Source organism: Typopeltis vanoorti, chromosome 8 (assembly GCF_054136105.1).
Source record: "Typopeltis vanoorti isolate ZY-2024b chromosome 8, IOZ_Tvanoo_1.0, whole genome shotgun sequence".
Taxonomy (NCBI): Eukaryota; Metazoa; Arthropoda; class Arachnida; order Uropygi; family Thelyphonidae; genus Typopeltis; species Typopeltis vanoorti.
The window spans coordinates 109,993,557-110,065,645 of NC_143556.1; the positions used below are offsets into that span (position 1 = coordinate 109,993,557).

General features: G+C 34.2%; 1 protein-coding gene across 1 annotated transcript; it reads right to left on the minus strand.

The window, feature by feature from the left end:
- Positions 1-9,178: 9,178 nt before the first annotated feature.
- LOC150104281 (bone morphogenetic protein 2-like) lies at positions 9,179-48,302 on the minus strand. The gene is made up of 5 exons (XM_090396264.1): positions 47,814-48,302; positions 33,245-33,396; positions 26,748-26,907; positions 23,480-23,638; positions 9,179-13,772 (listed from the first exon to the last, which is right to left on the minus strand). Exons 1-5 carry the CDS (start codon positions 48,163-48,165, stop codon positions 13,180-13,182), a joined length of 1,416 nt encoding a protein of 471 aa, XP_090252390.1. The 5' UTR covers positions 48,166-48,302; the 3' UTR covers positions 9,179-13,179.
- Between the last annotated feature and the right edge of the window lie 23,787 nt (positions 48,303-72,089).

Below are 72,089 nucleotides of genomic sequence, written 5' to 3' on the forward strand. Positions count from 1 at the left end.
CGCCGACAGAAAGGAAAGCAATACACCAACTTCGTAACAACAATGACATTATTATCTTACCTGCTGATAAAGGGAATGCAACTGTAATCTTAGACAAAGCTGACTACCGTTCTAAGATTAACAACTTGTTAAGTTCTAATACGTATTCTATGCTAGAAAGTGATCCCACAAGAGAACTTCATAACCGTACAAACAATCTTCTGAAATCAACTTCTGAACTTCCCAGACATACAAGACTATCTCTCCGCTCTCTCCATCCCCTCATTCCTCGGTTGTACGGCTTGCCTAAGATCCATAAGGTTGACACCCCTTTACGACCTATTGTGGAAGGGATTGACTCACCTACGTACAATCTGTCTAAATATCTTGCAGCTTCTTTAAAACATTTAGTTGGCAATTCTTCTTCCTTCATCAAAAACTCTGAAGATTTCATCTCAAAAATAAAAAATTTGAATCTTTTAGATTCGGACAGAATGGTGAGTTTTGACATCGTATCTCTGTTTACGAATGTTCCTACAGATGAAGTTCTGAGTCTTCTTAAGGACAAGGTTTCTAAAAAAGTGTTCGCTCTTCTAACTCACTGCATCAATTCCGGCTATTTCTGCTACGAAGATAAAATATACAAACAAACTAGCGGTTTAGCTATGGGCAGCCCTCTTTCTCCAGCCTTAGCTAACTTTTTTCTAGAAGATTTTGAAGAGAAAGCTATTTCCTCAGCTACTTTGAAACCTAAACTGTGGTTACGTTACATTGATGACGTCTTCCTTATTTGGGGACATAGTTTAGAGGAACTGCAAAACTTCCTAAACCATTTAAATAACCAACATCAAAACATTAAATTCACATCAGAACTGGAGATTAACGGCGTTCTCCCCTTCTTGGATATAAAGATCAGTAGATTTCCTGACTGTCTTAAATTTTCAATTTTTCGAAAAACCACCCACACTGATAGATATTTGCATGGTTCTTCTCATCACTTCCCACCTCAGAAACTGGGCATCATCTCCACCCTCGCCCATCGAGCAAGATGTCTCATTTCCACAGAAGAAGACCTTCAAACAGAGCTTAACTTCCTGAAAAACACCTTCTTAAATAATGGATATTCGTCTCGTAACATCACTAAACGTTTGAGACCACGCCAACATCCTCAACAAGAAGATGACTCCAACCCTATCACTCATATACAGTTACCTTTTATCAGCACTCTTACCCCAAAACTAGCTAAGATTTTGAAAAAATTCAACATAAAGACCGACTATACTACGCTGCCAAAACTTCGTTCTTTTCTGAGTAGACCAAAACCAAAACACAACAATCTGCATTTTCCTGGTGTTTATAAAGTTTTGTGCGGCTGTGGTCGACCTTATTTTGGCCAGACAGATAAATCTGTTTCGCTTCGTCTTGAGGAACATAGACGTGACATCTACTACAATAGAGCACGAGCGAGCGCCCTTTCAAGTCATGTCCTTTTCTCGGCAAACTCTAACCTTGAAGAACAGCCACATCAAGTTGACTGGGAACGCACTACTAATTTATATATTTGCAAGGATGCATTCGAAAGAAGAATTATCGAATCAAAAGAAATAGTTCTGGACCCTTCACATTTAAACAATAATCTTAGCTACAATTTGCCTGATTCCCATAGCGCAGTAATCCAGTACTGGCGCTCAAAAATTAGCTGTCGCACACATTCTACTCATGCCAACGGTAGCACGCGGTCACCTATTCAAATATGACTTACTATTCTGCTTTTTATTAAGCTAGAAAGTTCATTTTTTACCATGTTATTTTATATCTTATGTTTTGTATTTCTCACCTGAAGAAGTCGGAGCACCGATGAAACTAGTTGTGATGTATTAAAGGTTTTTGTTATACTTTCTCGGGTTCTAGTCAGTTAAATTTATTTTTATAAATATATATATATATATATATATATATATATATATATATATATATATATATACAGTGGAACCTTGGTTGTCGAACTTAATTCGTTCCCGAAGGCTGTTCGGAAACCGAATTGTTCGAAAACTGAAACCATTTTCCCCATAAGAATTAATGTAAAATGGATTAATCTGTTCCCGAACCCCAAATGATTGTTTATTTAAACCTTGACAACAGTACTTCATGCATAAGATCGTATACAAATATAATGATAATGCATAAAATCTTACATAAAAAGAATAACCACAATAAATAGATAAAATATAGACGAAAATTTATCGCCTCTTTATTTTTGAGTATTGTATAGATCGTTGATTTCGCCATGCTGAACTGCATAGCAAGATCCGAGACACCAACGCCATTTTCAAGTTTGGATATGATTTCTTTTTTTCATCTCTATCGTGGTTCTAACAACTTTTCTTTTCGCTTTGCTGCTATTGCTATTCTTCTGTGGCCCATGGCGGCTTAAAAAAAAAACACAAAGAAGATCAAGAAAACTCGCTGCAAATTCGAGCAGGTGCCTGCACGGAACGAAGGCTGCCGCGTAACTGACACTTTTCCGCCTTACAGCTCAGCACGTGGAACACGTGGTTGCCGTTTGCCTGTTCGGGAACCGAAATTCTGGTCGGAAACCGGGGCGTTTTTTGTTCGGAAAATATGTTCGGAACCGAATTGTTCGAGAACAGAGGCGTTCGACAACCGAGTCTTCACTGTACCTGGTCGAAATTATTTTCGTTCCTAATCTTATAGGATGATCTTCAGTATTAGGTTTATAAAAATGAGATTTATTTCTCAGAAAGCTTTAAAGGTGGTAATGAATTCCTATGAAATTTTCCCTAATGGTTGAAATTATGGCAGAGGCATTCCAAATCAACGTTTTTATGTTACTATAGGATACTGCAACCAATGAATTATTCATTTATATGTACACAAAGAAAGAGTACGACATATTTTGTCGCTAAGATACTGAATGTATATATATATATATATATATATATATATATATATATATATATATATATATATATATATATATATATATATATATATATATATATATAAAGGTTTAATGACTATTACCGAGAGAAAAGATGACAAGATATATTTAAAAAAGATACTATTAGTTTAATAGTTTCGTTACATGAACATCCTCAGGTATCACAATGAAAGAAGTATATAAAAAATTACAGAGACTTAAAATTGTACTAACAGAACAAGTATAAAAAACAGTAGCGTGTTTGAAAAAAAATGCAAGTATGAGTTCCAAACAAACGAATACTACGCGCTGTCGCGAGTGCGCCAGTACTGAACAGAAGCAACGTGTGCGTCAGAGAGATTGTAATTCAGGCTGTTGTTGATATGAGAGGAATCTAGAGAAATTTCCCTAGATTCAACAATCTTTCTTTCGAGTTCATCGTAGCACACATGGATGTTAGCAGTTTGAGTCCAGTTTACAATGTGCTGGCGGCCTTCGTCTGAGTTAGCTGAAAAGAGAACGTAGCTAGAGAGAGCGCTAGCTCTAGTCCTGTTATAGGAGATATCTCTACGGTGTTCATCCAAACGTAGAAGGATGGATTTAGCAGTCTGTCCATAGTATGGCTTTCCGCAATCACACAAAATCTTGTATACTCCTGGAAACTGAGTAGGAAGATGTTTCTGTTTATGTTTGCTAAGTAATGAACGAAGTTTTGGAAGCGTAGTGAAGCACGTTTTGAAGTTGAATTTCTTGAGAATCTTGGCCAGTTTTGATGAAAGAGAGCTGATGTAAGGCAAGGAGATGAAGGCTCTTGGGAAAGAGGGATCTTCAGAAGTAGTTGAGTGCCTGGGGGAAAGAAATTTGTCAATTTTCTTTGGAGAGAAACCATTGTTAATAAACGTTTTTTTAAGAAAACGGAGTTCATTTTCAATTTCTGTTTCTTCTGTAAGTAATGATTTGGCTCGGTGGGCTAAAGTGGAAATAATACCACATTTTTGTGGGGGATAATGATGGGAGGAAGCATGAAGGTATCTGTCAGTATGAGTAGGCTTTCTAAAAATTGAGATTTTAATGCTCTCAGCACATCTGGTAAGTTTGAGGTCTAAAAAGGGAAGGCAGTCATCTGATTCCAGTTCGAGGGTGGAAGAGATTTTTTCATGGCACTTGTTTAGGTGGTCTAAAAATAAAAAGAGGTTATTGACACCGTCTTCCCAGATGAGGAAAATATCATCAATATAGCGGTACCAGACTTTTGGTTTAAAGTGAAAGGAGTTAATAGCTTTTTCTTCAAAATCGTTGAGAAATATATCCGCAAGAATCGGAGAGAGTGGGCTGCCCATAGTGCCATGAAAAAATCTCTTTCACCCTCGAACTGGAATCAGATGACTGCCTTCCCTTTTTAGACCTCAAACTTACCAGATGTGCTGAAAGCATTAAAATCTCAATTTTTAGAAAGCCTACTCATACTGACAGATACCTTCATGCTTCCTCCCATCATTATCCCCCACAAAAATGTGGTATTATTTCCACTTTAGCCCACCGAGCCAAATCATTACTTACAGAAGAAACAGAAATTGAAAATGAACTCCGTTTTCTTAAAAAAACGTTTATTAACAATGGTTTCTCTCCAAAGAAAATTGACAAATTTCTTTCCCCCAGGCACTCAACTACTTCTGAAGATCCCTCTTTCCCAAGAGCCTTCATCTCCTTGCCTTACATCAGCTCTTGTTCATCAAAACTGGCCAAGATTCTCAAGAAATTCAACTTCAAAACGTGCTTCACTACGCTTCCAAAACTTCGTTCATTACTTAGTAAACATAAACAGAAACATTTTCCTACTCAGTTTCCAGGAGTATACAAGATTTTGTGTGATTGCGGAAAGCCATACTATGGACAGACTGCTAAATCCATCCTTCTACGTTTGGATGAACACCGTAGAGATATCTCCTATAACAGGACTAGAGCTAGCGCTCTCTCTAGCCACGTTCTCTTTTCAGCTAACTCAGACGAAGGCCGCCAGCACATTGTAAACTGGACTCAAACTGCTAACATCCATGTGTGCTACGATGAACTCGAAAGAAAGATTGTTGAATCTAGGGAAATTTCTCTAGATTCCTCTCATATCAACAACAGCCTGAATTACAATCTCTCTGACGCACACGTTGCTTCTGTTCAGTACTGGCGCACTCGCGACAGCGCGTAGTATTCGTTTGTTTGGAACTCATACTGGCATTTTTTTCAAACACGCTACTGTTTTTTATACTTGTTCTATTAGTACAATTTTAAGTCTCTGTAATTTTTTATATACTTCTTTCATTGTGATACCTGAGGATGTTCATGTAACGAAACTTGTAAACTAGTAGTATCTTTTTAAAATATATCTTGTCATCTTTTCTCTCGGTAATAGTCATTAAACCTTTTTTTATAATATTGCAACAGAGTAAAAATGAATTTTGAAAATATATATATAGTATATATATATATATATATATACAATTACACTATTTGGAAAGAAGTCAACGGACACCCCTTTGGGCAATGTGTATCATGTCATGTAACAAGTCACGTGATTGTAGCCGGTATAAATTGTAGGAATATAAGCTCCCAAGTCTGTGTAACTATATCCGGGTGAAATGGCTACGAGCAGGGAACTGACGGAATTTGAATGAGGCGTTCTGACAGGATGTCATATTGCAAGACTGTCTGTTCGGAAAAATTGTTGACAAATTGGGTCATCCCAGTCAACAATCATTGATGTCATACTGAGATAGAAGTGCAGGGAATCAACTGCAAGTGCTACCAGCAGTAGACGACCTACGAAACTCACCGAACGTGACCGTAGGGTGTTACGAAGGAATAACATGTAAAAAGCTCCATTCGTCGGTCGACACATTGAATGTGGAGTTCCGAGCATCGATTAGAACACGAATCAGCACAAAAACATTCAGAACCGAGGCTCACAACAGGGGTTTTCCATGACAGGACTGCAATATGCGAGCCCCGCATTACCTGAACCAACATTCAGTGGGACTTGGAAACTTGGAAAGCTGTGGAAGCGACGAATCACGGTACTGCCAATCAACTGGATGGGTGTGGGTGTGGTGGATGCCGGTGAATATCTCCTACCAGAGTGCTTAACCGCAACTATCAAATTCGGAGGTGGCGGTATGGTCCTGTTTTACCTGGTTTGGCCTCGGACCTCTGTTTATGTTGCCAACAACATTGAAGTCCGAAAGGTATCTGAACATTCTGGTCAATGTATTGCTTCCTACTTTGTGGCGTTCCTTCGGAACTGGCCATTGTCTCTTTGCGAAATAATGCACCGTGTAATAAGCTGCATCGGTAAGTGCCTGATTTGTAGACACACTTGACTGGCCTCCACAGAACCCTTATCTCATCCCTATTGAACATCTGTAGGATGAACTGGAAGGTCCTGTGAGATCAAGAGATGTCCTCCTCACAACAGTAGAGGACTTCATTGCATGATTGCAGGAAGAATGCTCCAAAATTCCCATTGACGCTATTGTACGATTGTGGAAAATATGTCCTGTAGGATTGCTGCAGTCATCGCAGCGAAAGGAGGTCCTTCATCTTATTAAGGTCCGCGCCATGGCTGTTTGTTTCTCACAGTTTGTGTCCTTTAACTTCTTTCAAAGCAGCGTATATAGTACTGCCGTATCAGCAGCAGCTTAAGTATTTAGTTATCTTTCCTTGTGAAAAAAAAAAAAAAAAAAGGCAAGGAACTAATCTTTATTTGAATAATTTCATCTATTTTTTTTTTTTTTTGACTCCTTACTTTTTCCCACCGATGCAGCCTTTTTCTTAACTTATGGATATATTAATGTTAAAAATGGCATTAATCAATGTATTTATGATTGATTCATTATTGCACATATCTTGTTTTATTTTGTAAACACTTCTGGTCTATGGGGAACTATTTTTAACCATACGGCGGTAACATACGAAGTTTCCTAAATGCCCATGGAAGTATGTTTTACCAAGGAGATCCACTTTTTTATATATTATTATTAATTTTTTGTACTGCTAACTTACAGTGCTATTAGCAGAAAATAACAAAAGGAAGAATTTTTTTTTTTTTTTTGAAAAAGTATGCTATTGCAGATTTCAAAATGGAAAATTCGATGCAGTAAATGATTTGTGCTTCTGATCCTATGAGGTGCAAGTGACGAAAATGTAAAGAAATTCTGAATCATTTGAGGATAAAATAATCGGAACTGACTATTGCTGAAGACCTGGACACCAGAGAAGGAAAATTGAGTTAAGATTTATAAAATTAGTTAAATTGGAGAAAATCGAATCGAAAGGCAGTGTGTTGCTGACATGAATTAATCATAATTAATATCATATTCCAACACAGAGGAACAAGAAAGGTGTTCTTGATTTCATTATTGTTAACAACGATCTTTTCAGTTTTATCCAAAATACAGCAGCTCATGGGAAATTAGAAACAGAAAGAAATCACAATTTAGTGAGTAAACTAGTACAGAGAGAGAGAGAGAGAGAGAGAGTATCTTGGTGCTAATCTCAGAAAATGGCGATTCGTTGAAAGTTATCTCCTCACATAACTTTGCATGAATATAAGCTGCACATTAAACGAAATTTTTCTCATTAATCATCAACAACTAATCAGGAATTATGTAAAGATTACAATATGAAAATGTCAATAAAAATTCAATGTGACATTTATATGAAACATCCACTGTAATGATCTGTACAAGGATAAAAATAAATTGTTTTTACAACTGTCATTTTTATTCAGCATGACTAAGTGAAAGTCAGTTCAAAAATTTTATCGAAAAAGAACAGCAGTACTGTAAGTGCCATCCATATAAATTGAGTAACTGATTATAACACGCTACAGCACCCAAGTCTTTTGTTTCATAAGCGCCTCCGTGGCGCAGTTTGAAGGACGACACGTGCTCTTCGATTAGAGAAGACTTGATTGCGATTTTCATATTGACGACAGAAATCTTATGTGAAGTTGTCAACTGAAGGTGAGGTAGCCGATTTCATAACGAAGGGCGCAATTTTTTTTTTCCCTCCTGGAAACTCGGGATTTTCATTCCGCATACAGGCAAATCATTTGTACACATACAATTTACAGGCAGAAAATACTATTAGTGGGAAGTGAATAGTGTTATGTGTACATAAGGGATGGTAGCGCTATGTGTAGGTGGAGGATTAAGTAGTGTAGAGATAGTGGGCTGTGTGAAGTGGAGTGCCCTCTCACGATGAGCCCATGCAAGCTCACGTAATAATAATAAAACTGTTAATTCTAGCGCTGACCTGCGATCTCAGGCAAATGAGTTAGCACTGATATTAGTGGTGCTGTCAACTGCTAACTTAACTAATATGATCTGCTCAGTGGCGCACTCAGGATTTAATCTTGGGGGGGGGGGGACGAGTTGAGTAGACGTTTTGAGAATACACACTACGCATTGCATACGAGCTATGACTGAGCATATGCAGTGATCGCCAAGACATGATGCTCGTGATCTGTGGCCAGGCTCGAGCAAACGAAGTAGCACCCGAGCACTACTTCATTCGCTTTGCGTTCACAGAGGCTAGGATTCCCGAGTGCTATAGGGTATTCCCACCTTATGTGATCGCTAATTCATAAGTAGTATAGAAATAGAAGACACAACATAAATTTTTAAAAAAATAATTTTAATTAGAAAAATATTTTTGGAAATTTTTCTAATGTTTTTTCCTTTTTCTTTTTTTTGGGGGACAGGGCCCCTTGGCCCCCTCCCTGGGTGCGCCAATGGATCTGCTACTAAACGAACGAAGTAAGCGAACCAAAAAGTACTGCAGAATTCACATCTACCAAAATAAATGAATTCCTATTTATAGCTAGACTAACTGAAGAACATAAAGAACTTAAATTGTTAAGCACACATGTGACCTTTATGAATTTGAACTACAAATTTAATTTTTAAAATTAATAGGGGATTGAAATTTTTAGGTGTATTAGAGTCGTTAAGAACATCGGGTTAATCATTTTTATTTCACATAAAGCGAAGATTCTGATATTCTTAATTATTTTAAAGATATTTTGAATTTGTTTCATAAGAATATTGAAGATTACTTTTAGTTTATGTTGTCTAGTGTAGAATTTTGAATATCATTGTGGTTCATTATAAGATTTTCTTCAATGTGGTTAGCGTTCTCTCGAAGACATAATGAATATTATAAATATAAAGTTTAAAATGTATGAATAAGTTCAAAGACAAAGAATAAAAGTTCAAAGCTTTACTTTATTCCTAAATTATTTAAATTATTTCCAAACCTGCTGTATATACATTATTGTTTAGATTAACTACAAAGTAAACAAAATATAGCAACATTACGACGTTCAAAAAATAAATATTGCATTAGGGAATTAAACCTTTAAAAAAGAAAACAAATCATATGAGAAAATAAAATTTTATTTTAAAATGATATAAAAAACCAAACAGTAAAGCAAAAAAAAAGTATACATATTAATTGTGCTCTGATCAATAAATATAAATATATATATATATTTGTACTTCCATTATAAAAGTCAAGAATATCGTTTTCGGAAAACAAACTCATTTTGTACCATATTCTAGAGATGTCTGTTACTCAAATCCAGAGAAAGATTAACACCTGAAGTAATCTGTTCTGTGGTGGAGTAGCGAAATAGGATAAAAGACCATCAACATGGGTTTTGAATACATAGGAAGTAGCACTGCAATGACATCAATATTAGTGTCATAGCGCGACTACAAAAAATCCATGTGAGACACCTGAATATTTTATTATATATATAAAGTCCTATCTTGCTGATCGCTTCCTGCAAAACGAGTGTTATTGAACAAGTTTATAGCGACAGTTTAGATGTGAAGTTGAAAGTGTCATTAAAAAATACGAGATTTTTTTGTAACTTATTATTTACTTTAAAAAATATTCATATTCTGTTTTATTTATTCTTCTCATAGTTCTTCCAGTTTAAATGTAATACTAACGATGATACAGGTGTGAAGTTTAAATGTGTCTTCAAAACCTGCAACGTTTTCTTGTAAATGATTATTTAAAAAAAATATTACAATTCTATTTTCTACTTTCATTTTACATTTAATTCATTCATATCTGTTCATCGCTTACTAAATTGTATTCATGCTATTCCTGGTCATGTACAAAACTATAAAATACAGCATTAACTTAAGTTTTATATTCTTTTGTTGATATAATTTCATTGAAAAATACGACATTACAGTTAAGTGACGCCATCCCTACCAAAATAATAAAATAAACAAAAGTAAGTTCCTTTAATAGCATTTTTCGTCTGAAAGCATTCCGACTGTGATTTAATAGTATTTAGTTGGATTAGAAGTGAATCAATTAAGAATCGGGTATCTATCTGTTAGATCAATTGTTATCCACGTCAAGTTATAGGAGTTTTTCTCTTTTTTTTACATTTAAGAAATTTCTCTAAAAAAAGACTACTCTCTCTCTCTCTCTCTCTCTTCAAAATAAAAAAGTCCAACTTCTGTAGATTTTTATTTCTGAAACTCGAATTTTTCGTCACGCATACAGACAAATCGGCCTGAGAACTCACACAGTTTACAAAGATGCTATTGGTAGGCGGTAGATGGTGCTGCTGTGTGTAGATGGAGGGTTAAGTAGTTGAGAAGGTAGTTTGTAGTGGAGCGGAGTGCCTTCTCGTGATGAGTCCTTGAAGGTAACACGTAATAAGAATAATATGAAGCATGCAGCATTCATTGAGGTTTTAATATTCAGTATAATGCTTTCTCTTGATTATAATCTAATGCCTTATCCAAGTTTATTTCATAACGAAATCATTTACTTTTTATGCAGAAATTCGGATAATAAGTTAAAAGAATTCTATTGAGTAGTGACCATATTTTGTTGCGACATTTGACAATGCCATTTGTTCCTTTGTAAGGTAAGGTATGCTTACATACCTTACCTTGACTCATCCCTAGGATAGAATCTGTGCGTGTTTTCCCGCGGTTTTCACATTTTAACAGATTTACATTGTCATCTAAACTTGTTATTCAATAATGATTAATTGAAACATTGAAATGAAACAGCTAGATTTTAACTACAAAACTTGATCACATCTTCAGATATCTATTACGACACTTAGTTTCTCATTCTCAGAAAAATAATATATAAAGTGATATTGATATACTAAGATATGACGATTGCACTCTATTAAAAACAGAAAGATTACCTATTAGTGCGCGATAAAACATAATTTTTTCATATAATCTGAATTTTGTAATTATTTTTATGACATCTAGTTTCATGATTACTTTATAACATCTAGTTTCATGTCCAGTATTCTGCAGGTTTCTTAATCATTTCGCGAAGATATAGCATTGTAATCGAATGATTTCTAACAGTAAAGAGGTCAGAGAAGCAACAGTAGAGGCTACAGAACAATCGAAGGTTTGTTATGGAGAAGTTTTCCCACAACTCACAGTTAACACTATTGTGTTACTTTATGACATGGAGATTAAACATAAATTCCAACTAGAGTAGTCAAAGCATTTGTTTGAAAACAAAAGCAGAAAATAAAAAGGTATCTACATAGAAATGAAGCAACTTGGAAATCCTATTTTTTATTTTTTTATTTATTTATTTATTTTTGATGAATGCAAGAAGAACACTCACACTGATCATAGTATTGCTTGAGTTTCACTGGATATACCATCCACTCATATTATTATAGGTAATATGATATCTGTGGTGGTTCAACATCAATAATACTTAATATGTGCATCATTCGTAGCTTGGACTCAAAACGTTTACAATTTCCTTCTATACATACACATTGTCTGACATATCTAATATAGAAACCGCTGCTGATATGATGCTTTCTTTCAGGTGAATAACTTTGTGCACTTTGAAGCACACTTTGCCTATCATCTAATTAGAGGAAAATATTGAGTGGGGTAAGGCCGGGAAATGTTAATGAACAAAGACTGGATGTACAGCAAAAGTAGAGGAAGGCTTAGAACATAGGAAGAGGATATTGAAACCATTCCTATTGCCTTCCGAAGAAGTTCATTGATCATTCCGGTAATGAAGTATATATTACACTTGTAATTATCCTTACAATTCTGCGTACTCTTATATCCATATAATCTTCAACTGTTTCAGAAGATCAACATTTGATAATATATCAAAAAGGAAATATGCTATGCATATGCTGGATACACCGAACTACAATCCAAACTACATGAACAGGGTGATATTCACCAGCGAACAAGCATTTCACACTTGTGAGCGAATTAATACATAGAATTGTCGCATCTAGGAAACGGAGACTCCTCATCTCACCCATTAGGTCGAAAGAGACAGTCCAAAGGTTAACGTAATTTAACGGCTTTATGCATAATAGATTTGTTGGACTATTCCTCTTCTTCTTCTTTGTTGAAAAAATCTGTGACAGGCCATACGTACTTAGAAATGCTTCAGTTGTTTGTGGTATCACAATTAGAACACTATCACTCCATCCTCTTATTTCAACAGGACGGAACTATTCTCAATTGTTTTGTAATGTTTATTCCTTCCTTAATAGTTGGATCTCAGATCGCCGGATGTGTAGAAGTGGATCATTCCTTTGCCAGAACGCCTGACCTTCTCATGCTCAATTTTTTCTGTGGATTTATGTGAAAGACAGGATTGTTCATCTGAAAGAACATCACGTCAGAAGTGACCTCTGATCCCTCATATGTTATACTGTGCGTGAAAGGAACTGAATATACTTGTGACTTAGACTAAGCTACGAATGGTGCACATATTGAGTGTCTGTGATGTTGACTCATCATAGACTACATTACTACCTTAATATACTAGGATGCCATGTTTTCATATATAATATGAAGCTCAAACATAATGAGTATGACCAATGTGAAAATTCATCACTTTGAATCTTTTAATAAAAAGTTATAAGGCTTCAGTATTGTGATATATCTTTGTAGATACCTGTGTCCTAAGCTATTTAGGAATTTCGAAAACTATCACAGTATTGTGCAGATAAAATATCGCTGGTTTTCAAAAAAAAAATTATATTTCTCTTAAGTAATAACCAATCCATGAAATGTTACAGGCGAGTAATAATTAAAATAATTATATTTATCTGAAAACTGGCGATTGGAACGAGAAGTTGCATAAGTTATACTGTTAAATATGAGTATTCTCCTTCTTGGAACAAGGATTCGACTCCTTTCGCTAAAGTCCATTTAATGACATCCACAACCAGCAGCTACCATATCGTCATATTGTTTCAATATCACATTCTCATGCTCATCGTAGTAGAGCAGATTGATTGAATATAGTTTATTGGGTACGCAGCAGGGCATTCCCACACCAGGTGTTAAACTTAATTCGTGAACGATGCTCTGGACGGTTGCGTGGTTAGTTGGCCACTGATTTTGTCCAAGAGGGAATGTACATTGTCCCTTACAGTAATAAGCGTGATAACCTTTTGGGGATATAATCCAAGTTGACCATCCTATCTTTTCAAAATCTACATGCAAGTCCTCTCGTGTACATCCTAATTGTTCTGTTGCTGATTCTTCCTCTTGTTCTTCATTTTCTTCTCCTTCTTCTCGGCGTCCTTCTGCTTCGTCGTCATCTCTTTCTTCATCTTGTGATGTGCTTTCTCTCATTGAGCGTTTATTTCTAGAAATTTCATTACCGGTACTAGAATGAGGATTCATATCATCACTGTTGGATAAATGCTCATCTTCATTAAGTGTCATCGAAACTGTCTGAGAATCGTACCGAGAATGTAGTTTTTCTTCAGGTTGTGTATATGCGTAATTTTTGCTATCTGAAATAAATAAACTATGATTAATAAGTATGCCAATTTTAGATAAGCTTAATAATATAGAAACTTTTATATATATATATATATATATATATATATATATATATATATATATATTAACCCAAAGTGTTAATTTGTCGTGCATAGCCGGGAATACTGTTATTCTCCTTAAGCTCTGATTGTAATTTTTATAATGAAATTAATTCTGGTCATTTTAGATATTATTAGTCGAGCTTTAAAGTTAGAGAACTATTTTGATGATAAGATTTTATAGATTGACCATTCGTCTATTAGGACTTTACTACGCTTAAAAAAATAAAAAATAAATTTTTAAAAATGTATGATACTAAAAGTATTTATTATTATAATACTAAAGTATTTATTATTATTAAGAGATGGTTGAGGATGAATGGATGAAAACATAGTGGGTAGAAGACAATTCGAAGACACTATGTTTCATCCATTCATCCTCAACCATCTCTTTGGTATCGTTATGGCGATGATGTTTTTGCCATTTGGTCACATACTGAAGATGAGCTTTCCACCGTTCTACAACAGATAAATAGCCTTCACCCTCGTATCCAATTCACCATGGAAAAAGAAAATTCTGGTACTTTACCATTTTTGGACATCCTCCTTACTCGAACTTTTTCTGGTACCTTATCTATAAGCGTCTTTTGAAAGCCCACATTTACTGGCAGATACATTCATAAAATGTCTGCTCACCACACATCTCAAAAATTTGGCATTCTTAAATCTCTAATTAATAGAGCACATAAAGTTTGCTCTTCTCCAGAAATCTTATAACAAGAACTTTTAATCATTAAAAAGTTAATGGAATCGAATAATTACCACCCTAATCAAATCCAACAGATAATTGAATCTTATGTTCCAATACCTAAGGTTTCTTCAACAGTTCGCAGAGTTCCAATCCCCTACATTCCAGGAATATCAAAACCTATTAGAATTTTAAAAAAGTACCAATAGATTCCCACTTATATTCCTATCAACAAAATTTCTTCCTTATTGCCTTCTACAAAAGATAAAAACTGCCATCTCTATCTTTGGCTGGCGCGTTTACCAAATACCATGTGAATGCGATATTTCTTATTTTGGACAAACTGGCCGTTCTGTGGAAAAAAGAATTAAAGAACATCAATATTATATTGCATACAACAAATCTTAGAAGTCTGGTCTAGGGATAAAGCTATTCTCCTCTATAGATGCAGGTTCAAATATGAACTCCTTTTTAAAGAAAGTTGTGAAACTATTTTACACGACCGAATTCAAATCGAAATGACTGTCTCTCTCTCTCTCTCGAAGATCTGGGAGACTTTCATTTTATGTAATCATTAAAATAACCAATTATCTTAATTATTAATTAATTATTATTTTCTATCATTTCCTAGCACGCGGCAACAATGTATTTTAATAGGTGATTAACAATGTTCGTTACTTGTATTCCATTCCTATAACTGTTTGTAACACTGAAGATGTACTATTAGTTTTAATATGAAATATCTGTTAATTAAAAGTTATTACTGTGGTCTTACGTGTTCTTTTAATAGTTATATTATGCCACAGCTACCTCTAAAAATAATAATATGTAATGAAATGTATGTACGTATCATATGTAAGTATCACATGTAATTTAAATATGTGATCACAGTATGCAATCATAATTTTAATGAAAAAAAATATTATTATATAATATGTATGTAATTTATCTGAGATATAATAAAAATATAAAAAAATTATTATTATTATTATTATTATAAAACACTAACTCTTTACATCCTTAAGAATAAGATTAGAACTCATTTAAAAACTATATAATGGAGATCCCAAACATAGGCGAACATATCCAGTCAGACAACATAAACTTCAAGGTCTTTGACTCTTTGAAGAAATGGTCAGACAACATTTCCACCAACACCAACTTCACAAGCATACACACAAACATAAGAAGTATAAAAAAACACTGGCTTACATTGATAACACAGCTCAATTATACCATGACAAGCATAGATGCGCTAATACTGACCGAAGTTGCAATAAACGACACAGAAATTTACGCATACAACATAAATAATTATCAAACCTACAACTTATGCAGACCAAACAAAAGAGGAGGTGGCATTGTGGCATTTATCAAAAAAAATACAATGTGACAGAAAAACAAACTCACTTCGAACATGCGGAAACACTAATTTTGGAACTCACAAATAGCCACAATAGTATCAAATACACAATAAATACAATATACAGACCCCCAGATAACAATCCACTCAGTTTTCTTCACGAGTTAGAAACATGGCTAAGCGGCATCGAACCGCGTACAACACACAGGTTCATCCTAATAGGAGACATTAACATAAATACTCTTGACCACGCTTCTTCAACCACTAACACATATCTTGATATACTAAGTCAGTATAACATAAACCCTACCATTAACTCCCCAACAAGAGAAGAAATATTCAATAATCACTAACACAATCATGCATTGATCATATCAACATACGGGCTCCCGTCCATACATATACATCATCAGTAATTAACGTAAAAATTGCCGATCACTATTTTGTCTCAACTTCGTTTTATTACGTTTCCTATCCCCCCTCCCACCACCACAAAGTCGACAAAACTCGATCATACTAAAGAGCATTGTCGATAACCAAGTAAAAAATACGGACTGGAATTCCCTACTTAAAATAAACGATCCTGTAACATTATACGAAAATTTTTAACTAAAGTTCACAGAAATATACAAAAAAGCAACAAAACCCACACAAACGAGGCGACAAACAGATAACAATCCATGGATAAATGACGACATACTAAATACTATTACTGAAAAAGAAAATCTATGGAAAAAACTTAAAAAGTCACCCAGTAACACACACTTACAAACCTTATACAAAAACACAAGAAATAAACTAACAACAAAAATTCGTAGGGCAAAACGATGCTACTACTTCCAAAAATTCATGGAATATAACGACAACATTAAGCAAACATGGGCTACACTCAACGAATTAGTAACCCGAAAAAAGAAAACTTCAGCACAAGATTTTATAGCAAAAAGCTTCGGTCAGGACACAAACCAAGAGGGACTAGCAGACTCATTCAACCATGCTTTCACAAACAACATCACACAACTCAAAAAAGACAAACTACCAACGATCAACAAAAAACTACCAACGATCAACAAAAAACTACCAACACAAAGTCAACAACAAACGATGTATTTTCCACCCATAACAAAACAGGAACTGAAAGAAGCACTCCTAAAACTAAAACCAAAGACCCACTCCAGGAATAGACCAAATAAGACTCACAGACCTTATAACACACTTTGAACAAATAAATTCAACACTTTTGAAACTCGTGAACATAATATTCGACACAGGCATTATTCCACAACAACTAAAAACTGCAGTAATTACGCCAATATACAAACACGGCAAAAGAAACGATACTCAGAACTACAGACCAATAGCTACACTACCAGTGATCTCAAAAATCCTAGAAAAAATAACACACACCAGACTACAGAACTATTTAGAGAAGTACAACATCATCTCACAAAACCAATACGGCTTTCAGAAAACAAAAAGCACCATTACTTTATTAGAAGACATCGCCGACACAATAAACAAAGCTCTCGACAAAAACAAGTACGCCGTCCTTATACTGCTGGACCTAACCAAAGCATTTGACACACTTGAACATGACATACTACTCACCAAACTATACTCAATAGGTATAAGAGGAACACTGCATATATGGTTCAAGAACTACCTCTCAAACAGAACATAAGTAACAAAAATAGGTACATGTCATATCGGAGTATACAAGTAAAACACGGTGTACCTCAGGGTGCCATATTATCACCCACTCTATTCAACATATACATTAACGATGTTCATAACATATCCATAAGAAGTCAAATATTTCAATACGCAGATGACACTGCACTACTAGCAATCCACACAGACATTAACGCAGCTCTCTACAAAGCACAACAAGACCTAAACGAAATCACAATATACTTCCATACTTCCACCCAAACGCAATTCTAATCAAAGGCACCAAAACACTGATGCTGATAATACACAACCCAAGAATCATACGCCCCGCATCACTATCGATACACTGTCACACATACCGCTGCATTAAAAACAAAAATACCTGCCAATGTTCCGAAATCAAACCTGTAACACACGCAAAATACCTCGGTCTGTATATAGATTCTCACCTTAAATGGACAAAACATATAGAATACCTACACACCAAACTCCGGATCATCGCAGCAAAACTCTTCCAAGTTAAAGACATTATTCCACCCAACATAAAAAAAACTTCTATATCACGGTATCTGCGAATCCCTACTCAGATACGGAATAACAGTCTATACAAATACATCAAACAGCCACCTAACAAAATTAGAAACACTACACAGGAAAATCGTGTCAACAGTGATCTGGACACCTTACACGCAACAACCAATATCCGACAAGCACATGGCGATACACAGAATTCTGAGCATTAAAAACCTGAAACACTACATGACATTAACAAGGAAGTACTTCAACATCATCTATCGAAACAACAGAGACACATATCGTATAACACGACCTACAACAACTCTCTACGTCCACACACCCTTCAACAACTCATACGGTTCTTTTGTGAGATCACATCAGATACCCACGCAACTCAACAACCTACCAAGAAAGTTAAAACAAGTTAAAACACGTAGATAACTACAGAACATTAAAAAACGAACTCTGGAAAATATACCAACAAAGTTAAGAAACCATTAACACTAATATACACATCACAAATCACTAGCATTCAATGCCTACATCCCATACATAAACAGTAGCAACAACACAAATAGTGAAGGCTAAATCCCACCCTCTTCATAAAAGCTAACCCAAGCTTCGAAGTAGGTGGGATTAACTTGCCTCACTCATCTACATGTAATCCTTATAAGCAAATGCAGAAATTTGTATGTATAATCATTCTTTCTCAAACTTAAAAAAAAATAATAATAAAATGAAATAAAAATAAAATAAAAAAATTATACAAAAAATTCTGTATAATCTTCATTGTTAATATTAGAAGAACATGTGTTGTAAATACATAATATAAAGGCAAAAAAGTATTATTAAAAAAATTTTAATTGAAATCGAATGTAGGAATTGCAGCACTTAGTGCAATTCCTACATTATAAAAAATCCTCAATAAAAAAAAAATTATTATTAGAAACAGGTGGTTTACAAACTACCTTCAAAATAGAAAGCATATCACACGTATCGGGTCAAACCGAAGCAGAGAGCTACCAGTAACCTGTGGAGTACTACAGGAAGCTGTACTCTCCCCAACTCTATTCAACATTTACACGCACGATATTAATCAGTTACCACTCAAAGGTAAGATATTCCAATACGCAGACGATACAGCAATAATATCCATCCACAATAACGCAAGCATAGCCCAAACAAATATGCAACATGACATAAATCTGATCATAGACTGGCTCACGAAAAACTCCATACACCTGAACTCAGAAAAGACAAAATTAATGATATTCAGAAATCCACTCACTCAACCAGTTGATAACAAATATATAACCATCCAACACCCACTTTCCAACATAAAAAACACACAGAAGAGCAAAACCACTACAATCACTCAGGTTGAAACAATACGATACCTTGGAATTTACTTCGATGCAGATATGAACTGGAATAGCCACATAAACCATCTACACAACAAACTCCGAACAATAAGTGACAAACTCTACAGGTTAAAAGACATAGTTCCCAAACGCCTAAAAACACTAATATACAAAGCACTATGCCAAAATATACTAAGATACGCTATAACAACGTATGCTTTCTGTGCACCCTACAAATTAAATAGATTAATGTCGCTACAGTACAAAATGATAAAACTGATCTTTTGGGAACAAAGAGAAAATAACGATCTTATATACATTGCAATGTCAGAACACAAAATACTGACAGAAAAACATTTATGTCACTATGCAGCTTTGCTAAAACATTATTTCGATGCCAATTACAGGACAGTCAGAAATATATACCGTATAACAAGACCTCAGACTACTAATTATATCACATATAAATACAATAATCACTACGGAAAGGCCACGCGAAACTTCTACATCCCAGACATGATAAACAAATTACCTTTTGAATACAGAAAGTTTACAAACTACAATAGCATGAAAAGAGCTCTAAGGACATACTATGAACAAGAAACACGCACCCAAAATACCATAGAAACTTAATGAAACACAATATATTCGTTCAGGCTTCCAGTTCAGCGACGCATTAATACATTCCAAGTTATTGTGTGTGTGTGTGTGTGTGTGTGTGTGTGTGTGTGTGTGTGTGTGTGTGTGTGTGTGTGTGTGTGTGTGTGTGTGTGTGTGTGTGTGTGTGTGTGTGTGTGTGAATTTCTCAATCATAGATTTCGTAGCTTCCCAACACTGCAAAAAAAAAAAAAAAACCAATAAATAATAACTAACTGGTGTCATCCTCAGATAAGCTTATATATAAGCTTCGAGGATGAAAGCAGAGAAATTAGTTCTCATCCAAGATGTATCACATGTAAACCAAAGTATATAATGTATGTATTATATGTAAACAAATGTATGTAATGTAAGTATCATATGTAATCAAATGTATGTAATGTATGTAATAACTGTAACAAAAGTATGCAATATAGAGTGATTATATCCATTGATATTGTATATATAGAGTATAAAATTGCAAAGAAACATCTGTAATAATCATCATTATGAATATTATAATAATATATGTTGTAAATAGTTATTGTTATTATTATTATTTAAAAAAAAACTTTATGTACGAGAAAATATTTGTTATGCATAATTGTCTTCATATAATGTATGTAATTTATCTGAGAAATTAAAAAAAAAAAATAAAATAAATAAATAAATAAAAAAAGGTATCCTATGTATTACATGGTACCTCGATAAATCCTGGTAGTCCTAGCTGTGAGTTCATGGGTAATGTAATCTTTGTCACCTTTATGAGATATTTTGCTGAGCTACGAGAACCGCATGGTACGCTGTATGTAAATACTGTTTTTTTTTCTTTCATTGTTGTCGTCGTTGTTGTTTGCTGCGCGTTCTGCAATTTTCGCGAAAAGAAGTGTTAAGGGAAGTTTAACACTTTGTTTCTGGGAAACAGCCGTCATATGTTATGTTCATGTATAATTTCTTATACAGCTAGTTAGTTATATATCTACTAGTTATATCATTCATACGAGTCCCTTACAAGATCCTAGTGATGTCTGTTTGTCACTACCATCAGTTATTTAACACAGGAACCAGACAACGTAGCAGGCTTCAATACCACCACTACTACTAATAATAATAATAATAATAACAATAATAATAAACCAGGTCTGTCTGTTATTATTTTGTTTTCAGTTATTGGTGTAAATCCAAAGAAAACGCAATGAGAATGTCATAGGATCCAAAACGCCGAAGCCTAGTGGCTTGCAAGGAGCTCTACTAGAACAAACATGCTGCCGGGGGGGGGTGACGATATGCATTAGTACTATGTCACTGTTTTGATTGCTGTGAAATAGCGTACTAATTGCTGCAATATTGAAGCGTTACATAAACAAAAACATAGCGCATTCTTCTTAAACAGTCAGTTGAACAAAAAAGAAGTCCATCATTTCTTAATAGCAATGACAGTTGCTATTAATACATTAGTGAAGTCACAAAATTTTACGAGCAGCCAAATAAATTAAAAAAAAAAAATCAAGATGCAGCACCGTGTTTAGACTTTTGGCACACAACAGAAGATTCAATGAATATCCTATTGTGGAATATTGTATAAGATGTAAGTATATCAAATTACATTCAACTCTTTAATTTTTATACTTTGCTTATGAACACTGCGTGTAACAACATCTTTGATATTGCTTAATATTTAGTGCTAAAAGTGCTTTTAAACATTATATTTCATCATCATTGAACGGTGATGAAACATAATGATATAAATAAACATTAATAAATTATTTTGTCTGATTTATGTAATTATGTTTTATTACTTCTTAAGAAGTGAGAAGAATAAAAAGCTATTAATCAGATAAAGCAACTCCGTCTAACAAATGCTTCCTTTAAAACAGGTGAGATGCATTAATTAAACATTCCGTATTAGTTAAGCATTCAGACTGCACTTTATATATTTTTTTCCATCTTTGATGAGGAAAACATTCATTTCCTTTAAGCAACGAAAATAAAACAAAAATCAAATCACAATTTACTCAAATGTTCATTAGTCTTGCGCGACCTGTGGACTGTGCTAGCGTATTTTGCTGCTCTCTTTCATCTATAAATGAATGCAATGACCTTAACTGGAACTGATAAGAAATTCAAACCCGCCCAGGTAGCATCTCGGTCATGAATAAAAGATTACCTTTTTTTTTTTTTTTTTTGTCTTGCTGTTTCTAGAGCTCCCACGATAAGTTGGATGTTAGCAGACAGCTCACGTACAATTTGATTCTCGTCACATATATCTGTCTCTAATAATCTTCTGCCGCTAAAGCGGTTGTCCACAGTTCGAGAAGTAAGGCTGCTTAAATAAATAACCGGAGGGTAAGTTCCTTCTCATTTTAACAGGTGCACCTAAACTAACATCTGATCGCCCTGCGGTACACGAGGGCATGTTCGCGGACACATTATTAAAGACCGAAAGAAGCCGTTCCACCTGTGCTCAGATGGTGAAAGGTGATAAGTAGACTTAAGGTAGTTTGGTAACAGGTGTTAAACCTTGAAGCAAGAAACGATACTAGGAAAGCAATGACAAATGTCTTTCGTTGACGGCTCATGCAACTCGCAGTTGCTTTACGCTATATGCAATGCTCTGTAATTCAAGTATTTCAGTGGTTAGAGTAAAAATAATGGAACAAGTGGGTTCATTTCCATTCTAAGAATATTGTCTTTTTGATTGCATTATAAGTGGACATTTTTAATTTGATTTAGAAGTCATATTTTTTTACAAAAAAATAATAACATTTGTATATAAAATTGCTTCTAAATTGTGTATCCTGTTTTTCCAAAGGGTTGGAATGACTTCTGTTTCAGAAATTTGCTAAATGTTTATTTAAACGGAAAGGAAGTTTCTGATGTATATAGATATGAAAAAGTTGTATTATATATTTATAAAAACAAAATTAAAAATATTCTGATACTTCTGATAAATTATTAACGAATTCCTCTTAAATACAACACGCCTTCCCGTCGAAGCAGTGTGGTATTTAACACGGAATGTCAGACAACAGTTCATACGAGCATTTTCAACATAATTACTGTTTGAAAGGCTTGTGACAACATTATCAGCTTTTGTTTAGCTTTCTGTATTTGCTAGCCTTTAAAACTGATAATTTCATGCAAAATAATATAATGCTAATTACACTCACAAAAAAAAAAAAAACTGTAGTTTCCTTAGCTCACTTTGGTTTCGCGAAAACAAACAACAACAATAATAATATCAATATTTTATAAACATAATTTGAAAGTTGCCATTCGCTGTAATAAAAAAGGAAGCTTGCCAGAGCTAATTCTACAAAAAAACTTTAGAATTAGCAAATAATTATTAGGAGTAAGTAGAAGAAGAAATTAGCTGTAGAATTACCTGTAATTGAATTATATGGAGTTCTTTTAGCTCTGCCGTCATCAGAAAATAAAACTAAAATCGGATGTTTATTCATATGATGTTGATGATGTTTGGCAAACTTTAAAATTCCTTCCTCTATTGGAGATCCCAATAATGCTCTGATGGTAACTAGTAATCCTGAAATATAATTTCAATATTAAATTAATTTTATTTCTGGAAATTGTTTTCATTTTTAATATATTTCATTTCAAAAATAATATAACACACGTGTAATGTAAAGACAAAAAAGGGGAAAAAATGATAAAATTAGATAAAATTAGTAAAAACGTTGCACGAGTAGTGTTAACTTTGTATTAGTATAGTTCGCAATGTAGAGAGAGCTAGAGAAAGAGAGAAACTAAAATTTGGGGAGCACTTGATAACATTTATTGCACAAATTTTATATATATATTTTTTTTCATTAGTATATATTTCTATATCACAGATCTTCGCATTTAACCAACTAATAGAAATCAGATAAAGGAATAACGGGAAGTGTATATATTAATCCTTACTTTGTGAATGAAATATTTATTATATTTATTTTATTTTATTTTTTTTCTTTAAAGTCTTCAAATTTAGAAAATTAATCTAAGGCAGTGTGTGTAAATGTGACTGTGCAACTAAGCACGTGCATGACAGAACATAACCAGAACTGTTCTGCCCACTCATACTAGCCACTGAATTAGAAAGCTTTATGCAGATATACGTAAACGTCACTTACGCAGCGTATATGGAAAATAATCCACTTTTCTTGTCTATGAAACTAACTGTAGTCCTAAAGACAATCTGTCAGGAACGGACAAATAGCACTTTGTGTGTAGCAATTGACAGATGCATTTAATGAAGGCTGTTCCCGATCCATATATCTCCGAACTATGCCCAGGGAAATGAAGAGGATCGGTATATTTGCAGTCACATGCCTATGTGGAAACCGCTGATTTCTGCGAAGAACCTGAAAGTTTGTCTACAGTGATGTCAGGAACACCGGGGCTAGACATTGGAAGACTGGAAAAAATCATGTTGTTCAACGAGTCACGCTACACAGAGAGTTTGGAGAGCCCCATGAAGCAATGAACCCAGCTTGCCTTGTAAACATAACTCAAGGTTCTGGAGGTGGTGGTAGTGGCATGATGCGGGACATATTCTGTTGCTACGGAAATGGTCCCCTGATATTGCTGGCCTGTCGAGTGTCTTCCAAGGAATATCTGAACTACACCGTCCCTGAACAGTCGCTGGCATGCTCACTGAACCAGATAACATGACAGCGACTTCTACCATCTTCCCTGGCCCCGTAAACTTCCGATCTGAACCCCACTGAGATGGCAGTGTGGCAGTGTGTCAGAGGCGTAGCTAGGGAGGGCGGAGGAGGCGATCCGCCCAGGACGGCACTTTGAACTTTTGCAGTTAATTCTAAAATACAGTCTCGAGAACTCATTTCCAAATATTGTAATACTACTGCGAATTTTCCTCACAATTGCTGTAAGTGTTGCTAGTTGTGAGAGGAGTTTTTCTAAATTAAAATTGATTAAGAATTACCTACATTACTATGAAATAGACTTCGAAAATGTCATCGACGATTTTGCTAACAGAAAAGCAAGAAAAATAGCATTTTAGATTGTTGAAATTAAAGTTTTACTTCAAAAATGAACATAGTGTTTTAATTTATTTCCCTATGCGTCGTTTTGACTTTTTGTAGTATTTTTGGTGTGTATTGAGAGGGGCGGCAAACTCAGGGACCGCCCTGGCGGCAAAAGCTCTAGCTACACCACTGCAGTGTGTGTAACATGTTACACATGTTGGAAAAACAGATCCGTGAACAAAGTCCTCCTCCGTCAAATCTGAGCCTAGTGAACACCTGGTATGTCATAGACGTAGATGCAATCCCACACCTTGCGGAATCTATGCCAAAATATATGCTGTAATTTGGGATAAAGGAGATCCAACACGGTATTAAATAAAATTTTCTAATTCAGTGGCCCATATGTGTAGATATTACTGAGAATACTAATTAAATATGATAATTTAATCTGCGTTAATTATTAAATACTTTAATTACATTGGATGTTAATGAGATGTTCTATGGAAATGATTGTTGCTCCAGAAAGATTGTGTACGTTCGATTCTGGTCGCTGACTGGAGGAACGTTTTCTAGGCACCTTTTTTTTTACATCCGGTTTCCGAGTTAGTCGAACTCTTTCGGCATAGATTTTTTTAATGTTTTAAGAAAATCGACTACAGAACTCATACTATTCCAGACAATAATACACAATGTTATGGTTTGGGACCACGAGATGGCAGCAATTGTCTTTCACACTCTTTTTCCGGGAGGTCTTTGAATCATTGAGTCAGTTATCAGTGGCAGCTAAGGGAAATCTTTACTGGCTATGGATCTTAAAGAAAAGCTAGTACTCTTTCCTATCATTGGGGAATAAAGTGTTAGAGGATTTTATTAAACGTGACTAAGCAACTAACATAATATATACAACAATATATCTATATTAAAATACTGAAAATCTAATTATTATGAAAATAACTATAAAAGTCGCAAAGGTAGCTTGATGCATAGTTTTAATAGATCCAGTTTTTTTTTTTTTGTGTGTGTGTGCGTGTGTGCGTATGTGTGTATTTAGGAGGTGAAGAAGACCGTTGAAGAAGTTATTGTCACAATAAACAATTTGGTTTTTTGAGTCTTTATTTTCAGACAGTCGTCTGCTTATTTCAGTAGCCTCATAACCTTAGCTGCTTCTAGTATAATTACAACAAATCCTGTCCTTTAATGAGAGAAACAAATGCCCTTTCTTCTCCTTTAAGGGAGACGCCCAGTACATCACTACAGTGAAAGCAGCATCCTTGACCTTTTTCATCGATAGCAGAATGAGAAAGATCAACTCCTGATGTGCAGGAAAAATGAATGATCCATCCAAACCTCCCGAAACGGCAACAATATTGCATCATTATTCAAGACAGTTTCTCATATTAAAAGTAACTCCACTCTCTCTCTCTCTCTCTCTCTCTCTCTCTCCAAAACAAACGAGCATTATGGAATGAAATTATGAACCTTGATTCCGAGTCCCTCTCTCTCCCTTTAACTAACAGTTATACCATGTAATCTCAGATATGTAAGCTCTCTACCTCAAGTACAGAAAGTTGAAATTATTAAATCTTATAGCCACTGGCTTTACATCTATTCTGCTTTACAGAGATAAAATGTTATTTTGAAAAATGCTTTAACTGGCCATCTTACCGTGATTCTTGTTTGTATCCTTTAACCAATCATTGACGGCAGACTTCACATAGAACACCTCCCACCCTGATGAATGAAAGCTTATTCTTCGAACATCTAACAGTCGATTTCCCTCTTCCTTATGGCTCCAATCTGCGGACATAACCTGATACACTCGCACCTGGAAGACATAAGTGATAGTGTTTGGTAATTTAGAACAGATGCAATATGTACATTTTGCATACCATATTGGCATAGTTTCTTTATATATTGGAGAAACAACTGATATACTTTGAAAAATCTGCATATAATTCTCGTGTGAGCTTATTTTTTCTGTATGTTTTTTTTTATTTAAATTTTTATATACTATCATAAAACTCAGTGAAACACTGAGTTTTACGATAGTATATAAAATATGAGTGATAGACGCGCTCAAGGAACTTTTTAAAAAATCAGTCACTCTGATTATGATGGATAGAATGTGCAAGATAATTCAATAGTATTCCAAAATCTTTACTTTTGCATTTTTACATTTTTATGTAAAAATGTAAAATGTGACAATTTAGTTTGAAATTTTCAGCAGCTTATCATTAAATACTGTACGTCTTTGGTAAAGTACGATATTAGAGGTAAGAGCTGAAATGTCTGGCGGTAGACTGCTTTTTGACTTAATTTTTTCTATAAGCTGATCACATCTCGTAACTAAATACAACAGAAATAACATTGATACCGGCTGTATTTTGATACTGCTTTAAATACTGTATTTAAGACCGTTTTGTTTGTTTTGTTGTAGTAATGGTTAAAAATCCTGTTCATATACTGTATATTCAAATAAGAATGTTAAATATACTCACCTAATATATAACAATAGCTTCTTGATTTGATAATGCAAGTTCTTGTAAATTCTTCAGCATTTATGGCTTTGAGTTGGAATTAAGAACAAAGTAACTAATATTATGACGTGGTACTATTTCATGTCTGTTAGCTGCCTATATTCGTCTGGCAAGTTTGCCTGTTTTGAGAGATGAAAAGTCCTGCCATCTTATGAAACCAGTTAACTTTCCTTACTTAAAAAGTCCTTGTAAAAGTTCCCCGAGCACGTCTGTGAGTGATAGACATGCTCAAGAAAAAATCAGTCACTCTGATTATGATGAATAGAATGTGCAAGATAATTCAATAGTATTCCAACCGGTAATGATTTGGGAGCAGTACTCCAAAGTCAGATTTGTTAGGAATAATAAAAATAACTCAGACTATCCTTATTTCTAAGCTGATTTGGTATAAAGGTGAACTGATGTCCAAACTGCTCTTAAAATTGTTATTATACAGCCACTTTAGGGATTGCTTAAAAATTGCGTAATACATGTAAAAAAAATTAATCTAGTATATTTGTATCGAATGCAAGCATTTATGATGGCACTGAAAAAGATCGAAACAGAGAATTATTTATTTATTTTTCTTAGTGGTAAGTTGTTCAAAGTAGGATACATCTCCGTGTAGAACCTTGTTCCAAATATTAAGGAATATTAGGAATTATATCAACCCCCCCCCCCCAGAAAAATGTGAATTCAGATCATCACTCTGAGAATTATTCTGGCTATTAACATTGCGATGCAAAATGTGAAATATAAAATTGAAATAATATTAACAGAATAGATGAATTCATACTAACAACGCACAGCGCAATAAAGAAAAGTATAGATATAGTATTGTCTAATTTTTCTTTATTGCTCTGTGCTTTGTTAGTATGACTTCATCTATTCTGTTAATATAATACTATCACTTTAAATTCGTACGTGTTGCATTGTATAGCAAGAGTTGTCAAATAAAGTTATTATATGAAGAGCACTCTTCCAGAAAATGGTAACTTCTCGATTTAAATTTGTTAATTTGCACTTAATGGCGCGAACTGGACTATGTCAATGATATGGTCCAGTTCGCGCCATTAAGTGCAAATTAACAAATTTAAATCGAGAAGTTTGCATGCAGTAAATGGATTAGTTCGGTAAAGTTATCTAGTTATTCATTGAAAATTCATTATAAATCTATTAATAAAAATACTAATAAAAATCACTAGAAATTCATTGAAAAAACAGCAGTTCAGAAATATAAAAATATATTCATTTTAGAAATATAAATTTCAGTATTCCTTCGATAAATAGGCATATATTAAATTCTTTTGAGCATTTTCTGGCTATTTTTATGTTTGGTGGCATTGCTCTTACCTTTACTTATATAGCAGACAAGAAAACATTGTTATTTAAGCTAAGCGATTATTACTGTTAGTATTTTACAATTGATTGACCTAGTTATCTGGAACAGTACGGTTCGTCTTTTTTAACTCTAGTTAAATACTGTTTACTTCTTCCTCATGTGCCCGATATTTGCTTGTAAAATGATCACTACTCTAATAATTTCGTTTCATATCCTTCGTTAAACGCTCTCGCAATTTATGCCTCCAAAGTCAACAGCCATAAACTCTGCAGTTTTGTACAAAGCATACTCTTTTGATAACAGTTTGTTTAGTAAAGTATTCTAGTGTGCAAGGGCTTTTTGATTGAATCAAAAGCGGGAATAGGAACTAATCATAATATTCTGTATAACATTATATCGTTCTATGTAATTATTTGCTTTAGCTATAATTTCCTGATAAAAAGGTTTAAGAAGTCTTGTTTGTTCTACAGAAAATGGATGGATAGGGACATGTTATTTTTCCTCCTTTTTTTTTATATATTTATTTTGAAGTATCTCCTGCAGCCAAACAGAATTGACTCGCACTTCTAGGAAATGGTAATCCTGATAAATAAGTATATACGAAAAAATTGCTATACACATTTGACTTTCGATACATCTTTTCATAAAAATATTTGCCAGTTGGAATAAAGATGCAATTTTTTTTGTATGATAGGGCAGTTACATCTTTAAGAGTTTGTACATCCTATCATTGTGAAATTAATAACTTGCATGAGCGCCTGTTCTTATGAGATGAGTCTTAAATTTTGAAAAGTGTTAAAACTGTTTTGAAAGGCCAGTAAGAAACAATAGACTTTGTTGAAGTCTACAAGGCTGGTAAGAAGCATAATAAATTGAATTGCAGAGCAGGAGTGGTTTTACATTTTCTTATGAATCACGTACTAGGAGGCAGTTTGAAGGTAATGAAATCTCACTATAAGTTAGACCTCAACCTTGGGCTGGTACGTACTTTTGAAATGATTAGTGTAAGAGGGAGACGATCAAGGGTATTTTACTCTTGTTGGCCGTTTTATGATGCTGACGTTTCATAAACAGCGCTACATTTTATCGTATTAAATACTAACAACTTCCTAGTGTGGCAAGAATTTTAAAGCGCTGGTAATAAATTTTTTGGATGACCTTGATTTCTTCCACGTAAGCTTATGCTGCGTTCTTTTTGAAATGCTCCCCGCGGCCATAATCACCATCAGATGATATACATTAATTAGTTTTTCTCTCTTTTGGAATTTCTTTGTACTTTGATAAAGAAGGCATGAATTATTAATTACTTTCATTATTAATTAATTAAACCCTAAAGCACAGCAGGTTTATCTTACATTAGATACAATAGGTTTATAGTATCAAATGTGCGATGGGCTTACAACCTTTCGTACTTATATTCTATAGAAACACATGAAATCTTTTCAATCAACTTCAGGCACTTGGTAAGCAGGATGGTAGTCTTACACGAGGTGATGAAATTCATCTAACACTTAAAAGGCGTTAACAAATTCACTCCATTTTCACGGCCGGATCTAAAGCACAAGGTAGAGATATGATGTGCGACCGCACAGTCAACCAAGCCGGCATGATTCGCAGGAGTATAAAGAGAAATAAGGAATTTCCCTGGACATCTCACTGGTGAATAATTATATTTTACACGAAACTACTATCAAGTGAAACGATGAAACCAAGTTTAAAGTTCCTAATCGTCTCTTCTTTGCATTTAACATCCCAAGCAAGTGAGCAGTTCTTCAGATTACGTAATCCTTTCATTAACACGTTTTGAAAAACATTTCCAATATAGAAACATTATTCAATTCAATTTTTGGAATTGTAACAATAATTTTTATTAATTATCTCATTAAATTTATTTTATTTTATTTTATTTATTTATTTATTTTTATTTTTTTGTAACTGAAGGGTTGAGTCAAAATATAAAATAATTTCATGTTTCCTTATTTTATTTTATTTTTTCAGCTTCCATACCTCAGACAGTTCTGATGATACCCTTTGACGGGAAAGATCTGCTTTCTGATCCCATCAAGAATGTAAAGAACCTTTATTAGGTCTTTTTAGTTGAAGTGACAGTTTTTTTTTTCCTTCTGAAAACTCGGATGTTTCATCCCGCAAAACGGGCTAAAAGACCATACCCAATATACAGAGAGACTACTCCTGAAATGAATATTAACCACTCTATTGTGTCGGATCTGATTTTTGGTAGCCTGCATGATACGGCTGTGGTTCTACGTGTAAGCATAAAACAGAATCAGAGAAAGTTTTTTTTATATATATATATAAAAAGAGAGAGAGAGAGAAATGAAAAAAAAACTGATCTAGCTGCACTTTCCCCGCTCATAATTTATCTTTATTACGTATTTTGCATTTTTATACTTACTTTGATATCTGTTGACACCGTTACTAACAATTATTGTTAACAGTCTACAGCTCATTTTCTGTATTTCCGATATGAAAATAATCAGTTTTGTTAAACAGAGTAGGCTAAGTTTTTTTTATTATTATTATTATTATTATTGGAGAAAAGATCTTTTCTATTCCTCAATGAAAATCAAGGCTTCTTATCACGCCTACAGATTGAACTATCTACTTTGCTGTTGTGGAGATTCCTTTATAATTACACATGTTATATGAGTCAATGCTGCATATATTTCATCACGAGTTTTGTAAGACGCATTTTTAAATTTTTGTTTGTTTTTCTTTTTCTTCCAAGAATACAACATAATTTCTTTGCAGTTAATGAGATCCCTAAGTTCATATTCAGATATATTTAATTACATTTTTCGGGTCGAGTTGTAAAATTATTAGGGCTCAATATAATTAAGTTGGCTAAGTAAGCAACCATGAGAATGCTGGCACGAAGAGTTGAGAGGAAGAAAAGAACAACAAATACTTTATTGTCGAAGGTGGAAACATACGATAATTATATTACTAAATATAATACTAAAACCCAAACAAAATACCTAAACAGTAATACGTGCAGGATGGGACGCAAGGAAGGTTGTACACTTTTTTCCACTTAAGAAGCATACCTCTCTGATGAAAGAATTTATTTGAATGAAAAACGAAAACTCAGCGTACATATTAAAGGTGAAACTGATGTCCAAACTGATCTTAAAATTGGGAAAAGTGATATGGTATTGAGAAAGTTGTACATGATTATAATTTTATCTTTGTACGTTGGTTTATCCCACTGTGTCCCATCTCATAGTAGATCCACTACTACAAGTAAATTTTAGTGAATATTTGGTCAACGATTATTCAGGAAGAACAAAACAAAATATTTGTATTCTTGTCGCTTACACTCAGTTTAGATATGAGATTGGACTCTTGTTAGATCCACTTCAGTGAGTTTTGCACTCTTCGATTTTATTATGGAAACGTTATATTTAAATTTTAGTGTAGATTGGATCAACTGCAGCGGAGCTCTAGAAAAAACATCAGAGGAGACAAACAGAAATAAGCAAAATTTTGTCTTAATAAATACTGAAATAATTGAATTCGCATTCTGATATCGTTTTTTTTTTTATGATTAAGGCTAGTCGTTTGATTATTTTTCTTTTAAAAAAGATGCATTCATGAATTAGTAGTATAGGTATTAATTATGGCTTATATTCGTATTTTTTATATAAAGAAAGACTAGGTAGTTTGTTTCCAGTCAGAAGTAAAACATTTTCACTCTCCTGGAACACACAATTTTTCCTGATAAAACATGCAACTTTTAGAGGTTAAACTAATACCCCACTATTCGTTGATCCTTCTTTACAGCTCCTTGTTCTCCATGGTATTCCTGTCTTCAAAGAATTTGGTTTTAACTCTATTTTCATCATACTTAATAAAATACAAAGGATAACAGTGTGATGTTAAAGATAAAAAAAAAAGGTCAATGATATTTTTAAAAGAAATGAAGTGTAGATTTCGCTCCAAATCTATATAGATTTTTCACCAATATCTTTTTACAGCTGTAATTTTTTTAACATATGCAGATACAAACTATTAATTATTTGCATGGCGTGGTACTTCATCTTAAATTAACATTTCCTTAATCCTAGTGATTTGTGATAAGATGAGAAAGTTAGCCAAAGTAAAATAATTTTCAAGGATACATTGCTTACGATTAGAAAATAATTATGCTACAAAGTTTATTAAATTTCTGAAATGGAGTATTAGTACCATACATTTAACTTATAATCTAGTTGGGTGCATTTATTAGAAAGTTAAATCTATCGGTCTGCATGAAACACTGATAATCAAGAAATATATCTCACCTCGAGCAAATGTGAATACATATCTGGAAGTTGATCGACATGCCAGGAGCGTGGTTTCATCTTGTACAAATGGAACTCTGCTTCTAATATTTTTTCATTTGGTGGAACGCTTGAAGTTAGATTAAAGAAAAAGTGATGATGGTGTGAAATATCTAAATAGAAAAACGAGGTATTTTAATTATTTGCATGACTAATGAGAAAATAAATAATTGTATTATTTATTTTTTCGCTCACTCGCACATACGCACGCTCGCGCGCACACACACACACACACACACACACACACACACACACACACACACACACACACACACACACACACACACACACACACACACACACACACACACACACACACACACACACACACACACACACACCACGTTATTTCTTACAGACAATATCATAATTGTTACTTCCCCCTCGTTCTTAAATGTTGGCCTGATCTCACAAAGAGCGAAAGATGAAAGCTGTTTAAGGCCTTCCTTACATTGTTTTCCTCAAAAACTATATAGCTCCCAGCTGATTTAAATGAATAAATATATTGATATATATAAATCAGTTATGCTCTCACTTTTTCTAATAACTTAAAGAATTTACGTTTAAATTCTAATGAAAAAGTATTTTTTTATAGAGGTGGCGCTGTTGGACCTTAGCAACCAACAATCATACGAAGTATTTATTAATGTGTTTATACGGTCGAAAAAAGAAATTATAGTTTTGTTTAACTAGTTTTAAGTAAATAAGTGTAATTTTTTGCTGAGTATGCTGTTTGGGACTGTAAGTATGCTTAATGCTGTTTTAATGTAAATTATTTAATTAACTTGTTAACGTTTGTATCATTACAATGCGAGCTTGTAACGAAAAGGGATTAGGCTTACGCTACTTCTCATCACTACTGCGTAGTTATTTTTGTTAACAGAAATAGAGACCGACTATTTAAGGTGTTTTGCTCAAGTGGGTCTTGCAGCTATAATTACCACCTAGAGTTCAAAATATAAATTTATAATACTGAAAGTCAAACTGGAACTGATAATAAAATAACCATATAAATATGGAATTAATTACTCGATCTCATCTGATGATCGTTCTAATTGTTATATTAGTAGTAATAAAAATTAGCGCTGATAACCATTTTTTTGAGAAATGAAAAAAATATCGATATTGTATAATTCATAGAATACGACGGACACCTTATGGAATTAATGTTAATAAATAAACTGAAATAAGCTACAAAAACATACAGATTTCATTAACATTGTCTTGGTGTAAGAATGTTTCATTTCTTGTCCACCATTAAATGATACATGATTTTTTAAGCCACAATATACCAATCGATTACTCTATTTTGAAATTAAATCCAATGAAATAATGATATTTAATATTGCTTTTTCCTATAAACGTGAGCGTGTGAACCGGATTTATACAAAGGTATTATATAAAATAATTATCATTTAATTATTTAAAGGAATTACAGATATCAAAAGCCTATTTTTTGAATATTGTACTACGTTACCATGTACTTAAGCGTTAAATTTGCTTTTGTTCATTAAAAAAATGAAAAAAGGTGCTTTGTATAAGATATTACTTTTTTGGTGGGTATTTATGATATCCCCATGAAAAGTCAGTAATGATTGCATACTGATAACAATTACACTGACTCAAAAAATAAATAAAATAAGGTTAAATATATGATGACCTTAAGACATATTTTCAGAATATTTAATTAAATTCAGTGTTCCTCCCTCGATATATGTATAATTCATTTCCCAACCTGGTTACTCCCCTCTCAGAAAAACACTTTGTTCAGTGTTCAATAGATGCTTATTGGCTCATTTCTTTCACATCCTTTTTTGAGTGATATTTTCCTTCTTGTAAATACTAATAAAATAAAAATAAGAGAAATCAATAAAATATTTATTATTAATTTGTAGGTATTTAAATTAAAACTAAAGAAAAATACTTTTTTTATCCTACGTATATAAATACACATATCTTATTAGTTAATATAAAGCAAAAATATTAATCTTTTTTTTTACACCAAAACGGTGCTATAGGGAGCTGTTTCTTTCTTTTTCTTTCTTTTTCTTTCTTTCTTTTTTTTTTGCTTCATTTTGTTGTACAGCATGTGTACAGCACAAATGCATGTTCTAATTCTTGACCAATTTTCGTACTCTTTTCCACTGAAGGATCTAATTCATGGATTTTGTGCTTTAAATTTCTAAAGTCTTTAAATAGATCCGCAAAAGACACTAACGTCCATCGGTTCACATTCGTTTTCTCTTCCTCTTCTTTTTATTCTACATCAATTATACTTTGCTGATCAAAATGCTGTTTTGTTAACTCATAATTAGGCTCGTGTCAGAGTTTCTGCGTAGGCTCTTTGGGTTGTTTTGGCGCACTAGCCGCAAAACAACTGCCGATTTCATTCTGCTTTTTATAAAAGTATCGCACTATACACCCGTTAATGCCGTATGGTTTTATCCCTACAGCTGTGAAATATTTCAGATTTTTAATCTTATCTAAAAGTTCCACTTTCTCTTTCAGTGCGAGAACTTTTTTTTTTCTTCTCTTAGTTTCACAATATTTGTGACTTTTAGTTCCCATTTTTAGAAGATAAAGGTAAAAAATGCTTGTAGAAGACAAAACACGAATCAAATTAGTAATAATCTCACAACTGAGGGAAAAAATCGACTAAACCAGCGATGGCGAACCTATGACACGCGTGTCAGCACTGACACACCTTGGATGTTGAAAAATATTGGTATTCTGATGAAAAAACTGCGATAAATCGTGTAACATCGCTCTCAGTTAAGGCGAAGGTAGGTTTGTTCATTGAAAGAACTTTCTACCAGTAGTCACCAACAGAAAAGTCATTAAATGTAATGTAAGTTTGTAATTTCAGTTTATTAAATTAATTGTATAATATGAATTCATAGATTTTATATCAATATCCTATTAAATAAATAACCTAATATGATATGTATAAGTCACCATCTATGATTATGTAGTTACATTTATAATGCATGTATGCAAGTGGCACATCAACAACGTCAATATTTAAAAAAAAAAGTTTGACACACCTGGGTAAAAAGGTTCGCCATCACTGGACTAGACCAGTGTGTGCTGGTGCCTTACCGATGCTGACATCGCACGCGCGGATTGCGGGGCTTCCGCAAAAAGCAAGGGATCACTGCATACCTTAAATGTTTCTCCTTTTCCATTTCTCAGCTAACTTATGTTTTTAAAATAGTGAATTCTGAAATAACTTTTACCTGTAAAGATAATCTGTTGCATATACTGGGGTTTTAGAAGATCGATTTCAGTGACTTAAAAAAAAGTACAGTTACATTATACTGCCCGACAATGCGTTATAAAAATATACTCCAGCCCCTTGGTCCTTGTCGTCGAATCTACATGAAGATCGATAGTTTAAAATTTTTGAAATGAAATCAAAACGTAATTATACTTAATTACGTTTTGATTAAATTTAATACTAAACGTAACAGCCAGTTACGTTTAGTATTAAATTTAGAATAAGAAAATCACCGATTTTTTTTTTTTTACAAAATAGATGTGCAACATATCACCTTATAAATAAATACTGTTATTAGAAACTTCACTATTATTATTATTATTATTATTATTATTATTATTATTATTATTATTATTATTATTATTATTATTATTATATCGCTACATATAGAAACCTCCTCCAGGGAGTCAATGACTCACCGAGAGAGGGCATCCAGGTTTATGCTGAATATTGGACATAATTTGGGAGATTTTCTATTTGTAATTATTTATTTATTTTATTTTGTATATTTTTAAATATCTGTATTCATTTTCATCAAAAACTTAAATATTATCATACTCTTATGGCGCAATACCTTAGATACTCTTTTAAGTTTCCTACAAGAGTGCCAAAGTCAGTATGTTTTCTCGCAACTCCACTCCCAGAATCATGTTTCACAGAAGTGGGGAGGAACTTGTCATTTCCGGTTTGAATTAGATCCCTTGGTTTTTGTAATGTTGAATTCAAGGGCTGTATCCTGGAGATATTCCTCCCACTCGAAGCTAGTATTTCATTTCCTGTGCAGGATAACCTTCTTCTCATAAATCATCTGATGTTAAAATAAAATAAAGAAAAAATGAAGACTCTCGCCCTTTTCCTTACGAAGGTTTATCAAGTCTCCTCTAAGCACACTCATCCAAAATAGTTAGATACTTATCCATTATATGTCGGTATAATTAGTATTAAAAAAATCAAAACGATAAAAAATTTATTATATATATATATATATATATATATATATATATATATATATATATATATATATAATCCAGAGAACTTGGAGTTCCCAAAGCTCGCGATCTGCCCAGATTGGGTTTCGTAAACATAACTTAGGATACGGTGGTGAATCTCAGGTCTAAATAGGGATCAATTATGAGAGAAGTACGGAAGGTCACTTCACCTGCCAAATGTATACTTGTCTGTTATGTTCATTTTATGCATTCTCTGTTTACTTTTGTGTGTGTGGAGGGGAGTGTAACACAACGCATTCTTCTTTTTTCTTCTTAAACTACATGCCACTGCTGTAATATTTACTGTTTATATAATTTAACTATACTATTATTTACTTTTCAAATCTAAATTCCAGAAACCGGTATCTGTAATAAGTAGAAATTTTTTCATATGGTTTTTAAATTTTTTTAATATGGTTTTAGAAATTTAATAAGAAATTTCATAACATGGTTAAAAAATGTTTTAACCATGTTATGCTCCAATCATTTCGGTTTATATATAAAAACTTTATTTAATATTCTTTGTTTTACCGTTTTACATTTAGGCGTTTCATGTTATTGTATATGTGCAGATGCGGTACGAGTGTGTGAAGACGAACACAGTTTATATTATTTTTATAAAAATATAAAAATAAATAAATAAATCTCCTAACGCTTTAATTTGAACCCCAAAGGAGTAGACAGAACCCCTTTAGCTCCAGCTAACTTTTTAAAGATAAGAGGGGCTGTCAGTCTTCATCCTTTAGCCTTTACTGATGGTGAGCTCAAGCTATCAATAAATGAAGACTTTCGGGTGAGAGTAGGACAAACAACTGCCATCTTGTGACCTCCAATCCTAACAGTTATTAAATTGTCTGAAATACATGGACATACACTCAATACTGTGCAGTTATACATATACATATATATATATATATGAACTTTATATATATATATATATATATATATATATATATATATGTAGAAAGTTTTTTAAAACCAGGTTTAAAATAGCTTGGTATCTTTAACACACACACACACACACACACACACACACACACACACACACACACACACACACACACACACACACACACACACACACACACACACACACACACACACACACATATATATATATATATATTTAAAAAAAAGAAATTTAATGACTAACAAACTGAAAATAAGTCCGAAAACTTTAATGATACAACAGTTTTGACTTATCATCTTTGTCTTCATCAGGTATCTTTGTATGTAGAACAATAATAAAAGACTGAGGATATTAAGAAAACTGAAAGCATAGGTTAATTGTATTAGATAAGTCCTTCAAAAGTACAACATCAGGTCGTTATTCACCACTCTTCCAAAAATACGATCTCTTATAAGCCATCCTAAACCTACGCATCATAATTTAAAATATCCTGGCGTATATAAACTATGGTGTGACTATAATGTTCCTTATTACGGTCAAACTAATAAATCTGTTGAACTTAGCATGGAGGAGCATAAAAGAGACATCTCCTATAAAAGATCAAATGCTAGTGCCTTATCCAACCATGTTCTCTTCTCTAACAATCCTCATGATAATTTTCAAGGTCACTCAGTTTCTTGGGATAGATCTGAAAACATTTTCCGTTGCAAGGATGAATTTGAAAGAAAGATAGTGGAATCCAGGGAGATCGTCCTTAATCCTGAACATTTGAACAGTAATTTGAGCTATAACATCCCTGAGAGCCATACTGCTGTTGTTCAATACTAGCGTTCTCGAGAGTCTACTACCACGTATACAATAAACAATGGCATATAAATAGAACAACTGGAATTTTAATACAACTTTTTTATTTTTAATTATCTAATACAATTAACCTGTGCTTCTCAGTTTTCTTAATATCGTCAGTCTTCTAGAGCAGGTTAGGTTTATTTCATGCTCATCCTAAGCCTCATATATAGTACTAAATGTGCTATTGCTCGCCAAGTTATCAAGGTTGTAAATGGCATATTAAGGCTAACGAGTCGCGTTATGTGTTCAGTGGGCTGCTGTATGTCAGCCTTGGATCTAGTATGCGATATTATTCAATCTTTGACTACATAGGCAGCTATTTAATTGTGTGCTATCTGTTTTATATTCAGCTAATGATTCCGAAAAATTTTATGAAGTACTAGGTAAGTCCCGATGGTGCTGGATTTGACAACTTAAGCGAGTCCACCTAATGCACACTTGATTGAAATTGAGTCAGAATCCTTACAACAATATAGATTTGATAGATCAGCCGCTATTTTTTTATAATGCTTAAATAAATCAAAATATGAAGGCGCCTTGATTATTTAGATGAGGTAGAGATTTGTACCGTTTTTGGCCTGTTAAGTTGTTACCGTGTATTAAAAGACTTATTACGTGTTACTAAGTACAGATTTTTTTTAATTCAGTACAAATTAATAGTATTATGTTGTAAATCCTTTGCAAGCTATTTTATACGATACGATGAAAGTGCAGGTGTGTATATTTTGTACATTCTTTGTATCCATACAAAGACTTTATTTAACAATCAATTTTAAATAATTTGTTTAGTTTTGTGGGGACAAAGAAGTGCATTTTTAATATCAAAACGGAAAGATTCGTCATCAAACTCATTGAAAATCGTTTTACACCCATGTCTTTCACAGACATGCATATCACTGTGAGATTTGAACACACCGGTGAAATGCACAGCATTTCACCTTTGCAAAGGTAAATCTTTGAAAATATTTATGTCGCCGCATATTGAGAAAATACTAACAATTGACAGACTACAAGAGCGAGAAAGTACTCGAAACAGTGAAATGGGATATCTTTGCCCCCTTGCAGAAATCTTATTTATAAAATTAGAGGGGCGATTTGTTTTGTCATATTGGAGAAACCAAGGGACAGTATGGTTTGGGATAAAAATTCAGACATGTGAGAACCGAAGGGATATCTTGAACGCCTAACCTCTTTGAAAATGGAAATATCCGAGGGCACAGTTACTACTATAATTACAGGTCTATGCAACAACAACTCTTAATGATACTGAAATTTATGACTTTAGTATTATTATTCAATATCATTGTTACAATGAATGAAAGCGACCACTTTTCATTAGTGGTTATTGGAGATTTCACTGCCTAATATGCAAGAGGCTTACATTTGAAGTTGCATTGTCTGGATAATACGGTTTTGAATCTCGAAATTTCAGAGGGTAAATGGTAGTTCAATTTGTTCTAAGCAAATCCTTAACATATTACTTAACAGTGACATATTACTTCTTCAAGGGAAAACCTAAATGAGTATGGACTTAGTGTTCTCCAAATAACTGAACAGTTCCAAATTCAAAAATTATCAATATTAACACTTTAATATAGATCACATATTAGTAGATGCACTACTTACATCTTAACAAACATAGAAATAAATTATCCAAAAGTAATTCAGAATAATTTTAATGCATGCTAAGCTAATCTCAATAAGGAAATATTAAACATATCCGAGAAGATAGACACCTACTTACTTCGCAGCCAAATGGAAACAAGAGTTAAGTCTGAAATAATCCAGTCATTATCAAGTTCTCTAGGAAAAAAAGACAAATAAAAAAAGACAAGGTTTTCATCGAAAATACCAAATAACTGTTAAAAGGTAGAACTATTCCGGAGTAGGAATGACTTGCCAAGAAATAAAATCGAATATGTTGAACTAAACGAAATCAACAAAAAAGAGGATCAGAGAGGACATGCAGAATACCAACACTGAATTATTATAAAGAATACGTTAGAAAATAATACTAGCTTAAAATAGCAAAAGAGAGGATGCTTACTGGTACGAGATGTATAAACCAACTAAAAAAACGAAAAAAGCAGAACCCACAAACGACAGAGCAGAAATCTTTAAAATAACATCTAATTTCCATAAGAAAGCCTACTATACTTCTAACCATTTCCTTGTGGCATCCCAGCCCTGATAATGAATAATGCAAAACTCTCCCAGAGATCAGCAACAGAAGAGCAATTGAGAATACCACACGCGAGATGAAAATAGAAAACCTCCTAGTGAAGGAGAGATAAATGTCGAACCGTTAAAATTTCGACCGCAAAATCGTTACCTGTTCTGGTGAAAGGCAACATTGAATACATTTCAAAGCATACTTCTCTGAGACAAATAATATCCTTTAACAATATACAATATCTAGAAATATGCAGAGTAATCAAAGGATGAAATAATTACTGGAGATTAGGCAATTGGATGAAGAGCGATTTGCTCATCTTTCTTGAAGAGGAAGCTGTTGGATTACATTATACTGCATATATTTGCACTCTGATAAAATAATGTTATTTTAAGTGAATCCATTCCAGATCAGTGTCAAGGATAATTACATAAGAAAATTGTTTTACATAAGAAAAGATGCAAATCAGTTATAAACAACTATAGACAAATTCGTCTTATTTCTCATAACTACAAGTTATCAGGTCTGATAACTGATCCATCCGTTATTTAACACAATCTCTTTCCATCTTGAACAAATCAGTCATATGAACAAGCACGATTTAAGAAAACTTTCCCACAACAAAACTTTCCCACTTACAATAAATTAAATTGTTGAAAAATATAATGAATATATAAAAAAAACTGTATACTTCGCTATTGTCGGCTATAATAAAGCATCTGATTCCATGTCTCACGCTACTCTTTTATATGCTTTGATGCATTGTTTCTCAAACTTTACTAGCTGCTGCCCACTTAGGCAATGTATATAACTCATCGACCCACCAGTCCCTGTATACTACCCTTCACTTATAAGTCATGTTAAAAAATGACCTATCTGGGAACAGGATGTATATTGTGAAGTACATCAAAAAGTAAGACACTCACAAATTATTTAGTTGTTTATTCAAGTTCGATCATCAAGTTTGTATAAAAAAAGTAGAAAATGCATTAAATAGGTATTTTAATGCAAAGAATGGAACTGCTTTCTTTCAAATATCAATAAATATGTCAGATTCCAAGCTGGAGAGTTTGTCTCGTATCCGTTTTTGTTTCTTTTTAGACAAAGAAGTGTTTGTAAACCCAACTTGGTAGTTATAAGTTGAGTAGAATGGTAGTAAGTAGTTCATTGCCTTCGATGAATCCAGGATATTCCGACTGTACTTGGACAAAAGTTCGTCAAACGTTTTTTCGCTGAACAAGTTCTTCGGTCACTTGTATTAAGCTAGTTCTATAAGTTTGTCTGTCTCTTTCGATGAAAGCTTCCCCTCGATATTTTTATGTATTCCATCCATGTAAAAGGATTCCTGATCCATGGAAATCCTGTCTCTGGTTCTGGCAAATATTTTTTTTAAATTGCTCGCATAGGCCTCGTAAATTCTGTTTGTGATAAGCGTGAAATTATTCAGAGTTGTGAAACTCTGAAAATCTTTTCTGTCATAGTTTCATTTTTTGTGCAAATTGTTCTTACTTTATCATGAACATTAAAGATGATAGCATCTCTTCCTTGAAAAGCAAGGTTCAAGTCATTCAAGATGTTGAAAATATCGGCTAGATATGCTAGTCGGACAAGCCAGAAAAAATCATACACGCTATCAAAGACGTAAGATACTTGACTTTTACTATCAGATAGATTTTGATCTTGTCTCGCAATTAATATATATAAAAAAGGGGAGAGAACTTTTCCAGGAGATAATCAATAAGCTTCGATATGAAATAAAAGTTATGTGTTTTCGTTTCCCATTTATTCACAAAAGATTTTAAAAATATGAGCACTTTGAAAGTGGGGGGGACCCTTGATATACGCTACAGTTTCAACTGCTTCATTCATAATGTTTTATTTGGGATATTCTTAGTAGCAAGATGCTGCAGTGCATTACTATTGCCAATGGTGCAACTGATTTAGCGCATGAAGAAAGATGCTTCCTTTTGTTAGTCATTGTTGCAGTGACCTCAATATAAAGACCGACTTCTCATTTCTAATTTATTTTATTACATACCAGAAAATTATTAAATACTTTGAATAATGTGCTCTGTTATCTTATCAGGCAAGGTTCGGGAGAACAAAAATCAGTTTGTACCTAAATATTCATATCTGATCTTTCGCCGACTAAATCAGTAAACTCAAGTTGAAGCGAAAAGAACATAATGTAACCTAAAGTCGATAACCGCTGGTATTCCACATTTTCAGCCATGCATATTATTCGATATTAATTGTATCATTAAATGAAGTTTTTCACTAAATAAGACTAGAAATAATATTCTTTGCTTTTTCCTCAAGCATAATTTTTTGCTTGAAGAAAAAGCCATTAATCTTGCAGCCATTATTTTTTCAGCAGGTATAATAAAATTTTCAGACATGGAAAATCCCATGTTCTCAGCCGCAATTAGTAGCGATTCACCGTATGAAGTTGGTAGCATTGTCATTTTAACATTCCTAAATAATATTCTAATTGAAGGTTAGCTCTTTTCATTTGTTCTGAAAAACTACAAATGCTGTCCAGTGTACTCGCTATGTTTACCTTCAAATGACGCTTTAATTTGGAGAATTTCATTACTTTATTTGAAGAGGCTTCGTAGCACAAAACACAGGCGAGTTAGTCTTCTCTTCAGGAAAATCCCATTTGCAAATAATCAATGCTTTTAATTCTTTTTCATTTAATTTTTATTTTGTTGTTAGTCATTTTTCATCATAATACTTATGTTCAAGAACTTCATCGCAGTGTCCTTGTTTTCGCAAATAGGACAGTCAGCATTAAGTACATGTTTTCCTTAACTGTTTTTCACATTTTTGTACTAATGTTTTTTCTAACCTTGCATGTTAGTTAACAGGATTGATAAGTAAAAATAAACTAACTTGTTTTTAAATTATTACAGTGATTGTGCATGTGGAAACTCATTCCTTTCTAAAATCATGCGAAACTATTTCATACTACAATCTACGCTTCATGCGGATAGTGAAACCATGCATTTCTCAGTTTACGGTGGCTTATTTTATGTTCCACTGTGCACTTGCGTATTGAGTTATACGGCGTGTGGCAAAATATTATGCATATTATTATATTGCAATTAAGCAAACTATGTAAAATAATTTTTTTAATTAATATGATGTTAATATATCACAGTTTAAACTGTATCAGAAAATTTACAACCTTGATAAGAAGAAATATTTATTTCCTAAAATTATAAAATTCTCTCACGGCTCACACTTTTAGAAAGGCTGCTCTAGCGGAATAAGGAATAAATGTTAAATATATTAAACTAATCCAAACTATTTACAGCAAAAGTAGAGCGGGTTTTTTTTTCTCCATGTGATGACTCTCACCGGTTACATGGGTACATTTAGTACTGTGGGTAAACTATGGAACTTTTTAATTTCTTTTCTTTCTTTTTTGCGTAAAACGTAAAGATAATCATAAACATTCCTGCCCACGGCAGAATTCAAACCTGCAGCCTGTTGGATGGAGAGTGGATATGCTAAACATTTGCCCAATCATTCCGTCAAATCAATCAAGGATTACTCATTGCATTCAAAGTCTATATTGATGCTAATCAACAAAAGTGTTAAATAAGGTTACTCAATAGTCCTTAGACTTTTTTTACAGCAGTACTCAAGCGTATGTTGAGAAAACTTGACTGAACCAACAACGGTATCAGTATCGTAGGGAAGAAACTAAGCAATCGAAGATTGCTTAGTTTCTTTCTAAGAAACTGATGGAGATGACAAACGAACCAAACAACAAAAACGGTGGAATTCGAATGAATGTTACAAAAAAAAATTGATGACTAATAATTCCAAATATTTTATCTTGCTAGATGGCATCATGATTGAATACTAGCTAGAGTATGCCTGTCTGTGACAAATAATATTCTTTAATACACATAGTAGATAATACCTAGAAATATACTCCAGAGTAATCAAACCATGATACTTACTGGAGATTAAGTCATTGGATAAAGGAGGATTTGTCTATTTCTCTTAAGAGAATGCTATTAGATTCCATTAGATAGCTTATATTGACACGGTGCTCAAGAGAAAAAAAATGTTAGAGTATGATGATAATGAGCAATGGAGAGAGAAGTATTTCAGAAATTTAAAAATATACACAGAAGGGAAAAAATTACAGATATTAGGCAATAACAAAAATTGTTTGTGTTATTCAAAAAGCTAAACAGTTAAAGTGGAACTACACCGGCCATTTAGCCAGGATAAAAGATGACAGTCCTTACTACAGTCAATAAAAGGAAATCCAGAATAAGACAAAGAATATGGCTAATAAATGAGACCAAAGGAACAGCAGGAAACAGCTAATGAAAATGGCCCATGAGAGAGAAAAGTGGAAAAATTTGGAGAGATCTTTTCTCAGCAGTGGAATGTAACAAGCTGATATCATTCATACCATCATCATCATCATCATCATCATCAATACAAAATCTAGATTTCGTGGCTTTTCAAGGCCTTCCCGATGCTCACATCAGCTATTCAGTATTAAAAATTATTATAATATTTTATGCACAACTGAATTAATATATTTTGTTTCCTATAGCTATGGGCAGAGAATCACTGATATTCATCACATCAGCTTTTGTTAAGAATTGCAAAAATATAAACGATAAGAGGAACATTTTAATGTATGTAATCAACAGAACTAGTTCAGTACAATGTATCAAAAATCCATTGATGAGACAGTTCACGCTGATTACCAAAATCAATAAATCCAATTAAATGCAGGCTAAATATGAAAAAAATCATTAAACAATTAGGCTAAAGAATTTTGCATGCGGAGAAGAAGCAGCGCTGCTGTTTGTGTTAAAGTATTTTTTTCTGGCGCTATTTCTCCAAACTTTTATTATTATTATTATTATTATTATTATTATTATTATTATTATTATTATTATTAATGTTTTTTAGAAAGCATTTACGAAAAACTATATTTTCTGCTTTAAAGACTTTAAAGATTAAATAAGAAGCACAGGTAAACAATCATTCTTTTTTGTTCTTTTCTGTCAATATTCGAAGTCAAAAGTCCATATTATTTTGTTAGTAAACTGCATATAACAGGAAATAGACAATACAAGAAGAAGAAAAAATCTACCTGTTTATCATGTATGAGTTCTAAATTATTCGTATATTTCTACCTTTTCTTTGTTATTATCTGTGATCATAATGTATTATGACATTGAAATACATTCGGTAATTGGTTGTATGTCGATCGTAGCATTTGTGCTTGTAATACCTAAAGCAAACACAGTTGGAATATGAAATACTCCTCAGTATAAAGTTTTTTTTGACTTTCCAAAAATAATCCAGCATTAGTTTCATTGGCATAACTCACTCATATTCTTATTTTGCCTTCGTTAGATTTTGAACAGAAATTCATCCTAATTATGCCTTTTAAGGTGTAGATGCACATCATAGGAACAAAGTAACGTTTCACACGCACTACAATTAAGTAAGTGACTGCTCTGCAATGCAGCCCAAACCTCCAGGGTATGCATCTGCAAAGCACTATTAATTCTGTTTCTTGTTTAACCAGTTATATTTGTCTGCATTTTAAAGAATGTTAATAATCGGTTTCATTGGGTGTGCGGCTTATATCAAATATCTTAAAATACATTTTATAACTATAATTATCAATTACGAAGACAAATTCATTCAGAATAAAAATGCTTTACTTTCTTAGTGAGAATGGAATACAAATTATTACATCAAAATATCATAAGGAACAAAGATGACAATAAATTTCATTGCTGCTTATTTCAAGTTTTTTTACTTTACTTTATCGAACAATATGCATATATTCATATAAATATTGGAACTAAATTATCACTGCTTTCTTTTCTTTTCCTTTCTTGTTTTTAAGTATTAAAAATGATGATTATTTTGCCTGAATTTAGATGGCCTTAAAATTCTCAACTCTCTCTCTCTCTCTCTCTCTCTTTCTGGCTTAATATAGCAGTGCCGTTTTTTTGCGGATTTTACGTTTTGACATGAATGTTTTCGAATAGTTATTTATAATAATAATTATTAATTGTCATAGGTATTTTCTTATCATGAAAACTATTTATTACCGATATATTTCGTTTGGATTTTAAATATCTTCCACTTATCTATATCGTTCACTTTAATATCATGTTAGCTTTCTGGTGATTCTGGTGATATAATATTCCACTGAATATTGCTACACTTTAAATATCAGGTAAAATGTTATTATTTTCCTTCATGTTTTAATCTTTCTTTTACGCATGCAACTTAAAAATATCAGCAAATTTTAGATAGACGAACATTCTTACCTTTGTCTGGAAAGCTTCGAACAATATTAGCGTGATAGGGATGAGTAGTGCGAGTGATTCCGCTGCTATCGGCTATTGCGTTGTAGAGATCAAGCATATACTCTGGCGGAGATTGATGCTTTTCTCGGCGACCTGGATGCTGCATTCCAAACACTTGGAGCAGCCGATGAAGCGCCTCCTGCTGAACGTCATCGCTTAAGTCAGAAGTTTCGTTTTGCGCTTCGCTTAATATCGACATACTATATGCAGAATGCTGAACTATAAACAGGAAAAGCATTATCATCATCATCATCATTGGTAAACTAAAAGTACTTTCCTTTTCGAAGGTTCGTTTCAGATATATTACAAACATGATTTATAATATCGTAATTCGGCCTATTCGATGAAGTTACTCCAATTTATGAAATTGACTGTAATATCGTTAGTTCGTAGAATATATCGAAGCTAGATGAGGCTCTTTGGATCTTGGTGTTATAACACTCCGTTATATAGATAGAAAATTAAGTGGGCGCTATAGATTCACGTCATATTATATCTCCCCTATGTCATCACTCCTCCCCTTCTCAATCGGGCGTGGTATCCCTTGATCTAGTCGGACCAATCACAAACTACAGTCAAGCGTATAGTTTTTAGCGGAGAGTGCCAAATGTGATGACGCACGATGTTTCTGTATCGGACTTTCACAGTATGGACTTCTCTCCTGGTCTAAGAGCCTTGAATGGAATGCATCCATAAGAAACATGTACACTAGTGTATTTGTGGAACGTCTCCTTTCCCCCCTTCCTCCACAGAATATTTGGCTATTTCATTACGAACTATACCGGAGTTCTTACATAGATGACTCACGGTGTGCGTTTGGCCACCTGTTTTCTGAATGGTAATGCACAAGGTAGTATTTTAAAAGAAAGAAAAAAAAGGTCATCTAATCTGATTGGAGAATGTCAATGGAACGGTGGTTATCCAATAATTTGGATTTATATGGACACGACGACGTATAACTTCAAATGAGAAACATTTCCCTGTTACACATTTTTCATTAACTAAACATTTCCTTGTTTGTAGATTGAAACTACAGTTCCGTATCCGTCACCCACATTGGCGCCACTGCCGCTGAAGTGATGAATGGCAATCGCAGGAGTCTATCTATCTTTCCTTGGAATTTCCCGTATGCGTGGCGTATGGCTAGAATGCCAACGTTTTTTTCCCAGATGGACGCGAAACATTCCAAATAATCTTGTTGCTTCAGTTATACAAAAGAAATCGCGAAAAAACTTTGTCCCTACAGCTCAGCTGTAACTCCCACAGTATTATAAATAACTCAGTGTAGCAGCTATTTATAATATTGTTTTATATCAGGGAAACTCGTATACAGCAAAAAGATAATTTAAAGACGAATTTTCGAATTCGAATAAGCGGATTAACAAAAAAACAAAAAAAAAACTCTGAAGTATAGTGCATTTAATAATAACAAAATAGCCGTCTTTGATGAATAATGCATTTTACAGATGAAAGTCTTTCTTGAAATGTAAACTAAAACTTGCATTGCAAGGGAGGGAGATAATATTCCATAATAGTAGTCATCTCTCGAATTTTTTTCTAAATTAAAATAGTAGGAAAGAACAAAATAATGTACTATAGTATAACACAAAAACTGCTCTCGAATACTGAAATATCCTTTGTTAACAATTTTGTAAGAAAAATAAGTATTTAAGAGAGAGAGAGAGAGAGAGAGAGAGAGAGAGAGAGAGAGAGAGAGAGAGGGAGATGTAATTTCATAAAATAACGCATTCGAGGGTTGCACGCTATAACATTAATCACCAGTTTAGTAGAAAGGCTGTTGTTTTATGACTATAAAGTATACTATAATAGTAATATAACTCATTCTTATTCCAACAATATAAGGAAAAATTCTTTATTCTGATTTAAATGCAGTGCTCTGTTGAACAAATATACCGAACATCAACATCCATTAATCCTGCAAGAATGTTGTTACATTTCTACAAAAAAAATAATACGCTGCCAATTTGAATTTATAAATTAAATGACTTTTTCTGTTAATGAATGCAAGCGTAATACGAAATAATGATAACATGAATGAAATATTAACGTAAAAGTAGAAAGGATATTCGAAATAGCACCAGCTACAGAAAAATATATAATGTAGTATGATTATAGTATAATTTTAGAAATATAACGTAATTACTGGAATTGAAATGATTGTACTACTGTTATTACAATTATCTATTAACATAGACAATCCTAAACTAAAGTTAACACATAAGTTAACTACCAAAATACAGTTTGTGTTTTGGTATTTAACGGTTATCTTTCTTTCTTTCATTCATTCTTTTATTAATAAACACATAGAGGTTGGGATTTTTATTTGTATTCTTCATTTTCGTTCTGTGATCAAAATAATATCGAATAACAATAAATTTACAGTAATCGATTATATGTAAAAATTATGGCTTACTAATTGCTTAGACACCACCGCAAGAATGAAAAAGTCTTTGCATTTTATATTACACTACTTGGAAAGAAATCAACAGACATCCCCCATGGACAAGGCATCGTGGCATGGAACAAGTGATGTTTTTGTAGCCGATATACATTAGATTAATATGATGCTCCCGAATGATTGCAACTGTATCCAGGTGAAATGACTGTGAGAAGGGAATTGACGAAATTTGAAAGAGAAGAGCGGTTGTGATAGGATGCCATGTTGCAGGCCTATCTGTTCGGAAAATTGTCAACAATCAGTGATATCTTTGTGAGATGGAAGCACGGGGAGTTAACTGCAAGTGCTACCCACAAATGATGACCCATCACACTCACCGAACGTGAATGTAAGGTGCTACGAAGGATATGTGAAAACCGCCATTTCGACCCACATGTTGAATGCGGAGTTCGGGCATCGACTGGATCACGAATGTGCACAAAAACATTCACAACTGAGGCTCACAATATGAGTTTCCATGGTAGGACTGCAATATGCAAGCATTTCACGAACCAACATGCTGCGTCTTCATTGGAGCAAACGGCGTTTGTAGCGGGACGTGGAAGCTTGGAAAGCTATGTTATGGAGCGACGAATGGTGTTACACTTCTACCGAACACATAGACTGGTGTTAGTGGGACACTTGCCCAGTGAACGTTTCTTACCAGAGTGTAACCCTAACTATGAAATTCAAAGGTGGTGTGATGGTATGGTCCTGTTTTTCCTGGTTTAGCCTTGGTCTTGTCTTCTTGGTGTCACGAACATTGAACTCTATCTGAAGATTCTGGACAATAGAGGACTTCCTACTTTGTGGTGTTTCTACGAAACTGATCATTTTTCTTTCAGCAAGACAATGCACAATGTCATAAGGCTGCTGCTGTAACTGTGTGGTTTGTGTACATGAACGTCACCACACTTGACTGGCTTCCGCACAATCCTGATCTCATCTCTGTTGAACATCTTTGGAATGAACTGGAGCGTAGAGTGAAGTCAAGGGAGGTCTGCTCCACAACAGTTCAGGACCTCATTAAATGCCTACAGGAAGAATGGTCCAAAATTCCCATTAATCGCTATCGTACACTTGTGGAAAGTATAGCCTGTAGGATCGCTGCAGTCATCGCAGCGAAAGGAGATCTTATATCTTATTAAGGTTGGCGCCATGACGGTTTGCTCCTCACTTTGGTCTGTTGACTTCTTTCAAAGCAGTATATATAATGTATAGAATTAACTTTATTAAGTCGTTTATTTCCAGGTTTTTTAAGATAGTACCACAAAAAGGATTCTTAAATGAAAAGAGGGAAATTATTATAAGTTTTTACTAAAACCACAGAGCCAGGAAGGATACTTAGCTACCTGTTTTTGAGTAACTTGGAGTTACTTATACTTCATAAATGTTCCAGTTACTGTTTAATATCCATTTCAAAATTAGGAGTGTATTGAAAGGAGGGGACTGAGTTGTTTTCCTCAGTACTCTCATAAATAATAAAAAGTTTAAAAGTTTATATAATTTTACTCTAATAACAGGAAATAACAACGGTCCAGTTCACTATTACTGCTGAAGATAGTACAGCGACATGGTCAGAGGAAAATGGTTAGAAAAACTTGGCTTCTTTAAACAGAGACAGGATCTTGACCAAGTAGAACAACTTTAGGATTAATTGAAATGTCGGACCCATAGCAAGACCACTGAGTCCAACAATTGTACATTAGATGTGTTTAGAAGAGCGATAGAGTTAAAGAAGTGCTCATAGGCTATATATATGTATGTATATATATATATATATATAAGTTGCAGTGCCTGAAACATGAACCCAAACGGATGTGAAATATTTGGATAATGCAATGTTTCTTTACATTAATGTAATTTGCATTATTGATTGCCATGTTTGGTTTATGTGTAACTGTCCTTCAGTAAAATCTCATAGTGCCGCTCTTTATGTAGTGCTCTCTTACTAAACGGAATTGCTGCAGACTCTTTTAACTCTCAGAGTGGTTTGCACATTGGACTCCCAGTGGTTTGCTGGGAGTTTGATGTGCTCCCACATCGGACTTTCTGAGTCTACTCAAGTTTCTTGGTTAAGGCATGCCCTCACAATTATGTTATTCACAATGATTTTTCTTCCAGCTGTTGTTGCGTAATGCAGTCTTTTAAATATTGCTAAGTTTTTTTAAAAAAATAAAAAACAGCTATATTTTACACTGCGAAAAAAATTGGTTTTGAAAAGGCAACATTCTGACATCATCATTATCACCATCAAATGCAATTTGTATATATCTCCAAGGGATGTACAGGATACTATTATTGTAAAACACGAAAAGTTTGCATTATTATTAAATTCCTGTCGACAGTTTACCTCCTGATTAGTCTGTTATCTCAGAAGACCAATACCATCATACCTTACATTTCGATCTTCTAAGGCATTCTAACTGCATAAATTCTCCCTGTTCCTTAGTCTTCCTGTTGGCCATTTTCCTGGCATCCTAGCATGAAACACCAATTTTGCTAACTTTTTCTGTCGCATTCTGTTTTCAGTGATTATGCCACCTGAAATTAGCTTTGCTCACACATCTTAATATCTTCATTTTAATATAATTCTGCCATTTTTAATTTTAATATAACTAACGTTATCCCTTCACTCCCCTAAATTTCCCAACTTTCATATCTTCCAGTCTTAGACTAACTGTCTTATTTCTAACCAAGCTCTCAGAATCAGAAGTAAAAATTCGTTTCAGCACTGTCTTATGTACAGTTACTTTGGTGTTTTGACTAATTCTTCCCTGTTCTATATGAATTTATGTAATGTAATTGCCATCTAAACTTCTCTTGCTTTGTTGTTTATTTCCACATTTTATTTGTCATCCTCACCGAAAACTGTGCCCTAAATAGCTGAAATGTTTTACTTGTTCCATGGGTTTTCCATTCAGGAGAACCTATAGAACACGTAACCTATTGAAATGAAACCTATTTTCATAGTCTTTATGTTTTTATTACTGATTTTTATACGAAATTTGTTACAACAGTTATTCAATTTAGTTAAAAAATCTTGCCAACTTTTACTGGATTTCTATAAGAGTATAACATCGTCTTTATAGAAAACTATAAAAAAAATTAGCATATCCAATTTTGATATTAGGCCTATTGCAACTCTTTCTCATAATGTGATCAGTGTAAATGCTGAATAACAGTATGGATAACGTGAACCCTTCTCTCATATCTGATTTTATATCAAACGATCCTCCTGTACCTCCTCGATTCTAATTGCTGGCTAACAATTCAGATCTATATTACCCATTACTCGATGTATTCATCACATAACTGCAGCATTTTTAGCAGATTTTTCTCTTGATACCTTGTTATGTGCGTTTTCTATCTACAAAAGTTAAATCCTTGTAATATTCCCGTCAACTCACATCTATTTGTGTTAAAGTGAAAATACGATCCTGACAACCTCTGTTTGTCCTGAACCCAGCCTGTTTTTCTTTGAGTTTCTCTTCCGCAATATTTTTAGCCTCCTGTTAGGTAAGCCTACATTACTTTTATCTGAGACACTTAGTAGTTTCCTCTGTAATAGCATAGTAGCTTAGAAATTCCTCTTTTATTCTCAATTCGGTTTTATTTCCCTGTTTTTTATAGATGGATACTGTGAAACCTCTACTCCATATCATCCGGAATTATGCAATGCAGCAACTATAAAACTTTTATATCTCCATATTTCAGCATTTCTGGTCGAATATTATCTGCTTCAGTTGTTTTTAACACATATCAGGATTTTGATAGCTTTTCTTGCATTCCTCTTGAATATTTTCTATTTTCTATTACTGTTCTGTCACTTCTTATTTAGTTAACATTCTTTCAAAGTAATTACTCCTGACATCTAAGAATAATTTTATCTTTAGTTTTCATGTCATCAAAGATGACATGAAACGGTAAAAGAAGTCAAAGATGATAATTGTTGATTCCTTCTACGGTACGCATTTCTATATTTCTAAGCTTTTGCACCACCTTCAGAACATTTTACCACTTTTCTGGTTTTTGTCTTCTACATTGTTATCAGTATTCCTATTACTTTAGATACTTTCATGCGTTGCTTCGCTTTATATTACAGGTCTCTCTCTCTCTCTCTCTCTCTCTCTCTCTCTCTCTCTCTCTCTCTACATTCTCCCACAGCATGATGACTTGCTAGGAACTTTCGATACACTATATTGATTACCTTGACTGCGTATTTAACATCCTGAGTCTACCATATAGCTCTGATTTTTTTTTATTCTTTCAGACTACTTCACCACATTCCTCCTTGGTTGAATCGGTGAATTTTCTTCAGAATTTGATACTGCATCTCAATGAATTTGTTTCTTGTTTTCAAGCTTTCATTTATTTGTTGAGTGATATTTGTATATTTGAATCAGTGTCTTAGTTCTGTGGAAATGACTTTTGCATCCATAGTTAAGACCGCACAAAGAAAGACGTATACGTTTGATCCTAATCGTTAACTAGAGGAACTTTTTCTAAGTAGCACTCACACTCTTTCAGACAATAATATATAGTAGGCTAATGACCATGAGATGGCGGAATTCTCTCTTACTCTCGAAAACCTCTTCAATCACTGATAGCCTTCAGCCAGATGTCTGTAATAGGCTAAGGACCGAAAACTTCCTTCATCTTCAAAATTTAGGGATAAAGGGCCTTGCCATTTGGAGAATAAAGAGTTAGCAGATTTTACAATTCATCTCCAAAAGCTGCTCGACTTCGATTCTTTTTAAAACTTTCGTACATGTTTTTTTTTTCCATATGATATTCAATTTCATCTTGCTCTAAAGTAAACGGTGATTTCATTGTGTCCTAATACAGTGTTTTTGGCACATTTTATTTCAATGAATTAATTTTAACATTACTTTTATTTTAGAATAGTCTTTTCATTTTATTTTAAGCATAGCTTAAACTGATCATTCCTTTCATTTTTTTATCGGTTTTTATGTGTTCATTTTGCACTTTTCGCAATACCCATTAGGCTCTTATTTTTCTGAATATTAAATTTTATCAGGTTTGATATTCGGGAGATTGTCACTGTACTTTATCAAGTAGACTCAGTTTTGGTGTTTGTTTTGGTAATGACAAAACGTTGGGTAATATTGCTTTGCGCGCACGCACGCACGCACGCACCACACACACACACACACACACACACACAGTTTCCGGAGGTGTTAAAAAGCATAGCCGTGTGACCTTGACAGTCTCGCCAGTCCAAACCAGTTGACCTTAAGCAGGTTGGCATCATACACACATGTGTATCTAACGTAACAACCGTCAGAAATCAAATAATGGAACAACTGATCAGTATCAAGTTTTGTGCTGAAGCTGCGGAAAAGTCTGAATGAAACATAAAACATCACTATGAGCGCGTTATGGAAATGAGGCACTTTTCTGGGCACATACATTTCGATAATTTAAGTTAAAAGTAACAGATGATCCTTAAAGTGGACGAACGAAAACAACAACTCGCATTCCAGAATTAATGCCGAACTTGCACAATTTACTAGCAAATGGCCACCGATTAACACTAATAATGCTAGCACATGAGTTAAATTGTAAGGAAGTCAAATTTTGTAGCACATGCAGTCATATATGGAACAATCTGGTTGCGGCTATTACATTACAATGCGCCTGCTCACCGTATATATGCTGACATTTTTGGCTCACAAGGTGGTAGCAGTGCTTATCCTCCTTTCTACTCCTATCTTAGTTCCGGCAGATTGAAGAATGATAGCAGAACTAAATGGTGTCACCGTAAGCGACAGCATTTAGTTTTGGAACTCTTTCCAAAGTTTGTTTTAATATTGTACTAAAAGTATTCAGATCTTTGGAAATTATTTTTGAGCGACTAATAGAAAATATTTTCCTTATCTGTATTTGATTTATTTGAATTCAGTCTGACATTTTTAGTGATCAAATTAGACAAAACAATATAGAATTTTATGACACAAATGCTATATATAAACTGTGTACAACAATGTTCACCAAGGTTTGTGGTTACAATGCCAGTTGAATAGTCCTGAAAGTGATCAGCAACTTCACAATTGTAGCTAGGAAAAGTTTTTGGGAAGCGGTGACAATGGTGGAGCATATTATTGAGTTATTGCAAAATACAACCTTCCTCCCACCTCGCTAAGATATTTACGTGTGTCCAGCACTACCAGCATAAGCATCTGTTCCTTCTGTATACATATAAAAACGCTGTTGTCATATACCTATTACTTAAACTGGTAGCACATTTAGTGCTGAGTGAGCTAAATATAAAGTCATAACTTCCTTCTTTTTTTTCTCCCCCTCTCTCTCCCCCTCTTTCTTTGCGGTGAAATGTAATGAAGTCTCATATTTATAATCTTTACAAAAAAAAAGTGTCCTACGACCTCAGTTTTGCTTTTAATTGGATCATTTGTGATCAAATTTGGCAAAATATGTAAATTATATGTAACAAATTAGAATAAACAGACTGTCTAGAATAAGGCAAAACGGTTCTTAGTTTTCCATTGCAATCATGAAGACGTTGCGGTACATAAACACTACTGCTAAACGCATTTTAATGATTGTCTTATATCACTTGTACAATTGTTTATCTGAAATTTTGTTGTTTTTCAATAATTCGGTAAATTTTACAATGCATCATAGCAATATCTGCATGAACTATTTATTGCGTGAACCATTTCATTTCTCATGAAATGGCTTGCTTATTCAAATGTATTTATAATCCAAGAATCATAGCAATGACTCTTAAGTCATGTAGTGTAGAGAGTCGCTGACTATTTTTATTATAAGAATCATTCATATTTATCCTGATATTAACTTCGATGTCAGGTCGAATATATTATTAGTTTGCTGTTTTTGCCAAATGTGAATTACTCGTATTACAATCGCTTAACGAAAGAGCTGGAGCATAGCATATTTCCCATATACACTGAGAGTCTGCGGAGGAAGAGAAATGTTTTCAATTTTTTTTATCTCTCCGCAGATCTGAGAATTCCAGTCCATTTGGACAAAATGAAGGAGAGGGAATCGCTTTCATCGCTTCCTCTTCAGGCACCTTTACAACTGTAAGCTGAAGCTCACAGTCGTTCAGGACTAGGAAGACAGTAGAAATTTATTTATATCTGGATAAATTTGGAATATATTAATTTCTACATTGCTTATGATTCTCTAAGCATTTGTGAAAATGTGTCTGGATACATTTGGAATATACTTGTTTCTTACATTGCCTATAGTAATCTAATTTGTCTAAATATGTCTGATTACATTTGGAATGTACTCGTTTTTTACATTGCTTACGGTTCCCTTAAGAATATGCGCACAATCAGACTAAAGTTAAGAGGATTTTCGACCAGCTGTAATTTCACCTCTACGTTGAAAATTATTCATTCGCCTCTTTTGTTCGCCAAAAGCATTCCTCAGGAAAGAGACTTTCAAAATTTATAGAAGCAAACCCAATTAATTTCAAAGTTATTTTGTTATCCGCAGATAATTCTTCAGTCGTATCATTCAGCCGAGTTTGACCAAATATGTGATACAACGGGTGTCCAAAAGCTAAGGAAGAACTACATTTCTATCTGTGTAGGAAACAATTTAATGATTGCAGCCAAAAGAGGACATAAATTTATTACCAGCATTCTAATAAATTATATTACGCAAAAATGTGTTATAAATTTCGTACAAATTAAATTACAATACGTTTTTGGTAAAAGTTACAAATTTCCTAAGGACGTAGTTAAGGAATTAATGAACAGTGCTTACAGAAAACTGTGCGTAGAGTAATCTATGCATTTAAGTATGGAATATGTCCACCCCGAACTGCGATGCAGTTCTCAAAACATCGTATCTTGCTAAACACCAAGTGACTCATGAGTTCTTGGGGCAAACTGGCCAACTATACTACTTCTGAGCAAAGTCCTTGTTTGTTTGTTTGTTTGTTTTTTGGGGGAGGGATTTCGAGCATTCTATAGGATTCAGATCTGGAAAGCATGCCAGCCACTCGATTCGATTAATATCCCTGGTCTTTAGAAGTATCTTCACTGCTCGAGTACGATGTGGTGTGGCATTGTCATCCATAAAAATGAATCCTTCGCCTACATCACCATGGAACAATCGAACATGACATTGAAGAACTTCGTTGCAATATCGTTCAACAATTATAATCCCCTTTTCCAGCACTTGTAGCTCGGTGCGTCCATTAATCATAATGCCTCCCCACACCATGACCTCGGCACCGCTGTATCTATCACTTTCAAGAACATTCTTGCGATGCCAAGCAGCGGTAGTTCCACTCCAGATCGGGTGTCGATTAGAATCGGAGGAAAGACTAAAACGACTATCATCTGTAAAGAGTACCTTAGCCCATAGGCGTCTGATCTAATTTTTATGAATACAAGACCACCGTAAACGTTCTCTACGATGAGCTGCAGATAAAGAAAACTGATATTTTCAAGTCACTGCTGTAGCCTCCCATTGATCTGTACTTCTTGCTCACACTATTTCTCCTACTATATATGCGTATGTATGTGTGTATTTTCGAACCCACACTTACTGGTTGGAGAGCGGATGGCCAGTCAAGCCGGCGTATATAAATGACATGATTACATTTCTGTTGTCTCTAATCCTATATAGTTTTGAGGAGAGCATCGCTCGTTCTCCCTGTTCATTTGGCAAACCTTACAGCGTTCAAATTTATCAAGCTCTTCCATAATTAATAAATTAAACATGGATTACCTTGCTTTACACACACACACACACACACACACACACACACACACACACACACACACACACACACACACACACACACACACACACACACACACACACACACACACACACACACACACACACACACACACACACACACACACACACACACACACTTGTTATACTGCCGATCTGTTACAAAATGTTGAAAGTAGTAAAATACATATCCTATACAAAATCATTATGAATGGAAAAGTTCATTGTTCATTTGAAGAAACTCGTTCATTTTAAGAAACTCGTCCTCTGCAGATTACTTGAGGAACGAGAATCCTTGTTTTTGAAATTACAGTAAAAATTCGACAAACTTTTAATTTTTTTTTCATATAAGTATACTTGATTTTATCAGACTAAATTGATTTTAGCATCAGTGGTATGAGTCCCAGATGTAATAATATCGTTTGATGTTTAAAATTAACTGGAGGAATTCAGCACTCATCCCTGGGATTAAGTAATTTTCATTTTGAGTTCCTGGTTTTGTCAAATTCACAAGCCCAATTGAATCACGTTTTGGTTTCTTCCCTTTCTCTCCAAGTTTGTTATTTTATATATTAGCTTGATTATAATTTAAACTGTTAATCTATGATAAGTAAGAGTTCATGATTTTAATTTAAGCTTTAATCATGATAGAAGGTTTTATAGAATAATTGTGCTTGTCGTATGCGATGAAATTATTTGGTTAAGAAAGTGCAAGTTAGTTAAGGCTAGGTGGGCATTGTTTTATGTCTACTGTAATAATTTATTTGTTAGGATAGTTATTGTTACAATACTGTATTTTTTTAAATTTACATTATTTCAACGATAAATAAAATAATGACAAAATATTTATTAAAATCTTCCAAGTGGAGATAGGAATCAAAGCTTTGACATCATTCAATGAAACATTAGAACTGGAACATATATTAGAAAACACAAACGCAAGTTTTGGACATCAGTATTGATAAAAGAAATACGAAGAAACCAAAATCAGCAAACAAAGACAGTAATATCCCCATGTTCTGAAATTAGCCGAATTTCTTGTGCTATTTATCTTGACCTCAGGTTTGATTAATAATAATTTCACAATCTAAAGTAGCAATAACTTTTAAACTTAAAAATACGATTCTTATAAAGTGCTTACAGTAATTATCATAAGATCAATAACATAATCAAATTCAATACTCCGTTGATGTCTTAACTGGTAAGGGAAAAAATGCACAGTAACTATAAGAAATTCTACACTGTGCGTTTTTCCCCCAGCCGCACTATTACGATGGGGAAAGCGTGAAGTTGTTTGCCATTTGCAATAACTACTGTTTGCTATTTGTGCCCTGTATTAAAATTTGCGAGTATGTTATGCAACCTCATCCCTGCTTATAGGTTATCAATGGGTTACTAATAACTGAATAAGAACTTTTGCATCGAACCTAGATAGATACATTATAGTATTCATGCTCTATTAAGAAAACAAAATTAGCCTTTCGATTACATATCGTGCATGACCAAGATTGGGTTGGGTTATTTAGAATAAAATATGCCACCTAGCATGACAGCAAAGGCTAATAAGATGTCAATCTATCAGTTGCGTGCATATTAAAAAGGATTCTTTTTATTATTATCATGCGTCTCCTTAAACCCATTAACAGACACAATACCCACAAAGGATCTAGTAACCCATTCCACTCATTCACAACTTTCCAAGCAAAAAATCTAGTTCTCACACCCCTACTAACTACAATTTTATTCAACTTATAGGGATGACTCCCTTGTTCTGGCTTCTCAAGTCAAGTGCTGAAACATTTCTCCTGCATTAATTCTATAAAACCCATTAAGCAACTTAAATATTTCTATCATATCCCCTCTTTTTCTCTTATCAACCAACTTCTGCAATCCACACACTCTCATTCTATCCTCATATGGAACATTCAACAGATCATTCACCATCTTGGTAGTCGCCTCTGAATCTTCTCCACCGCTTCTTCATCCCTAAGAAACCCAGAAACACGTTAATGAGTAGAATAACAACTTCCTTACCTCTACTCATTAACGTGTTCTTCAATATCCAAGTGATCTTATGTGCTACCTTAGCAATATGTCTTCTAAACTTCACCCCTAAATCTCTAGCTTCATCTATTTCATGGAGTACGGTGCCATCAAGGTAATACACAGCATTTAATCTATTTATTCTAAAATGAATAAGCTTATATTTCTCGACATTAAGCTGATACCCATTATCTTTTTCCCATACTGACAGCCTATTTAATTCGTCCTGCAAACTCTCCACATGGCCTTGATTAACTATTACTCTATCTAATTTCGCATCATCAGCAAACAACTGAATATTTCCTTTCAAGTTATTTCGTATATCATTTATGTACAAAATAAACAGCAATGGTCCCAGCACTGATCCTTGCAGCTCGCCACTAATCGCCTGTTTTCGCCTCGATTCCCCCCCCCCCTACTTTTTGATATCTGTCTAACAGCCACCTACTTATTCACATAACTCGTGTCATATCCATTCCCCATTTGTTCTAATTTGTGTAAAAGAGTTCCATGCGGTATTCTATCAAATGCCTTTGCAAAATCCAGCAAAATCATCGTGTAGCCATTTCCTTTATCCAACTCAGCTGTTACTCTATTACAAAAACAGTTAATAAATTACTATGGCATGATCTATCCTTCTCAAAGCCATGTTGCCCCTCGTACAGTATCATATTTTTATCCACCCATTCTTGAATTTTCTTTTTGACACGCCTTAGATATTGATTGGCCTATAATTTGCTACTGCAGTCTTAGAATCTCCCGTATGCAATGGAATTATTTTGCCCTCTTTCCACTCACTTGGAACTCCACCAGAGCAGAGCTTTAAATTAAACAGCCTAGTCAGAAGAATTGCCAGTTCCTGCACATCCTCGCAAAACACGAGCTGATATCTAATTCCACGGCTGTATTCACATTGAGGTTCTGCGATATTCCAAGAACCTCCAATACATTCACCTCTGTTCCCACATTAGTGTCTGTTATATATGTTAAAGCAGTAACCTCACCAGGATGATATATCCTTGCAAAGTGGTCACTCAATAACTCAACTACATTTTTATCTGTATTTTATCTGCTTCTGTCACCTAGTGACCATCATTACTCATTAAGGTTAACCTTCCATAGTAATTCTTCCTCTTGCCATGTAACGAAAGAACTCTTTGGGATTTCCTTTGGCCTGCTTTCCTTTACAGAGACATTTCAATTGAAATGTCTCTGTAAAATTTTTACCATGTCACTAATCCGACGAACAGCTTGTACACGTGCTCGCTTCAGCGGATGTAATTCGACAACTAATGCTCATCACAGAACGGGGGAAATGGCAGTTTGTTGTCAAAACCTGCCACCAGGTGCGCTCAGTAGCCGCAGCGCGTTCTCTGTGCCGGTTGGCGCACTATTTAAAAAGTTCAGTCTTTTTTTTAACATGCCTCGTATACCCTCCACAGCATTTTCTTCTTCTGCAGCTCGTGCTTAATAGTATTAAGTAAGAGCTGCAGAAAAAGGTATACACTTAGGTATTAAAGTGTATACTTAGGTATACACTTTAATATTGCTTCCTCTAGATGTCCCTTAACTATCATCCCATGCACTACTAACATTTTTATCCTGCAATTTTTACGTCATGGCACGGATTTAAGCTTCTTCCTAAGCTTGTCATAATCATCTGTCTTGTAGTTCCGCATTGGCATTGATTCCACATTGATATTCATGTTTTACAATCTCCCAAGTCAAGACCACATGGTCACTTTCACCAATCGGACGCAATGCAGTCACCTTGGTTATGGAAAGCTCTTCTGATCCTATGACCAAGTCCAATACTCTCACACCCCTAGTCCTCTCCATCACATGCTGCTTCAAGTAATTATCTCTCAATATATTCCATTTCCTTCCTGCCATGTGATCTTTCTTCCTTCCAGTTTATAGTTGATCTCCATAATTGAAGTTCCTCGTAATAATCTCTCTCGACCTGTATTCATTGTACTAATCTGTTATACTCGTATATTAGAGATTATGATCGCATTCATTATGTACGATCCATTAGAAACAACATAAACAAATTTCTATTTTTATTCTCAAACGAATCCTAGCTATTTCTTTATCATATTAAATTTGTAATAATCTTGGCCAAGTAAGGAATTGTATCAAACGATAATAATTTATTAAAATATTTGTTTCTTTTCTTCCTGAGCAAATAAGAAACTTAAATATTTTCTGTTGTTTTAAATATAACTGGTCAAGCAAATAATCAAGATTTTTATGGCTTGCTTTCAGTGATTATCGTTTATTGTATTATAGGGAAAATATTGATATCAAACTTTCTCAGCGTTATTTTAATTAAGAGATATACTTTTATCAATATTACATCAATTATACATGAATAAAAATTTCACTTCGATATATGTTTACAACTTTTAGCATTTCCGACAGAAAGCTCGATTACTTGCAACCACAGTCTTCTATTTCTAGTACTGTCTTTTTGAAATTTCGAGTATTGAAGGAATGGACTTTGAAGCTTATTGGAATACACTTCGAAGCTTCTTTTGTAAGTGACATGAGGCATCTCTTCGGGTGGACATTTTCCCTGACAAAAGAAAAAAAAGCGAAATGCAAGCACATGTTAAGTTTAAAAAGTTTAAAGTAAAAATATAAAAATAAAAATATAAAGGTTTTAAAATATGAACTTAGAACGTCTTTACAGCTAAAAGTTCAGAATTTCAAAAATAAAAATTTACGACTTCTGCAGTATTTTTAAAATACTATAGAACTATTTTATCACTAATAAAAATTTTATTATTCCACAGTAAATACCAGTCGTATTTACTCTGTGCATTTTTTAACACATGATCGGATTATAGTAATAGTAGTTTCGTATGATGATACAACGGCCGTGAGTCCCTTTTACGGGAAGGTACGACCTGTAATCCATGTGTGTTCACGGGGCCAGTTTCCTGTTTGCGTGATGAAAAACTCCAGATAAACTGGCGGAAAAAACCCTGCTGTCCACACTCAAGACCGGCTAACTTGACTATAGCTGAGGAAGATCCTTAAGCTCCTCACGTTGTCGACGAGAATCGAACCTAGGCACTCCTTCCCCAAGCATATAGTTGCGAAGCACAAAGCCACTAGGTTAACCGCGCGGTGGTTTATAGTATTATTCCCACTACCACTACAAACCCAGTCTCCTCAACAGTCACAACGATGAATGTTGAGCGCTAACAACTTTCTAGAGTTCGTCAGCAGCGTGACCAAGAGATGATACCTGATTGCAGCGCGTCAGATTCAAAGTTGTCATTGAATGGCCGTATATAGCTTGTGGTTTAATTATTTTATTATCACAGGTCCTTTCTTTAAGGAGGAAAAATCGCTTTTTGCGGCACTCGAAACTAGTTGTCCTTTACCTGGAAAGATACGGATTTGAATCCCAGAAAGGGATGTTCTAGGACCGACCCGAGGAATATTTATAAAGCTTTTCTCTCTACCAACACTCCCTCTCAAAGCTAGAGAAGCAAATGCGCTTCATGGTGTCTTCTTCTTCCGATCAACCGTGGCCGAGTGGAGGAACAGTGATTTTCAAAAAAAAAAAGGTGCATACCATACCTAACACTTATAAACTCCCAAAATTATTTTTAAAAAAATGGCGAGATTACATAATTTTATTCAATTGAAACGTTTTATACTCCATTCATCTGTAAGATAACTTAAAACGTTTTGCAGCTTTATGTTTCTTAATGTCATCGTGATTGTCTTGCACCAATCTTTGTAGCGTACGCTTTGACATCTTGTCATGATCAAACTTAGAAACCATACACTGTCGATTTATTGCTACGTTAATACTGTGATAACCAAAATATACAGTACTGTACATCGTTAATGCGTCGTCTTTGACAGTGAACAAGAAACTGAGCCGCATGCGTGGGTGCATGCGGCTCAGTTTACTTCAACATTGCTAACTACATAATTCGAAACTCTCGGCACCAAAATTCAGAGACCTAATCAAATCCTTATGTAGCTTGAAATTATCTGGAGAGCTTGAGTTTAGTAGTCTTAGCTTTACCAGTTTAGAGTACAACAATAACCAAAACTTTGCACTATTCAAGAAGCGGATGCTATATCTCAATTGTGGGAGCCTTACGTCATTATAAAGGAGCACAACTACACAAAAACTCTTAGTTATGATCCATGAATATCTAAATCTGCCAGAATATAAAACAAATCGTCAATTGTTTTATATTCTGACAACTACACAAAAACTCTTAGTTATGATCCATGAATATCTAAATCTGCCTAATCAAATAGTAAATTGTTTTATATTCTGATAAAAGTAAACTGTATAACAAATTTCGATTCTAACTTTTACAGTTTGGATTTATGATCCCCAAATAGATAAATAAACTCGCCAAAAAGTAGAGTACAATAGATTTTGTTTGTTGAAATTCGGTATGGAATATAATGTATGCATATTTATGTTAGGCACATTAATTAGCAAGTCTAAATTGTTCTTTAGAAAAAACAGAAAAAGAACTTTTAACTACTACTTACTCCATAAATGCTATATAAACATGATTTCGTGTTCTTAAAAAGTGCAATTCTAACTATTTGTTCCAGTAAGATGAACAAAAAAAAAAATAATGTAAAATTAATTGTCTTTTTTTTTTAGAGTTCTCCAGCATACAAACTAGAACATTAAACTGGTCGAAATAAGCAAGGCCATATGAGTGTAGATTGAAATGCTAACATGCTTAAGCGGATTAGTTGTTGGAGTAAAATATGGAAGGAGGAAATAACATACAGGCCTGGAAGAATGCCATGTATGAATATAATGAGGGAGAAAAAAAATAAAATTATGTTTTCTTTACAGGTCATATAACATAATCTTTAAGTGAGGTACTGTAATTTAAATGTATCTGCTGCAATAACAGAAGAGGAGAAAAGATTGACTTGAAGAATTATTGACGATAAATGACATTATATATATAAGGATAACCAAGTTATTTTATAAACTTGGTTATTTTAACTCCTAATCCCAAGTATATATATATATATATACGGTTTCATTTGTCAAATCCCTACGTGCCCTCGATGGCACAGAGGTCTGACATACGTCAATTTACTGGCCGAAGTCAACCCTGTGAGAATGACCAGTCCTCATCAGACTGCCAACAGCATCGAGCGATTGGTTCCCTTCCAAATACTAACTGCGCTCAGATTTGCTTAACTTTCTGCTTGAGCCATTAGTAGCAGAGGCCCTACCAATCGACCACCTTTGCTGGCACGGTTTCATTTAGGTGACGTAAATTATACAGAAAGAGTGGATATTAAGAGCCGCCGTAGCGCAGTCAGTATAGACGAAGCGCTTTGGTCGAAAAGACCTGGGCTCGATTCCCGTCACATGACGTGAGGAACCTTTACCTAGTTTCTTTCGACTAAAGGTGAGTTAACCGGTCTCAGAGGGAGGTGGGGGTTTTTTCTCCCGATAACGCGGGTTTTTCATCCCTCAAACCGGTCCCGTGAACACACACGGCTGCAGTTATAAATACTTATGGCAAGGAAGGCAACGGGAAACCACCTTGCGTCATATCTCCCTAGTAATCAGTTGTAACCCTCTCAAAGAGAGGAGGTCACAAGGCTTGGATTTAGTGGATATTAAATATCCAGCATTATTTCAAAGCTGAAGATATGTAGGAAGTTCGGAAGTTTCGAAATTTTATATCTTTGATGATTCCTGTCATCAAAGACAGGAATGGATCGTTAAAACAGATGGAAAGAATACTGTGAGGAACTGTACAGCAGAGTGGATAAAGAAAATGTGGAGTCCTCCTACCAAGAAAATTTTGATTTGGAACCTCCTCCACTTAGGCATGAAGTTGAAAGAGCAGTTAAGCAGCTCAACAGCAATAAGGCCCCAAGTGCAGATGAAATCCCAGCAGAGTTAATTAAGTCCACAGGGGATGAAGGGATGAGTGTTTCATAAGATTGATTACAAGGATATGGGAGACAGGATCGTGGCCTAGAGACTGGAAGAAGTCAGTTTTCATACCACTACACAAGAAAGGTGATATGAAGGCATGCAAGAATTATAGAACTATTAGTTTGATATCTCATGCAAGCAAATTTTTATTAAAGATCATGCTAAATAGGATTGAGGCCAAAGTTGAGGCAGAGATGCCAGAGCAGCAAGCAGGTTTTAGGAAAGGTAGGGGCACCAGAGATCAGATCCTTTGCCTTAGACAGATCATAGAAAAATATAAAGAATTCAGACTCCCTCTGGTAATGTGTTTCTTAGACTACTCTAAAGCTTTTGACTGCGTTGAGCATGTGAAACTGTGGGAAGTAATGAAAAAAAATGGGTTTTCCTCAACGCACTATCAAGTTGATAGCCAACTTGTATAAGGACAAGAAGCCACAGTAAGAGCAGGTGTTGGATTGACTGACTGGCTTCAAGTTGGAAAAGGAGTTAGACAAGGATGTTTACTTTCTCCTCACTTGTTTAGTATATATGCAGACGACATCATGCGTGAAGCATTGGATGAGCTCAGGACAGGAATTACGATAGGAGGTAGATTGATCAGTAATCTGAGGTATGCTGATGACACAGTACTCCTTTGTAATGACGTGCAAGAACTAGGACTAATTCTTGACAAAGTTAACAAGATCAGTAATAACAGAGGACTTCAACTCAATTCTAGCAAGACAAAGATTATGGTTCTCAAAGAAAAAACAAACAGAGAAGCTCTTGAGAAACAAGTGTATCTTAATGGAGAAAGAATTGAGGAAGCCAGCAAGCTTGAGTACATGGGATCCATTATTAATGTGAAAAATTGCTGTTCAGAAGATGTCAGAGAAAGGTTAGGAATGGCTAAAACAACAGTCAGAGACGTGTCTAAAATCTGGAAGGATGGATCTATCTCCATGGGAAAAAAGTTGAGGATTTTAGATGTAGTTGTTTTTCCAACAGCGACTTATGGATGCGAGACTTGGAACCTAAAGAAGTCAGATAAGAAATGTATATCTGCTTTTGAGATGTGGTGTTACAGAAGGCTGTTGAGGATATCATATATTGAAAGGCGTATAAATGAATGGGTGTTAGAAAACTTTAAGGCTCCTTAAGGATATTGACAGAAGAAAGTGAAAATATTTTGGACACATAGAAAGGATGGAAGGAGGACTTCTCAGAACAGTAATAGAAGGTAAGGTTCCTGGAAAAAGAGGCAGGGGTAGACCATCAATGAGATGGATGGATGACGTGTGTGGAGTGCTGATCTTCAGAGAGTTGATGCTGCCATAAAAGCAAACAACAGGACTACATGGCGAGGCCTGGTGTGGAACATCACCGAGCATCGGAGTGACCATTCGGCATCTTTAGATTCCCAGTGAACATATATAGAGAGAGATAATTCCTGTTACGCACCAACCGAGAATTCATTTATGAAAAATACAACTCTCTCACATACAATGGGGGTTTGGTATTGAATGGAAGTTCTTGCCCTCTTTAAGTTTCTGTCTGGTCTCTAAAGAGAACCAACCAATTCAAAACAGCTATCAGACTAGTGAAACCTTTATCAAATGCACTAATAAAAGGTATGACACCTGGGCGGCGCTGGTGTCTTTCATGTAGTGCAAGCTAAGGCAACTCCGATGCCGAGGATTGTATTCTCATAAGTGTTCTGGTCAAAATTTTGAAACTTCCGAAGTTTCTACATATATTCAGTTTTGAAATAATGTTGGATATTTGATATCTACTACTTCTGTATAATACAGATATGTAATTATATCTGCAAATTATCCAGTGTTGCTCGGTATATATACTCGGTATACAACTTTTAAGAAGAGGAAGAAACTTTTTAGAGAGATTTAAGATTTAATACTAAGGAAAAATGTTTTTTATGTGAATTTTGTTCACGAAAGTTTTCCATCCGGTAGTACATTAGTACTGTAGGTCGGGTGGAGGTTAGATAATTCAGAAACCATGCTATGGAGACCAAATATGGGTTTTTTACTTCAGGCCTCTAATAAACAGGATCGTCATTTCAGACTGGACGATAAAAATCATTTACTGGGTAAAGACATTTACAGACATTGTTGCCACATTGAGATTTGAACGATTTGAACATTGAGTCTGCAGGTTGGAGAGCTGAAACTCTATCCACTTGGCTAACCTGGCTGCGAAAAGTCAGATATCATTTAACTATTCTGCTCTATATTTTAGATAATTATATATTTCCTGATCAAAGATGCTCCTAAAATAGTAAATCTAGATTCTCGAAATTTGGTATACAGCTTCTTCACAATGAAAGCACGGAAGTTTCGTTGGGCTCCTATGAACCTGGAGAGAACAGCATTTCGGATTTTTTTTTCTTACTGGAATGACAACAGTGTGATTACTCAATAAAACTACTCAATATTCAATATTATACGCTTGGAAATGGAACGACCTTGAAGTGTGGCTGTTCGTAATATATTGATTGAATTCGTGGAATTTAACTTTTAATCTTGAGAAATGAGTATTTACTAGCTTATTGTTCCGTGTTAGCCATAAGAAGTATAATCATGAATTAGACGTTGGTTAGTAATAATATACTGTTTACAATATGTTATTAACCCATATAGTGATTCGTTTACGTGAAAATAAGAAAATATAAATATTATTGCGACGCACGCACGCACGCGCACACACACACACACACACACACACACACACACACACACACACACACACACACGCACACACGCACACACACACACAGAGAGAGGGTGTAATTTCTTGAGAAATATACACGATACCAGTGGCGCACCCGGAGGGAGAGCCATGGGGACCCTGGCCCCCGCAAAGAAAAAGGAAAAAAAAAATTTAAGGAAGAGATTTCTTTTTATCTGAAAACACTAGAAAAATTTCCAAGAATCTTTTCCTAATTAAAATTCTTTTTATTTATTTATTTATTTATGTTGTGTGGTGTCTTCTATTTCTATACTACTTATGAATCAGCGGTCATTGCGGATGCTTAGTCATAGGTAGTATGCGATGCGTAGTGTATATTCTCAAATCGTCTACTCAAATCGTCCCCCCCCCCCCCAAGATTAAATCCCGAGTGCGCTACTGCACGATTACCATGGCATATTCCGTGATAACAACTGCATTTCATCTTTTGATGTTACTCAATTAAATGGTTAAACACATTAGGGCTTTTAAATTTCAGTAAACGTTCAATAATTAGCATGAGCCAGGCTGACCAGTTAGCCTATCTGTTTTCCAACCAACATGCTATTATGGGTTCGTCTTCCGCACGTGAGACCACTACCACTCTGTGTTTGGAAACGTGGAGTGAAGGAAAGTTTCATGTATGGTCTTTAGACCAGAGCCTTCTTTATGGAAAAAAGTAAATAAAAAATAAAATAAATAACACTAAATAAAATAAAACTCCTTACTTTACCCACGGTACTATGATACTATCTTTACAACCATGCATGGGTAGGAGACACATAAAAATAAACACTTAATACCCAACATACTGGGGGAAAATGTGCGGACGAAAAAAAAAATCTCCAGTGTAATATATAATGCAACTACGTTTATAAATCAAGCCAAAAACGCGATTGCATTTGAATTATCTTTGTTATCTAATGTTATCTCTTTATCATAAACATGATAAATTAGCATTATATGCAAAAATATTTATGTAATGATCCTTTAATTTCTTTATTCGAATGTTCCATGAATATACTTGTGCTTTCTATCAAGAAATTAGTACTCTGATACTAACTTTCCGTCAGTGTTAAACCTTAGCAATATTGAAAACTCATTCCTTTATGACCGCTCGGATATTACTGTAGTGTTTAAATATTGCATACTTGCTGGAATATATACGCTATATGAAGTAGTTTTATTTATTTATTTATTTAAGTATATTAAACAAAACATTTACATGAGGTGTTTGGATTTCTTTTTAAGCCATGTGTACATTTATTATAAATATCAGTATTCTGAATAAGTGATCAAAGACAAATGGGAATATTGGATCTGTACCACGGGAAAATCCAAAATTAATTCTGTGAATCAGAGAGATTTAAGGAGCTGGCAACTGTAGTAATAGCGTTGTTTGGACACTCGTGACACAACCACAATTTTTTCCTAGGTCGTTCACGCAGGCGTCATAGGAAGAGGATGAGGAAAACAGAATGGAATTCAGACTTACCACCTACTCTTGATGTGAACAATCGCTTATTCCTTGACAGTGGAGCCATATGATTAACGGATTGTCTCTGATATCTTTGCGGTAAACACAACATGCAGTTTTGGAGATTAAAAAATGTGACTACTTTTTCTTCACCGTATAGGTCACGGCAACCATTAGTTAGGAATGCAGTACTTCTGGGAGAGGCAATAATGTCTCCTTTTTAAGTTATATAAGTTTAAAATAGACCTCTCTCTCTCTCTCTCTCAAGCACACACACAAACACGCGCGCGCTCATGCACACTTAAGAATGTGTCATAATGCAATTACTGTCACTTATTATGTCACATGAAGTAAAATGAACAGGCATGTTGACACTTTTTTTCGCTTTCTGTGTAATTAGCCATATTTACAATACTGTGCACATCTGCTAAACAACGGATATTTTCAACATCAGGATTTTTTTGCAAGGTTTCAGTAATCATCTAAAATCATGATTGTTATATCCTAAAAAAAAAGACAGGGCGTACATTTGCTAATAAATAAAATAAAATGGTGTTCATAAAGTACATTACTAATAAACATTATCGTTTATTGCGTTGAGTAATTGTTTCGGAGGAGAAAAAAAGTTGCGAAATAATTTTTGATTTCCTCTTCTAGTAAAATAATGCAGAAAACCAAACTCAGGCCTTTTGCAAATATCGTTGAAGATTAGACGAATTTATTGTGAATTACTCCAAAACAATAACATCTAGTCATATGAATACTTACCATGGCATATTAAATTAAGTCATCTAACAACTT

Excerpts from the sequence above, each read along its gene's own strand:
- LOC150104281 (XM_090396264.1), bottom strand. The coding sequence starts at position 48,165 with ATGTTTGTAATATATCTGAAACGAACCTTCGAAAAGGAAAGTACTTTT. Across the intron at positions 23,639-26,747 it reads GGATACAAACAAGAATCACG|GATTACTAGTTACCATCAGA; the intron begins GTAAGATGGCCA and ends ATTATATTTCAG. Across the intron at positions 13,773-23,479 it reads TCCATATAATTCAATTACAG|ATAGCAAAAATTACGCATAT; the intron begins GTAATTCTACAG and ends TATTTATTTCAG.